We start from the raw sequence: 72089 nt of genomic DNA on the forward strand, positions 1-72089 counted from the left end.
TGTCACCTGGGCTCCCAAAAATGTTATCTGTCTTGGAAGGGAAGGGAGGCTTCCCATGGCAGCACTGGCCCTGCACTGTTTGCCACCCATTGGCACCACACACCCAGCACAATGTGTTTGACAAGGGTGGTCGAGTATAGGGGCTTCACTCCTCATTGTTCAGCATATTGGGGTGCTACTTTTTGTTTCCACCTTGCACTGAGAAACCAAGCCTATACTCTCACTGTCTCCACAGAGCAGACTTCCCCTAAATTAACCTTGATCAGCAGCTGGGTTTGGTACCAATTTTTGCTACTTCTCTATGCAAAATGTACTGCTTTGCTGGGGGTGACCTTTCAAAGGAGAGGTCAGTCAGAACACGAGAAGACGAAGTGGACAGCACCAAAAACAACTAGAATTGCTTGTACCATCCAAGAAGTTAAGAGCCTCATTTGTGCACTGGCGCAACCAGAGGTGCTTTGCCAATTTGTGATCAGCCTGAGAGCAAACTAGCACATATACCATGATGTCTCCAGCAAAATGGTGGATGATGGCCACAAGAAAACCCCTGATCAGTACCATGTGAAGGTGAAGTCACTATGCACCAAGTTCCATAGGGATGTTGCCAGGGCACAGTACTTGGGCACACCTGTCAAGCATGTTGTCAACTATCAATACATGCATCAAGTTATGAACTTGTTGGACATTCAGAACCACTAACATCAGGGCATCCTCTCCACCAGATAGTTCCACTAGTGTCAGTAATTCTCCCACCACACTGGCCACAGGTGTTGCTGACAGTGACTCAAGTTTGGAGCACAGTGGTACATGCAGTGACAGATCATGTGTGGGCTCCGAGCACCTGGAGAAGAGACCTGAGACCTCCACCTCCATGCAAAGTATGTTCCTTAGCTGTCATCTTTACATTCGTGACTTTGGAAGTTGTTGGAGGGTGCATTGGGTGGAGGATAAAGTGCTATAGATAAGGTAATGTGGCAAAATACACAGCATGCTACCAGGAGCTATCACTGTCCTCAATTTGAGGTGGCAGTCTCTGATCCCCTTGAGGAACAGTCACTCACATGCCACTTCAGGAATGGTGTGAAAGCTGGACCTTTCAAAGAATGTGTTTTATTAATTATTGTTCCCTCCCTTTTGTTTGATTTTCAAGTTCTAATTACTATCCCACCCCTGGGGACGATTAGGAGGACCAACTGGGTTGCCCATGTAAGAACTGATCAGATTGTGAAGAGCCTGAACAGATGCACAGAATGGATCAAGGAACTTGTCCAACAAGTTTGCTGGTCTGTGGGTAGTGTCATTGGGGTGCTTCACCAGATTAAGCAAGAAGCACAAAGAAGTCATACACAAAACCAACAGGATCAACAGGTCATGGCTGGTGTGCTCATCACCGTTCTGCTCCTGATGGTCCTAGGAACAGGGTAACCTACCCACCCCACAGCTTCTCCTGCAAGCCCAGCAACAAGGCTCTCACACATCCACCAACTTCCAGGTAAAGCCTCTTTGTTGAGCTCTGATGAATCAGAGGTTTGTATTTGCTCCTCCCATTTATAATGTATGATCGCAACATGCTCTAATGTTGATTAATAGCAATAAGCTTTTTGATAACATTAACAATATGAATATATGTGTATAATGATTAAATCTGACATTAATTACCATACACTTTTTGATAACATTAATAATACGAATATGTCTGATGAGGCTGTTCTTCCTGGCAAACTTCTGATACATGGTCCTCGTGGGTTGGGGGTGGGGGGAGTAGTATCAACAACTCTCCAAATGTGGGTGATTGTAAAGGTTCCCCTCTCATTCATGTTAGTCACACTTTGGTTTTGTTAAAATGTGTGTATTACCTGGGATTGTAATCCTAATTAATAACTCTAAATACACTTTAAATAAATTCTAATAATAACTCTAATTAAAACCTCCAGCCTTAAGAGTATACAGTACTCATTTTAGGCTGGTCTGGGTGAAAAATGTCTATTGCTGGATCCAAAGAGGTTGAGCCATGGGGAGTACCTCTGTTTCACTCATTGCATGTCTTGTGAGGTATTTAGGTAATCCATACATGACAATGCATGTGATATGTTGCCCTAGTGGGGCTGGGGCTGGTGGGGGAAGATAAGCACCCCTCCTGACCTGGCATGTTGAACGGGCGCCCCTCTCAGACACAACTAACTACGTTACTGTTATTGGCTGCGGGGGGAAGGGAGGGGGAAAAATATGTTCTGATTCCTTAAGTGTGACCAATTCAAGCAGTTTTTATAGTATCAATTAATGAGGTGTCTGTCTTTAGCTGAGATTAACTACCATTAGGCTGTTAGTCCACACACAAATATCCAGGTTGCTACTTCTGATATTTGATGAGACTACTGACTGGCAAGGTGTAGTCTTCAATATGCTGAAGTAATGCATACAGCACAAAACTGCTGTTGCACCAAGTACTTGGGTTTCACTAAGTGGTGTGTATAACCTTGGATCATAATTGAAATTGATAACTCTGATTGAACTCTAGTTAAATTATAATGATAACTGTAATTAATACATTTCTGATTTTACACCTGTCCTAGTGAAAATGTTTTATGACTTATGACTGAATCAAAATTACTAAATCAGTTGGGACTGCCTACTGCTTGATTTGGGATATGTCTTATGAGGTATTTAGGAAAATAATTAAACTCCAATTAAACTCAAATAATAACTGTACTTGTACTCTAATGAAACTCAAATAATAACTGTAATTACACTCTAAACTCAAATAATAACTAAAATTGCAGTGTAAATGAACTCTAATAATAACTCTAATTAATGTTTCAGATGTTATACCCATCCAGATGAACATGTTCTTTGAGTGAATCAACATTGCTAAAGCAGCCGGGACTGCCTACTGCTTGACTCAGGATACTGAGTCAAGGTACTTAGGAAAATAATTATAAGGTACTTAGGAAAATAATTAAACTCCAATTACACTCAAATAATAACTCTAATTAAACCTATCCAGTCATAGGAGTAATACATTTCTGATTTTAGATTGGTCTGGGGGGAAACCTGGCATGTTGGCCGAGACTACCTGAGTGATACTTGCTTTTGGTGGGGGGACAAGGACTCCTTAATGAGAGGGATGTTGAACTGTGGCCAATGATTTATAACATTTAAAGCAAGCAATAAGTATGAGTGCACTAAAAATATGATTGCTTCTGAAGCATGACGTCATGCATTGAAAAGTGAAACCTCTCACTCTAGGTTTGCAATTTTCATTGCAATTTTCTATACCTATATACAGAGCCAACCCTACATGTGTGCAGGGCACAAGGCATATCAGCCTGTGTAGAGGTGGGGCAGAGGGGTGGCAAGCAGCTGGAGTGCAAAGCCAGCGGTGCACGGAGTGCTGGTGCCCTCAGCATATGCCAGTGGTGCTGTCCACGGGGCCTGTACAGCATTGTCCACAGGGCATCCCAAAATGGGCCCAGGGCAGTCACTCCAATTTGCCCTCCTCAAGGGACAGTTCTGCTTATATAACACCATTAGCCTAGTTTACTGTTGTAAGGTAGTAAAACTGAATTCTACATCATATAATTACCATTTTTTCCCTGTTATTTTTTGTTAATCTTTATCCTTGTTTACAATAAGGTCATGCTTTGTTTGGATACCAATCCTGTGCAGTTAATTTGTATGTAAGCAGTGAATAAACTTCTTGGTAGTTACGGTGTCAGAGCACTGTTGTGCAGCTTGACTGCATGGGGATGTATTCTGACCTTTCCTTTTCATTGATACAACAAAGGAGAAATTTTTTAACACTTAAATCCATTCCCCTTCAGATCTTCTCAGGCAACAGTCTTTGAACCTGACACCCGAAGCAGAGCATGAGATAGCTTCAGGCATTGATACCTTCCTTGGTGTTTGAAGGACAGCTCCAGTACTGGACCATCCTATTTACCTGGGCTGTGATTAATAAAGAAACTGTTTCATTACCGACTAAAACTGTTCCTTGTGTATGGACATAGGTAACCATGAGGCTTGTGGAATGAGGTGGATTGGATGCCAAGGAGACCACTTGCAGGAACTTCTGTGGGTGGAGGCTGGGGAGTGTGGGGCACCATTTGGGCTGGATTGCTACTTGCATGACACCCTAAATTTAAGGGGCACACTTCTGGACTTATGGTGTGGTCCAGCAAGCCCCAAGACAGAAAATAGGCTGCTAGGTGAAGTGCATTTTGTAGTCTTTGGAGAATGAACAGAGCTAGGTTCAAAAGGGAATGTACACTTTTCCTTGTTTCCAAGCGAACAGTCCTGCACACTTTGAAAACTCCTTGGGTGAACTTTATTTCCATGGAAGTTACACAACCAATAGTAAAAGAATTAAACCAATAGTAAGAGAGTTTATAAAAGATAGGAAGACAAAAGGTGCATGCATTGACTACATAGTAATAAGAGGTAATAAGAAGTAAGAAAACCCTTCAAGCATCAGCACTACTGACTGCCTGTAGACTTGAAATTTTATTCAGACCTCCCTCAGCTTTGGGTCCACTCATGCTTTACACACAAGAACCTGGTCCCACCGAGATGCCCCCCTCTTCACCCTCACCCCCCAGGTCTGCTCTGTATCCTTCACCTCTTCATCCCTAAAGCAGAATGGGGATCCCCTCTTGCGGATAGAGGAGGCACGGATATATTTTTTAACTGACAGCAGAGTGCCTTTGGTTGCCTTGTTCTCAGTGTTGCCTTCTGAAAAGCTCCCATCTAAATGTTGTCTCCAGTCACCCTCTGTGATCAGCATCCTTATGGAAACCCTTAGCAATGTCTAAGAATTCCTTAGAGCTGCTTGTGATATTATCAAAATTGGATTTCTCCTGCCTTAATAGCTTAGCAAAGATCTCCCTTATGTCATCAGCCAATCAGTCAGCACTCGTAGATTGGCTTTGGCACGATTGAATTAGTAGCTCCATCAGGCTTTCCTTTGATCTTTGCTGATGTTGTCTGTAGTTCCTCTGGTGCTTAGCATTGGTAATTGCTGTTGAGCATCTAGGAACCACAACTGCAGTACTAGAGGTAGCTTTAGGGAAGAGGGAAAAAAAGGTCTCATGGGGTGGTAAAAACTGCAAACACAGTGTGGTGTAATCCCCTGTGTACCACTCACCCAAGTCTTTTAAAAAGCCCCCCTTTGCAAGCTTTACTAAATGGAAGCCCCCCACCTGTCTTATCAAGATCCCCCAAAACATATTGTACACTGTTCCAAAACTGCTGTATTTCCCCCATCACCAGCTTCTACCTTCAACACCCCCATCCCATGAATTACACCTACCTATTACCCCCAAGTGTTTTTAACTTTCCACCTCCCTACCACCATAGGAATGTGCAAGGCAGAGCTTACGTAAGTTGATGTGAGCTGTCTCCCCACACCAGCCTAAAACAGTGTGAAGCCCAAATCTTTTAGCCTGATGTCTCCTATCATTGCTCTAACATACAAGTCACAGGTCACATGGCTTGTGGCATCTCCTGCACAGAACCGACCAGTCTGTCTTGGGAACATGAAGCCTCCTGGGACAGAATATTGGTGGAGTCATTGCCTTCTTCTTCCTCCTCAGCAGAGTCATTTTGCAGCCCCTCCTCCTGATCATCCTCTGTGTCTGCTATAAAAATGTATGGGGACACTGCAGTAGAGGACAAGGTCATTTTTAGCTCCATGCCAAACAGATCATTTGAGAAGTCCCAACAGATCCTGTTTGTCTGTGACTGGAATTGATTGCTTGCAGTTTTCAAAGTGGCTTCACCACAGCCCTCAGCATTGCCAGGGTAGCCCACTATACTGTGGTGCTGGGGAGGTAACTCTGTGGCAGTTTCCTATGGCACATTTGTTCCGCTGAACAAGCATCTCCAACATTTCTTCTAAGGATGGTAGCCAGCTTGTCATAGAATGGGATCATTCTGTGTGTGGCCCTAGAATGAGAGTTATTGTCTTTGACACAATGAAACACACACTTTAGGGACTTGATCTTACTCTGACACTGTTCCCAGTTATGAGGATAGCCACATTCCTTCAATAGTTCCTCAGTAGTTGCATACACTGACTTATTACTTCAGTTTTCCAGTTGCATAAACACCTTCCTTTCACCCCAAATATCAATCAGCGTCTCAACATCTGCATGAGCCCAGTTTGGTCCCTAGCTTTGTGAAGTATCTGGCAGATCTTCCAAGAGGAAGGAGGGTTGCTTTTTCTTTGCTCCTTCCATAGCCCAACCTTGCTAGGTGGGATGAGATGAGACAGAGTGTTTGCAGACCAGCCTGCTCTTTTATGCCCTGGTCCTGTGCCCTGCTCCTTTGAGCAGAGACCTGTTAACCTTTTATGAAGAGATGCATACTAATACAGGTGTGATTGGTGCAATCTCCAGACATTTGTGGCCATTTTTCCCTTTGTGAGTCTAGGCATTGGCATTGAAAAACATACTACTCAAAAAACAATTGTACTGGTGAAAATGGTGAGAAAATTAGATGAGAAAATTAGACCCTTTTAGAACTGATCTTGATTAAAAACCATTTCCTTTTGATCAGAAAGCAATCCATCACCCCAACCATCCTGCATGAGCAGTTTCCTGAGGGTGATCATGGTTTTTGCAATGGGGGAAGGGGATCTGGCGCAATGTCCTTCATTGTATATGCAGGCAGTTGGAAATTGAGGAAGTGGACCCCATCATGTGGCCTGGGAGGAGGTGGGGTGGGTTAGATGCCAATGTACAGGCAGGCAGGTAGTTTTAAATTCTGGGAGCAAATCCTAGCTTTTGGCCGGGGGAGGGGAGAGGGGCAGCGGGGTAGTACTGTGCGTTACAGAGACCAAGTAAAAATTCCATGTCCTTCAGTGTACAGGGAGACAGGGAGGCAGCTGGAAATTGAGAGTGTGGACCCCATCATGTGGCCTGGGGTAGGGGGGGAGGAAATTGGATGCCAGCTTACAGGCAGGCAGGAAGTTTTAAGTTCTGAGAGAGAAAACTAACATGTAGCGTTGGTTGAATGTGGTATGGGTTGGGTAGCTCTGGCTAAGTAATCATCATGGAATAGGCCTTTGGCAAGGTAATGAAGGAATGGCCATTTGGTAGTAGGAAAAGGGGGTGCTGGGAAGGATAGATAAAGTAACTTGGATGTGAACACATAAGTAAAGCTATGTGAAGCTGTGTTACCTCAAAGCAGCATGTAGGGCGCTGTAACAGGAGCTGGGGAGGATAGCTGTTGACATGTAAATGGTGTGTATTTTCATGCACATGGACCAGTTTTACAGGCTTTTGGGGACCAGGGACAGACAGAATTCTCTCTGTGGACTGCTTACTAAATCTAAGAGCGTGGTTTCCTCCATTCCTAATGGACTAAGTGACAATAATATTGCTGGCCGTAGAAAAGTCGTATCACAGAAGTCTGCTTCTAGAAGAGGAAACTATATGGTTTATGGAACTGGGCTGGAGGCTGTTGAAACTCCTGGAAAGCCAGGAGACATCTTGGTGTCATCTGCGAATTTGAACAGGGTGCTTTTTACACCCCCATCCAAGTCACTGATGAAGATGTTGAACAGTGTGGGCCTGAGGACCAAGCCCTGCAGAAACCCACTGCCCACATCCCTCCAGGTCGAATAAGACCCATCCACCACCACTCTCTGGGTGCGGCCCTCCAGCCAACTAGTGATCCATTTGACTGTGTAGGTGTTGAGGCCACACTCTCCTAGTTTTTTAATGAGAATGGGATGAGAGACAGTGTTGAAGGCCTTCCTAAAGTCCAGAAAGACTATGTCCACTGCTACACCTGCATCTAAGGATTTTGTGACCTGGCCATAGAAGGCCACTAGGTTGGTCTGACAGGACCTGCCACTGATAAACCCATGTTGGTTGCCCCTAAGCAAAATCTCCCCTACTGGCTCCTTGCGGACATGCACCAGGATAATTCTCTCAAAAAGCTTACCCAGGATTGAGGTAAGATTGACTGGCCTATAGTTCCCTGGGTCCTCCTTCCTCCCTTGTTTGAAAATGGGAACCACATTGGCCCTTTTCCAGTCTTCTGGCACCACACCAGAGCACCATGAGTGTTCATAAAGTTGTGTCAGGGGTCACACAATGATCTCTGTTAATTCCCTCAGCACTCTGGGGTGCAGATCATCAGGACCTGCTGATTTAAATATATCCAGTCCCTCCAGAGGTTCCCTGACTAGGTACTCACTAGATCCTTCCCACTTCCCTTGCCCTCGGTCCCTGATGATGGGAGAGGGGGTTGGGAACCTCTCCGGGGGGGTCTGGCCAGGGGAGACCCCCTGTCCCTGTTGGCTCCCTACCAGAGTCCCAGTTGTCCCTGCAGCAGAGGTTGTAGGCTTCTCCACCCCTGGAGGAGGTTGGCCAGACTCTGCCTCCGGGGTGGGGGATGTGGAGGCATGCATCCCTTTGGGGGCGTGGCTGGGGTCTGCCCCCTTATTGGCGGCTTCAGGAAGCTCTGTGGGGGAATCTGACCCCCCAGAATTTTCTGGCCCTGCCATTGTTTCACATGAGTGCAGGGAAGACAATAAAGAAAAACAAAATATGGAGTGAGGCTGGTGAATCTAGTAGGGGCAGGCTGGGGTTGTGGGGAAAAAGAGGGGTAGGGAGGAAGGGGCCTGAAGCTCCCTGAGCTACAGCCCCACAGGAAAAAAACTGGGAGGGCTATGGTTTGAGAATGTGGGGGAGGGGCGCGCGCGCACGCACACACACACACGCACACTGGGGAAACTTGAGCTGGCTTACTTAGCCACACAACAAACACTGGGGAGGGGGAGTGGACCACAGGACTTACCACACAAGAGCAAGAACACAGAGAAGGCTGCTGAGGCAGATGTAAAAGATGGCTGGAGCGGTGGAGGGGCTTTGTTTGTTGAAGATCTATCCAGAAGCCCCTCAGGCATCCAGCCAGGCACTCAGCAGCAGAGCAGTAGGCAGGAAGACAAAGCAGGATCAGATGCAGTGAGGTAGCTGTCAGGGAGAGCAGGAGCAGTCAGTCAATTAGGAAGTAATCCAGTGCAGGTGTGGTGTCAGGTGGTGGAAGGTAGCGCAGCAGGGAATCTCCCTCTCTCCTCAATTTCATTTCATATTTCATATTAGTTTGGAGTTCAATAAAGTCTTTCTGAGAAATGGTTTGGTTACGTTTTTTGATAATAGGGTCTGGGGGTTGAGGCATTAGTGGTTGTCTCCTCCCAAAAGGCAGAGATAGCTTCATCCAGCCCTACAAATTCATCCACTCCCAGGGACCTCAGTGAGGCAGACAGGATATTCTTTGATGCCCTTGACAGATTGGAAATGACACCGCACTTTCTGAAAGAGAAATGTTTCCTGATGATCAACGCAGTGTTAAACCTCTTGATGGAATTTTGCAAGAGCTTTTTATCCTCAAAGCACACAATGATGAGAGAAATCTTAGCAGTTATGGAGGGACTTGAACAAGAGGAAATGTGACATCTGGAGACTATCAGAGACTTATGTCTAAACTTGGAGGAAAACAATGGACAGCTATGGGGAAAATGAAACCATGTCTGACTTGTCAGAATCATAAAAAAATAACTCTTCTGGTGAGGACACTGTCAAAGGACTGTCAAAGGAAAAACTTAGCCATTTTGCAATTTAGCTCTAAGGAAGTGATGACGACTGTGTGAAAATAAAAGAAAAAAATTGCTCAAACAAAAGAACGTGGTCATTAATTTGTCACACTTTGGGCTGGTGGGTGGTTTCCCCTGGAAATTGTCCTGGATGAGAGGGCAGGACTATGACTGTACACATAGGCAGCAAAAAATGGGTATGCCTGAGGGTCAGAGGTGGGGAGGGTTAGGCTGCAGATCAATGCCCACTAAAGAATTGCTAAGCTGCCTTAAGTGTTTCCATGGTTTCCAATTGTGTTCCCTGAGGCAAAATGGCAAGCATCCTTAAGTTAGGTAAATGAGGAATGATCAGGCATGGACAAACAGATTTAAAAAAAACCAACCTAATTGCTGCTGTGCCCCAAAATTAACTACACCAGTACATTTCTCGGGGACAGCACCCAAAAATGCTTCACTGATTGGCAGAAAAATTGTGCTTGTGCTTATGCTGGCTGCTGGCTGTGCAGGGGGAGTATTTATGGAACTGCAAACAAAAAAAGCAACCCTGTCTCACTTATTGTCTCCCCATCTCCCACCATGTCCTCCGTCTCCCCCATGTCCCCCCATTTCTCCACATGTCACCCCATGCACCCCATGTCTTGTACCATATGTTGGCTGCTCATGAGGGCTTATGCTGCCTGCCATTTAACCCAATGTCCCACCCCATGTCATCCCATGCCTCAACCCATTTCCCCAAAATTGACAAAGCTAGTAAATTTGTCAGAGAAATCACCCAAAAATGAATCACAGGATGAATGGCAGAAAATTGGGAATGGGTGGGAGGAGTCTAACTGAAAGCCACCTGAAAAAAATAATCACAAAATACATTCCTAAACTGCCCCTATTATAATTTGGTAGTAGGAGGTCAGGAGGGTAAAATTGTTATGAGATGCCCTCTAGGGTCTTTTACTAGTAATAGTACATGAACCAATTATGAGTGCTAAATGGATTACATAGACAAAGACATTTGGGCTGGAAGGGACCTCGGAGGATCATCGAGTCCAGCCCCCTGCCCAAAGGGCAGGAAGTCAGCAAGGATCATAGGATCCCAGCAAGATAAGCATACAAATGTGTCTTGAAGGCATTCAAAGTGAGTGCTTGAACCACCTCCAGCAGCAGTCTATTCCAAACCTTGGGGGCTTGGATGGTAAAGAAGTTCTTCCTTATGTCCAGCCTGAAAGGGTCTTGGAGGAGTTTATGACTGTTCGACCTTGTCAGCCCTTGGAGCGTCCTGGTTAACAGACGTTCAGGTCCTGGTGAACACTCCTGATAAACTTATAGGCGGCCACCAGATCACCCTGAGCCTGCGCTTTTCCAGGCTAAAGAGCTGGCCTCTCAGCCTCTCATCGTAAGGTCTGTTTTCCTGACCTCTGATCATGCACTTGGCTTTCCTCTGCACTCTCTCAAGCCCCTCCAGATCCTTTTTGAATTGTGGAGCCCAAAACTGGACACAGTACTCCAGCTGCGACCTCACCAAGGCCAAGTACAAGGGGAGAATGATGTCCTGAGATTTGCTTTGGAAGCATCTATGGATGCAAGCCAGTGTTTTGCTCACTTTACTAGCTGCAGCATCACATTGAAGGCTCATGTTCATTACATGCATGTTATGTGCAAAATAGTAAGAGGAGTCACTGTGGTACACTGCGAAAGCAAAATAAAACCAGAGCATATCTTTAGATAGAAAAACCTGGTAAGTTGTACAAACACCCCTAGTGATAAAATTCTTTCTAATATCCAACCTAAACTTCCCCTGCTGCAACTTGAACCCATTGCTCCTTGCTCTGTCATCTGCCGTCACTGAGAACAGCCCAGCTTCATCCTCTTTTGAACACCTCTTCAGGTAGTTCAAGGCTGACATTTAGGCTTGTGCGAGTCAGCAGTGATCCAATTTGGCTTCAGATCCAGACCTTCAGATGCCAGGGTTCCAATCTGGAGCTCTGGACCAGGTTTCTGCTTTGATCTGGCTGAAGCAACTCCAAAGCTTCAGAGCCTCCTCAGAGATCCAGCCATAGCGTATAATGGGGAATCAATTAAACATCTATAACTTTGTTGTTTTGTGTCTGATTTGGCTAAAACTTGCAGGGGTGGTAGCCCCTGCTGAGAGCATGAAGTCTACAAAGTTTCAAGAAGATCAGTGCAGGGGTTTAGAGGGGAATTGCACCCCAAATTTCTGAAAGCAAAACTCATGTCATGTCTATGTTACAGGGGGGTGAAAATTACATAGCTGGTAGGCCTGGTGAGGCCACAAAGCCTGCCAAGTTTCAAGAAGATCAGTGCAGAGGTTTGGGGGGAAATTCACCTCAAGCTGCTGGCAAGCAAAACTCGTGACATAGATGAACCTGTGTGTGTTAAGGTGCAGTGGGCTGAAAACTGCAGGGATGGTGGCCCCTGCTCAGGCCACAAAGCCTGCCAAGTTTCAAGGAGATAAGTGCAAGGGTTTGGGGGGAACTGCACCTCAAGCTGCGGATAAGCAAAACTCATGACATGACATGGGTGACACTGCGTATGTTAAGGCACAGCAGGGTGAAAGCTGCAGGGACGGTATGCCCTGCTGTGGCCATGGAGCCTGCCAGCTGTCGAGGGGATCAGTGTAGGGGGGTTCTGGGGCCCTGCACCTCTAGCTGCTAACAGACACAGTTGCACAAGCACCCATGTTTTGCCTGTCTTGGGGCACAGGGGTGGAGAGGGGCAGGAACTACTGCAGGCATGGCTGCTAAGCTACTGTGTTACCAGTTACCAATCAATCAATCATGATTCACTCAGGGACCAGTCCAATACACAGTAGCCAGCTAATGTAACCAGTTAATTAGCATCAATTAACACCTACAAAACCAGAGACTAATGAGAGGAAGGAATCAATACCGGATCTGAAGCATAGTCCGAAGCCTCACACAGCCCTACTGACATTACATTTCCTCTCAGTCTTTTCTTCTCTAGACTAAATAAGCCCAGCTCTCTCAGCCTGTCCTCATAAGTCATGTGCCCTGGCCTCCTCAACATTTGTGTTGCCCTCTGCTGGACTTTCTTCAATGTGTCCACGTTCTTTCTGTAGTGGGGGGGCCCACAACTGGACACAGGGGGTTCAAAAAAGGATGAAGCTGGACTGTTCTCAGTGGTCACAGAAAGAACTCCAGGGCACACCCTTTAGGCAGCCAAGTGGTACTTAATTCCTTGATGGAACCAGGGGCAGATTATGGGGTGATGGTGCCTCTGTCAGATAGCATGCCCCTTGGGGAGCCACAGGCATAGGGAGAGGCTGCAATGCCAGGCAGGGCCATGCAGGGCAGGGTGTGGAGGTGGATAGAGGCTGCAGCCCTATGGACTGGAGAATGCGATCTGCTCTGAAGGGCAAATGTAAGTGCTCCAGGGTGCCCTCCCCGCCATTAGGCTCCCAAGTGGCATTCCTTGACAGAACCTGGGGCAGATCATAGGGTGACATGCATGGGTCCAACTGACCAGGGTGATGGTGCCATTGTTGACAGGATGGCTGGGCTGCTACACCCTGGTGTCTGAAGATACACATTACACACAAATATGTAAAACTTGCAGGCATTTCTCTCCTATCACAAAATGAAGCAACATCTGGTGGACAAAGGGACTCACTACCCAAAAAATGCAGTGGCATGTGATGGACAAAGGGGCTCATTACACTTCATTTGGGGAATTTCCATGTACATATGACAGATTAATGGATGTGTTGTTTTAATTGGTGTCAATGCAAGCTAAAATACCTTGGGATATGTTTTACTTTGAATCACAAAAAGGTATTTAAATTGCAAAAAAAATCCTGTACATATAAATTGTAACTCAGTTAAATCGCAAAAAAGGCAATTTTTGTCACATGTGTAAGTGCCCTACATGGCTCCAAGTTCTCTTTTCTAAGTCATAACAGCTGGTTCAGAACCAAGCATTGTGTACATCTAGTTGAGGATATTTTCCCCATGGCCATTACTTTGCAGTTGTCTACACTGAAGTACATCTACTATTTTTTGCCCACTTACTTAACTTGGTGAAATCTTTCTGCAGCTCTTCTCCATTGGCTTGGGACTTGATTATCTGGAAACATTTGGTAGAATCTAAAAACTTCGGAATTTCACTGTGCGCCCCTGATTTCCAGATCATTGATGAAAATGTTAACCAAAATTAGGTCCAGCATGAATCCTTGCACAATCCCACTGCTGACTTCACTCCATCCTGAAAAGTGACCAGTTAGCCCTACCCGTAGCTTCCTGTCATTTAACCAGCTTTTAGTCCACAAAATAAGCTTCCAGTTCTGTGGTAATGCAGTTTTTCTAAAAGATTTGGTGAGGGACCTTGTCAAAAGCTTTTTGAAAGTACCAATTTATTATGTCAACTGGATTCTCCTTGTTGATGTGCTGGTTAACACCCTCAAAAAACTCCAGCAGATTGGTGAGGCAGCATTTCTCTCTACAAAAACCATGCTGACTTTCTGACAGCAGATCATATTTGTCCATGTGACTGCTGATTTTATTCTTTATTATAGATTCTGTCAACTTGCCATTAAGAGAAGTGAGACTCACTGGTCTGTAGTTTCCAGGATCACTTTTGGAGCCCTTTTTGAAGATGACTGTTATGTTGGCAATCTACAAGTCCTCTGGCACAGAGGCCATTTGTAACAATAGGTTACTTACTACTGCTGGCAGTTCTGCAATTCCACCTTGGAGTTTTTTCAGAGCTCTCTGGCAAATGCCTTCTGCTTCTGGTGACTTATAGAGCTGTGTGAAACAGCATCATTACTCTTTGACTTCCTTTTCAATGTTTCGATGGAACAGTGTTTTCATAGTTTCATAGTTTGTAGGGTCAGAAGGGACCTGAGCAGATCATCTAGTCCGACCTCCTGCCATGGCAGGAAAGAATACTGGGGTCAAATGACCCCAGCAAGATGTTCATCTAGCCTCCTCTTAAACACCCCCAGGGTAGGAGCCTGCACCACTTCTCTTGGAAGCTGGTTCCAGACCCTAGCCGCCCTCACTGTGAAGTAGCACCTCCTGATATCTAACCTAAATCTACCCTCTGCCAGCTTGTGACCGTTATTCCTGGTCACTCCTGGCGGTGCTTGGGGAAACAGTGACTTCCCCAATGCCTGCTGATCCCCCCTGAATAGTTTATAACAGGCCACAAGATCCCCCCTCAGCCTTCTCTTTTGGAGGCTGAACAGGTTCAGGTCCCGCAGCCTGTCCTCATAGGGCCTGCCCTGTTGTCCCCTGATCATGCGAGTGGCCCTCCTCTGGACCCTCTCCATGCTGTCCACATCCCTCTTGAAGTGCGGCGCCCAGAACTGGACGCAGTACTCCAGCTGCGGCCTGACCAGTGCCACATAGAGGGGGAGGATCACCTCCCTGGGACCTGCTCGAGATGCATCTGTGGATGCATGCCAAGGTGTGGTTGGCCTTCCTGACTGCCTCTCCACACTGGCAGCCCATGTTCATCTTGGAGTCAATGATGACCCCAAGATCCCTTTCCGCCTCTGTGCTGACAAGAGGGGAGTTCCCCAGCCTGTAGGTATGGTGCCGGTTGTTCCTCCCGAGGTGCATCACCTTGCACTTGTCTGTGTTGAAACCCATCCTATTCTCGTCCGCCCACCCTTGTAACCTGTCAAGGTCTGATTGTAGCCTGTTGCATCCTTCCAATGTACCCACGTCCCCCCACATCTTAGTGTCATCAGCATATTTGAACAGGGCGCTTTTTACCCCCTCATCCAAGTCATGATGAAGATGTTGAGCAGTGCGGGCCCGAGGACCGAGCCCTGTGGAACCCCACTGCCCATGTCCTTCCAGGTCGAGAAGGACCCATCCACTACCACCCTCTGGGTGCGGCCCACCAGCTAGTTGGCGACCCATTTGACTGTGTGGGTGTCTACACCACAGCCCCCCAGTTTCTTAATGAGAACAGGGTGAGAGACAGTGTCAAAAGCCTTCCAGAAGTCCAGGAAGATTATATCCACTGCTACCCCTGCGTCTAACGATCTGGTGATCTGATCGTAAAAGGCCACTAGGTTGGTCTGACAGGACCTTCCACTGATGAACCCATGTTGGTTGCCCCTAAACATGAAATCCCCTGCTGGCCCCTCCTGGATGTGTGCCAGCATAATTTTCTCGAACAGCTTGCCTAGGATCAAGGTGAGACTAACCGGCCTATAGTTTCCCGGGTCCTCCTTCCTGCCTTTTTTGAAGATGGGGACCATGTTGGCCCTCTTCCAGTCCTCCAGTACCTCACCAGAGCACCATGAGTGCTCATAAAGTTGTGCCAGGGGACTTGCAATGACCTCGGACAGTTCCTTTTGAACTCTAGGGTGGAGATCATCTGGGCCGGCTGACTTAAATACTTCCAACCCCACCAGAAGCTCCCTAACCAAATCCTCGCTAACCCGTGGCCCAGGTGTGCCTCCCCCAGGGCCTGAGGGGGGCCCAGCAGGGAGGTGGCTGTTCTGGTCCCTACTTAGGAAGACGGAGGCAAAGAAATCGTTAAACGTGTTAGCTTTGCCGTCTGGTGTGACGACCAAGTTTCCCAAAGCCAAGTATTGAGTTTTGCCTAATTTTGAAAGCACCGTTCCATTTTGTTTCATTGAAAATGTTTTGATGTTTCAATGTTGTTTCAATGTTTTGCCCACCCAGTGCCAGGAAGATCAGTGCTGCTTCTGGCCCCAGGCAGCAGGACCAACCTTCTGTCAACCAGCAGGCAAATCGGGGCCCGCACCCCCAGAAGCAGTCTGGCACAGCCCCCGCAGCCCTCCCAGGGGTGCAGGCAGCCCCAATCTGCCTGCTGGATGACAGGAGGCTGGTGCTGCCTGCTGGAGCCAGCAGCAGGCAGGCTCAGGGCAAATCAGCTCATGCAGAGACCCACTCCCACCCTGGGATCAGGGCAGGGGTGGGTCACCACATGAGCTGATTTGCCCCAGCCCTATAGCCTCCTTGGGCCAGCTCTGGTACAGGGCCTGGGGCTCATGTGGGGACCCACCGCTGCCCCAATCTCCCCAGCACTGGGTGCGGAATAACCTATGGGCGAAAAGTTGAAACAGCATCAAAACAGCGAAGCAGTTTTGTGGACAACACCAAGTTATGAGGAAGTGTGGTCATGCTGCAAGATAGACTGCAGATATAGGCAGACCTAGGCAGGCTGGCAAGTTGAGCAGATCAAAACCACATGAAGTTCAATATCGAGAAGTGTAAAGTGCTCCATCTGGGGACAAACAACCCCAACATACTTCCAGGCTCAGTGGTGCCAAACTGACTAGCACTATGACTGAAAGGGACCTAGGGGTAATAATAGACTGTAGTATAAACACTAGGACTGTGTGAAACAGCACTGTTCCACTTCAACTTCCATTTCAACATTTCGATGGAACAGTATTTCATTTCGAGTTTCGTTTTGTTTCGAAAGCACTGTTCCGTTTCATTTAATTGAACCTGTTTCACTGTTTTGATACTGTTTCGATGTTTTGCTCATTCTGCACCCAGCAGAAAGATCAATGCTGGCCCCGGCTGGAAGCACCAGCCTCCAGTGATCTGGCAGGAAGATTAGGGCCCGCACACCTGGAGGAGTCTGGCACAGCCCTGCATCCCTCCCAGGGATGTGGGCAGGCCCTGATCTGCCTGCCATATGACAGGAGGCTGCTACTGTTGGATGAAGCCAGTAAGCCCAGATCTAAAATTCAAAATATTTTGAGGCTTTCAAAATTTTTCGAGTGCCCTTGTTTCATTTCAAAGCTGTTTTGAAGGCTTTTGTTTAATTTTGATTTTGCTGTTTCGAGCTCAAAACACATCAAAACAGCTTCAAAATGAAACACTGGGCAAAATTTAGCACAGCCCTAGTGACTTATCAGTATTTAATTAATCAGTTTTTTCTAAAACTTCTTTTGTCACTTCAATGTGGTTCAGCTCTTCAGACCTATCTTCTAGGAAGGATTGATCCAGCATGGGAATTTCTCCAGTAGCTCTGCACTGAAAACTTATGCAAAGAATTCATTCAGCTTTTCTTCTATGGCATTATAATCCCTGAGTGTACCTTTTACATCTTGGTCAAGTAATGGTCCCACCAATTCTCTCACTGGCTTCATGCTTCTGATGTATTTTTAAAAGTTTTTATGATTAACTTTAGCATCTTTTCCTAGATGCTTTTCAAATTCTTTTTTGGCCTGCCGTATTTCTCTTTTATACTGCTGGCCTTTTGCATTTTTGATGGTTCCTTTTAACTTCTTTCTCACTTCTTCATTGTTGTGTAATTTCTGTTCCTAAAATTGTACATCAGTGTGAGGGAGTTTTTGGCTCTTTTCAGATTCTTTACTCCCTCTAGGATGTTGAATGGTATTGTGTTATGGTCACTACTACAGAGTGATTTACCTGCAGATAGGTCTTGAGATAGGTCCTGTGTGTTACTCCAGATTAGATCTAAAATTGCTTCTCCTCTTGTGGGTTCCAAGACAAGTTGTTCTAGAAAACAGTTGTTAATTATATCCAGAAATTGTATATCTACATCTCACCCTGTTGAAGTGTTTACCCTGTCTAAATGAGGGTAGCTGAATTCTCCTATTATTATTGTTTGTCCCATTTTATCAGCTTCTTTACTTTTCCTAAGCATTTCATAATCACCTTTACCTTCCTGATTAGCAGCGATCCTGGTTTTCTCTATTTAAAAATAGCGAATTCTCTGATTGAAAACAAATTGCAAATTCTCTGATTAAAAAACCCCAATCCACATTTCTCTTTGATTAAAAAGAAACACCACTATATATAGAGGTATCAGCTTAACACAATGTTTTATTGATCTATTTACAATTTGAAAGCAATTTGAAAACCTACCAGTGCCTCTAGCATTGTAATAAAATAAATTCTAAATACCTATACATTTTAGCTTTTGAATTTGGGTTTTTTAACATGGAAAATCTGAGATCCCCCTGCCCTCTTCACTCATCAGGACATGGCTCCAGCTGCCACTTTCCTCCCCTGACTGCTTGTGGCACCAAGCAGCTCTGATATGCTGGTGCCCTGCCCCTTTCTCTTCCCCTCACTCCTAACCCACAGCCCCCTGGCCCTGCTGGTGTCCCTCATTCCCCACCTACAGCTAGGGTTACCATATTTCCAGATCCAAAAAAGAGAACACCTGCCAAGGGTGGGGAAGGAGGGGGAATATGATGTTGTGGGGGAGGGGGCAGTGACATGCCGGTGCTCTGCCCCTGCCCATTCTGTTGCCCCTCACTGACAAGACACAGTCCCTCCTCCCCAGCCCTGCTGCTGCCTCTCACTCCCAGCCCACTGACCCCAGCCCTGCCAGTGCACCTCACTCCCAAAAAGCAGTACACTGCCCCCCCACCTCTCTGCTCGTTCTCCTCACTCCTGACTGTAGCTCCCTGGTGCTGCCAGTGCCCCACACACCCAACCCACAGTCACCCATCCCCCCTGTGCCCCTCAATGCTGATCCACAGCTCCCTGCCTCTCTCAGCCCTGCCAGTGCCCTTCATTCCTGACCTGCAGCCCCCTTCCCCCAACCCCCGATAGGCCCAGGGTGCCCCTTAGACCTAACCCACAGCCTCCTAGACCCCCAGCCCTGCTATTACCAATTATTCCAGCCTGCAGACCCCTGCTCCCTCAGTTCTGCCTCTCACTCCTGACCCTCTGTGCTCCGCTCCCTGCTGCCTCTGAGCACCCTCCCCCTGCTCCCACCAATGCAAAATTGCAAACTCAGCTCCCAGTCATGAATGTGTCATGCTAGAAATTTTGGGAATTGTAGTTCTACCTAGTGACAGCCATACTGAAAATGAATTGGGGGAGGAAATACCAGACATTTTGCCTGCATTTAAAAAACCTACCCAGACACAACAGAAGGGGCCAAAAAAGAGGACACATCCAGGAAAACCTGGATGTATGGTAACCCTACACAGGCCCCTTGCCCTGACCATGTCCCTCACTCCCCAACCACAGGCCCCTGGCTCTGGTGGTGCGCCTCACTCCCCACCTACAGCTCCCTGCCCCCAGGGCCAGAGGCTCAGGTCCACAGCCCCCTGCTCACTCCCCCCCACCACTAGAACCTGTGCCCTGGATGCTGCCCATGGGAGGCAGCGGCTGCTGTGGCCTGAGCAGAGTGCAAAGCCTGGCTCCCCTTCCCCACCAAGTGGAGTGGAGCCTTGTGGGAGGTGGATGCAGTTTGGGGGCTGTGGACTTGGGTCTCCCTGCCCTGCTGCCTTCCCCCCACGGCCTCTGCAGCCCAGTGGGTGGAATCTGGCACAGCAGAGTGGGGCAGGAAGGCTCAGTGGCACTGCTGGGAGCCCCATGTCATCATGGCAAGGTTCTCCCTGCCCGCCCAGCAGCAGCGGGGTGGTGACATGGAGTTGTGCTCCCTACTGCTGCTGGGAAGGCAGGGAGCACATTGCCATGGCAGTGTGGGGCTCCCAGCAGTGGCACTGAGCCTCCCCACCACACCCCCCTCTGCCCTGCCCTGCCCTGCCCTGCCACTCTGGGTCCTGCCCCGTGTGCTGTGGAGACCCTGGGATGAGGGTGGGGGGATGGGCAGCAGGGCAGGAAGCCTTGAGCCCACAGCCACCAGTCAGCATCCATCCCTACCCCTGCACAAATCTTGGGGGCATGTGCCCCCCATGCCCTCCCCTGGACGAGCTTCCACTCTCTGCCTGGGCCCTGTAGCCACACTTACTGGCCCCAGCCCCCATGCACCACCTCTGCTGGGCAGCATACCTAGCCTCAGCCCCAGCCTCAGCCCCAAGCCCCAGCCCCAGTCCTACCCAACTCCCTCCCTCCCTGACTATGTGGTACCACCCTACTACTACCATTTGTAGTACTAGGATTGTGCTCTGGCGTTCCTTTTGCAGCTGAGCTGCTGTCTCTTGCATTCAATAGTTATTGGACAAAACAAACAGTGTAGTGGGGAAGTATATACTAATTTTAAGCAATAGCCCAGGCCACTCTTTCAGTGAGCATCCATCTCACTGAACCACACATCCTCAAATATCTTCCTCTTGTGGTTACTTGCTTCAAAAAAAGCACAGGAAATGCATGATTTGTGGTTAGAGGATTGTGCTAGAAAAAGAGGTGGAAATATAAACACACTCTGAGGGTTGGCCTAGACCCCAGGTCTCTGGTTTTCCTGGGTAAATGCCTTAACCACTTAGGTAGTAGGCAGAAATGAAGGTGGGTCCCCCTTCTCTGTCTGACACCCAGTAATCATGATTTCCTGGAAAGCCCTATTTTTGGGACCTAGATGTGGGTATCTGTCTAGAATAAGCAAAGATGCATTGCTAAGTAGCTCCCAACCAGTATGTAACCAACTAAGCATGTACAATTGGTACACCAAATTACACATCCACATTGCAGGAAAAGTTGAATCTGTTATAAAAATGTTTATAAAAAGTCTTGCAGTACAGTAGCAAGAAGAACTAAATGCAATGCCAATGGGAAGAAGAATGTGCTCATCCTCTCCCAGTTACCTTCTTTTGAATGTTTCTGAGGTATAAGGTAAAATTTGTGTCATCCAGGATGCAGTAGTTCTGCTGTATTAGGTGAAATGTTCATTGTTAGTGCAGAGAGCAGAAATAGGTGGAATCTGTATACAGAATCATTTGGGGCGCTAAAGACTTGATTCAGTGGAAGTTGCAAATGCTCAACACCTCTCAAAATTAGTCCACATACATATGTCCAAATGGCTTTATGTTCTTGTCTGGCTGCTGCTTTTACAGAAGGAAAAAAAGCTGACTAATAAGGGTAGGGAATATTTATGTACAATTATGGTACTGCTACCTGTCCTTAACCAAGATCTGGAATGTCACATGACTATGTGGCTGGCACTGACACTTTTTTCAAATCTTAGGCAGAAAATGGCCCAGTCCTCACTGGTCAGTGGCAGGAGCTACGACCATCAAACCTAAGCTTTTCTCTCATTAAAAAAGTCTTAAAAATGCCAAAGCAAAGACTTGATTGTGACCTGCAGAGAGATGGGGCTGGGTTCCTCCCTGCATTGCAGGAACTCTCAGCAGAACAAGAAAAGTGAAACAGAATGCTTAAGTGTTGTTAAACAACAAGGAATAGAATAACTCATGACAAAGCGAACAGGAGCACCTCAGCTGTGGTAGGTAAGGTGGGTGACAGCTCTAGTTTAGTTCACTTCTCAGAGGCTTCTGTGAAAACTGCTGCCTTCTTTTATGACACATCACCCATTATCCATGGCTCCTCTGTCTTGGATACCATCACACGTAGCTTCAGCCAAAGCAAAAGCACTGATCTCAGTGCTAAAACTGAATTGGCCCCACTGAATTGGCCCCATCTTAAGTCTTTGTATTCAGTGGTTCAAGGCCTCAGCCCTTCTGGATCCCTCTTATATGTTTCACCTCAACCCGAGAGGAAAATCACACCCAGGAGATATGGAAGAAGTGGCTAAGGAGTTCTCTGAATCTAGAGATGCCCCTTCCAGTGCATTCTCACCTGGTCATGGATCCAGAAGTCTCAACAGTCACCAACTTGCCAGATGTCCCCTTCAGCACATTTTTGCACAAAAAATACTCAGTTTTCATCAGCGCCTGATTCTGTCTGGAAAGGAGCTTCCTTTGCTAGGGCAGACCTAGTTTGAAGGTCAGTCCAGATCTGGCAGGCTTGACAGAGGACAGAGTCACTCTGTCCAGAAAATTCATTTCTTCCAAATACACTTAGTGGGGTGCTGACCAAACCTCTCCTCAGTCATGTCGTAGACTTACTCCCTTGCCAATGCATTGATCACAGCAGCCCTAGGCCCTGGGAAGCACAAACCAGCTGATTAGTTCCAGACAGACGTGCAGCTCCCTGCTCTAACCCATGGAACTTCACACTATAATTTAAAGCAACCCCCCTCCCCCGACCCAACAGACGTGTGCTGTTTGGTTGGGGGTGGGGTGGGGATGGAATCAAGCTCCACTTTGGAGCCAGTCCAGGCAAGACGCTGCCTACCTCCACCTCTCTCTCCTAGCCCCCCAACCCTCCCAGCTCTGGTGCTGAAGGGCAGGCCATCCAGGATACTCCATGGCCAATCCAGACTGGGTCAGACTGCACATTGACAGGGTCAGACTACAGACTGACCCTATCCCCTCACATTTCGAAAAGCACATCTCACCTGACCTCACAGAGTTGTAGCTGGGCTAGATGTTCAGGGGATGCCTTCCTTCTAGAGCTAAGCAGCACTTACATATGGGCACATCCCCACCCATGGATATGCTGGATTCCCAGGGTCCCTCCAGTAATATTGAGTCCACATAGGGTGCTGACAGATGTGGGGGAAAAGAAACAGGCTTTACTGGAAGCAGCAGCATTTGTACAGACTGAGTGCTTCAGCAGGGCTTTTTGGCATTTTTAGCTAAAACTGATTCAATAAGGTATTAGACACAAGCACCAAAAAAACCTCTCTAAAGCACCCAATCTTGGTGTTGGGAAAGCCAGGTGCAACTAACATGATTCCTCTTTTGGGTATGTGTTGGGCTTGGCATGGGAGCATGCTGAGTTTAAGGTAAAGTACTGATGTGCCATTCTCCCTACCTGCCCCCTGCCATGTCTGTAAGCAGCCATTATGTTTCTCTGTCTACAGTTCCTGCCTTCTGACTCTATTATGATATATATATTAGGATGAAGTGAGACGACAGTACATGTTGTAATGGGAAAAGACACAGCTCTGCTATCCATTTCTCTTGGAGAAACTCAATGGAAACTCATGCTTAAAGGAAGGTGGGAAGCTGACTTACCCTCATGCTGCTCTTGCCTTTTCTGGCTTGCCTGTGGAGTATCCTGGACAACTTGCCCTCTAGCACCACAGCTAGGAGTGGGGAGGGGGGCTAGGGGAGAGAGGCTGCAGGGAGAGAGGCCTAAAGACACCTTTATCTTTTGTTCATCTGCAGGGAAGGCTTGAGCCAGAGACCCAAAGGATAAACTTGATTACTTTAAGTGCCAATTGCCAACAACTCAGGAGAGCTGGTTACCAGCACCCAGGAGAAAACTGAACTCCTGAATGACTACTCTGCCTTGATCTTTCACTGGACCAAGGGGAAAACCACACCAGGTAGAGTAGAGGATAAGCACGGTAGAAATAATTGCCTTCTTACTATGTCGTAAAATTGGTGTACGACCAATTAATAAAATTAGACATATACAATTCAGCAGGACTGGATGATCTTCATCTGAGAGTCCTGAAGAAGTTGGCTGAAGTCACTGCGGAACCCCTGGTGAACCGCTTCCAGAACCATGGTGCTTTGGAGAAGTCTCTGAGGACTGAAAGAAAGCCAATGTTGTACCCATCCACAAGAAGGGCAGGAGGGAGGACCCAGGTAAATATAGGCCAATCAGCCTAACTCCCATCCTAGGGGAAATTCTAGAAAAGTTCATCAAGGATTCCATCTTCAGTAAGCTGGCAGAAGGTAAGATTCTGAATGACAGCCACCATGGCTTCAGCATGGGCAGATCTTGCTTTACCAACCTCATCTCCTTCTATGACCAGGTAGCTTGCCACCTGCACATGAGAGAGCAGGTTGACATTGTATACCTAGACTTCCAAAAGGCCTTTGATTTAGTATTCCACAACATCATCTTAGAAAAATATGAGGACTGTGGGCTTAACTCCAAGACAGTCAGGTGGGTGAGAAACTGTCTGTAGGATAGGACCCCCCTGGGTCCTAGGACCCCTCTGGGACCATAGTATGAATATGAGCCGGCAGCGTGATGCTGTAGCCAGTAGGACAAATTATACTCTGGCATGCATCAATCAATGCATCTCCAGCAAAGCCAAGGAGGTGAGTCTTCCACTTTACTCAGCACTGGTGAAACCACAGCTGGAGTACTGTGTCCAGTTCTGGGCACCATACTTTAACAAGGACGTGGACAAGCTTGAGAGAGTCCAAAGAAGAGCCACCCATATGATCAGAGTCTTAAAAGGCAAGCCATATGAGGAAAGGCTGAGGGACTCTTCAGCCTGAGGAAAAGAAGGCTGAGAGGGGACCTGGTAGCAGCTTACCACTACACTAGGGGAGTACATCAAGGGCTCAGTGAGCAATTGTTCACTGGGGCACATGAGGTGAAAACCAGGAGTAATGGCCACAGACTCCCAGAAGATCAATTCAGGCTCAACTTTAGGAAAGAGTTCTTCACAGTCAGGGTGTCCAGACCATGGAATAAGCTCCTTCCAGAGGTGGTGCAATCACCTACCCTAGAAATGTTTAAGAGAAGACTAGACAGTCACCTTACTGGGGTCACCTGACCCCCACTTATCTTTCCTGTTTGGTGCAGGGAGCTGGACCCAATGATCTTCTGAGGTCCCTTCTAGCCTTACAATTTATGAATCTATGAAATAGGACCAGTGCTGTGGTATTCTCAGCACTGAGTTGGGATAGTTTCTCATGGTATCCGCAAGTCCATCCAAGAGGCTGCTGGCTGTCAAGAGAACTGGTATGCATTGGGTTCTGGCACAGAGAAGTGTAGAAGTAATTGGCTTACTTGACTAGAAAAACAGACAAAGACCAGAAGTACTGACACTGCTTAATTCAAATGTTCTGAGATAAGGAATCCGCATTCCTGCATTCCTTGGGTTATCTTAATATCTTGCCCTGTATGCCTTGGGATAGCCCTATGCATAAATAATTGTTTAAGTAAACGACCTAAGTTGCTGTGTAATTTACTATTGTTTTGTTTCTCCAAGATGTATCCTTTTATCTCTTTCTCTTTCTTTAGTATAAATACGCTTGTAACCTTACAGTGTCTGAGAAATCCTTTAAAACAGACAAGGGTGATTCCCCTTGCTATGTGGAATTCTCCCTGTGATCACAGTGTAGCCCTAGATAAAGAAAAGCTGGCTCTGTCAGTTCTGATTCAACCACAACACGAAGTTTGATTTCTTCCACAATTTGGTGCCGTGACTCGGATAGAGACGCCCGGAGTGATCAGTTGGGACACAGACATCTCTTCACTGAAGCCCTGGCGCCAAACCAAGGTAAGAGACCTTTTGAAATCTCTATTGGGGCTTTTCAGTGAGAGGCTGTTTCTGTGTCTTCCTGATTCACTACTTGAGGCTCACTCTATCCGAACTTTTGCTGCCAGAACTGTCAGACCCACTGTGTAAGTATTAACTGTAAGTAGAAAGGTTAAGAGTCAAGGTTAAGACTCAAGGTTAAGAGTCAAGGTTAAGAGTTAAGACTCTGTGTTGCTGTTGTCAGTGAAAGTATTTCCCTGTATGAATTGAGTTAAGTTCTGTAAAGAACTGTGAGGTCTCTCTGAGGCCAGAAGTAGAAACCTTGTGCAGCTGCCCCGAGGACACCAGATTTGTTCTGTGTGCTCTTCAAAAGCAAGGGTGCAAGGTGGAAACTCTTAGAGTGTGAATGTTTTTCCGCGATAAGCACTGACCAAGGCTGAGACTAAAGAAATGCTCTTGAACCTCGTGCCTCAGTGCAGAAATTCCCTTGTATGAATTGAGAGTATGAATTGAGAAATATGAGCCACTGACCAGGGCTGAGACTAAGGTTGGGTTCAGCCGCCCCAAGGCTGTCCGGAAGGGCAGTTTTGAACTCAAGGGGGCCCAACTGGAACCTCGTGACCCAGTGGACAGGTTTACCCTTTCCCCACCCTCATAAATGAGCCGTGTCTAACCATGAGTAACTGTGTTGTGTGCTGTTATTGCAGTGGAGTCTTGTCTTTGGACATTAGCCACAGCATCTCTGTGCTACTAGCAAATCTCACAACCCTGAATAAGCCATTCCTGTATGAAAGACCTGTGAGAATTGAGGTTAAAGATATGGGGAGCGGAGAGTCTAAAGACATACCGGCTCTGCCAAAAGGGACTCCAGCATTGTACATGTACACACACTATGGCCATAAAAGTTGTAAGTTTCTAGACAAATGGAATTGGTATACCAGAGATGATTTTAGCCGGCAGTTTCCCCTGGAGGGAACATTTGATTTAAGTAAAATTGTTCATCCCCACAGAGACCCTGAGTTAAGAATTAGTAATATACCACAGACTCAGTGGGACACATTTTTTTTTATTAATATAAAGAAGCTTCCAAAATAAAATAAATAAATAAAATGGGGGGGGGGGGGGGAAATCTCAAGTTCAGAGTCTTAAAGACTCCCAAGAGAAACTGAAATCTCAGATAAAGGAATTAAACAAAAAGGTGCACCAAAAGGGGGCCCCCCATCAATAGTACCATCAGCACCAAAATAACTTTATCCACAAATAACTGAGAATGAATCTGCAGAAGATATAACTGATTTTCTTAATGTGCCACCCCCATATCAAGTCCAGGCACAATCTGAACCTGAAGAAGTCCAAAGTAACCAGATAGGCTCTTCCGGCAGGATTAGCCCACCTCACCAGGAAACTATCACTCAACAATCATCACCTGCCCCCGGGGCATGCCCACGTCCACCAAAGACATGGCATCTGCCTCCTGAAATCTCAACCCCCTCCTCTTGTTTAAGGTCTGATACCCAGTATGGTCCAGCCCCTTCTTTAAAATCTAAGAAGGCTCAGCTTATGCCTTTACACCAACTTCCAGGGCAAGGTCCAAATGGGGAAACTACAATCACAGTCCCTGTCCCCTGGACCCCAGGAGATCTCCTAAACCTTGTAAAACAATTTCCCAACATCAGAGAGGAGCCCCAGAAATTTAAAGATGAATTGGAAACTGTAATCCATTGTTATGATCTGCTGGCTGACCTGCTCCACCGGGCTTTAAACTAAGCCCGCTGGGGGATGGGGGGACTACTGCCCCTGCTGGCCCGCTGAACGGCCCTTGCAAAGCCAGTGGACCAAGGCACTTAAGGGGGCACTTAAGGGAGCTCACCCCTGCCCTAGCCCTGGCACAATCTGTGGGCAAGGCAAGAGCCCCCAAGGGCACACTTGCCTGCCTGTACACTAATGCCAGGAGCCTGGGCAACAAGCAGGACGAGCTCGTCCTCCTGCTCAGTGCAAAGAAATATGACGTCATTGGGATAACGGAGACCTGGTGGGACTCCACCCATGACTGGACCACGGGGATAGAGGCCTATACCCTGTACAGGAGGGATCCTGTTGACAAAAGGGGTGGGGGTGTAGCTCTCTATGTGAAGGAAAGCTACATGTCCCTGCAAGCTGATGTTGGCGACTGGCATGGACAGCTAGAGACCCTCTGGGTAAAAATTCGTGGGGAATTCGGCACAGGGGACACAACGGTGGGAGTCTAGTACAGACCTCCCGCTCAAAGTCCCGAGCTTGACCAGGAGTTTGCCCGGGAACTGACTAAGGCTACTTGCTCCAGGACCTTGGTTGTCATGGGTGACTTCAATTACCCGGACATCTCGTGGGAAGATCACTCAGCTAAAACTGAGCGGGAGCAAAGCTTTCTCTCGTGCGTGGATGACCTCTACCTGACCCAAGAGGTCTATGGGCCAATGAGAGGCAAAGCGCTGCTTGACCTGGTACTGGCTACGGGGGATGACCTAATCGGCGACCTAGTGATCGATGGGAAGTTGGGTGACAGCGACCACGAGCTGATCACCTTCACCATCCACCGTAAAGCTGGCAAGTCAGTCAGCAACACAGAAGTCCTTGACTTCAGAAAAGCCGACTTTGACAAGCTCAAGAGGCTAGTCGGTCAGGCCCTCAGGGACCATGACCCCAGGGAGATGGGAGTTCAAGAAGAGTGGTTGCTTCTCAAGGAAGCGATCCTCAGTGCACAAGCTAAATCTATTCCAACACGGAGGAAAGGCAGCAAGAAGGCACAGCAGCCCCCCTGGCTCTCCAGAGACCTAGCGGACCTACTGTGGCTAAAAAGGAAAGCCTACAAAGGATGGAGGACGGGATTCACCTCCAAGGAGGATTACTCCGCGCTGGTCCGGTCCTGCAGGGAGCAAATCAGGAAAGCCAAGGCTGCAACTGAACTCCAACTAGCTTCAGGCATCAAGGACAACAAAAAGTCCTTTTTCAGGTATGTGGGGAGCTGGAGGAAAAGCAAGGGCAATGTTGGACCCCTGCTAAACCAGATGCGGCAACTGACAACTGACGCCCAGGAAAAAGCCAACCTATTAAATAGGTACTTTGCGTCAGTCTTTCATCAGTCACACGGGATGCCCATGCCTGCTATGGGACAGGGAAATCTAGGTGAGGGGGATCCCCTACCCTCCATCAATGCTGACCTCGTGAAGGAACACCTTGAGAAGCTGGATACCTTCAAGTCAGCTGGCCCTGACAACCTGCACCCCAGGGTACTCAAGGAGCTGGCGAGCATCATAGCCCAGCCCCTGGCACGGGTCTTTGAAAACTCCTGGCGCTCTGGTGTAGTGCCCGAAGACTGGAAGAAGGCCAGTGTGGTGCCAATCTTCAAGAAAGGGAGGAGAAAGGATCTGGCTAACTACAGGCCCATTAGCCTGACTTCTATCCTGAGGAAGATCTTAGAAAAGTTTATTAAGGAGGCCATCCTTCATGGACTGGCCCAGGCTAACATTCTAAGGGATAGCCAGCACGGGTTTGTTGCGGGTAGGTCTTGTTTGACCAATCTCATTTCCTTCTATGACCAGGTGACCTATCACCTGGACAAGGGAGAAGAGATTGATGTCATATATCTTGACTTCAAAAAAGCCTTTGATCTGGTATCCCATGATCACCTCTTGGCCAAACTGGCCAGTTGTGACCTTGGCTCCACCACGATCTGCTGGCTGGGAAATTGGCTTCGTGGTTGGACCCAGAGGGTTGTGATTGATGGCAGTCACTCATCATGGTGCCCTGTAACCAGTGGGGTCCCTCAAGGCTCTGTCCTGGGACCCATCCTGTTCAACATCTTCATTAATGATGTGGACATTGGAGTCAGGAGTGGACTGGCCAAGTTCGCCGATGACACCAAACTTTGGGGCAAAGCATCCACGCCAGAAGATAGGCGGGTGATCCAGGCTGACCTGGACAAGCTCAGCAAATGGGCAGACGAGAACCTGATGGTGTTTAACACCGAAAAATGCAAGGTTCTCCACCTTGGGAGGAAAAACCTGCAGCACCCTTATAGGCTCGGCAGTGCTACGTTGGTTAGCACTACAGAAGAAAAAGACTTGGGGTCATCATTGACCACAAGATGAACATGAGCCTCCAGTGCGATGCTGCGGCTAGTAAAGCGACCAAAATGCTGGCTTGCATCCATAGATGCTTCTCGAGCAAATCCCGGGACGTCATTCTCCCCTTGTACTCGGCCTTGGTGAGGCCGCAGCTGGAGTACTGCGTCCAGTTTTGGGCTCCACAATTCAAAAAGGATGTGGAGAAGCTTGAGAGAGTCCAGAGGAGAGCCACGCGCATGATCAGAGGTCAGGAAAACAGATCTTACGATGACAGGCTGAGAGCCACGGGACTCTTTAGCCTGGAAAAGCGCAGGCTCAGGGGTGATCTGATGGCCACCTATAAGTTTATCAGGGGTGACCACCAGGATCTGGGGTAACATCTGTTCACCAGAGCGCCCCAAGGGATGACGAGGTCAAGCGGTCACAGACTCCTGCAAGACCGTTTCAGGCTGGACATAAGGAAAAATTTCTTTACTGTCCGAGCCCCCAAGGTCTGGAACAGTCTGCCATTGGAGGTGGTTCAAGCACCTACATTGAACACCTTCAAGAGTAAATTGGATGCTTATCTTGCTGGGATCCTATGACCCCAGCTGACTTCCTGCCCTTTGGGCAGGGGGCTGGACTCGATGATCTCCCGAGGTCCCTTCCAGCCCTAATGTCTATGAAATGTCTAATGTCTATGAAACATGGGCAGATTTGAACCAATGAATGAGAAGTGTTCTGCCCTCTGAGGTCCGCAACCGCCTCATCGGGATGAAACTGCCCCAGAAGCAGTTGCTTCTGCTTTTGTCCACAGACTTCTTTCTAAAGTCCAGGAACAGTTGTGCACAACTGCTGTAGGTTGGCAGACTAAGCCACTTGCAGAACTAGTCACCATTGCAAATCATCATACAACCTGCCAGGAAAAGAAAAAGGTATCTACGGAAACTAAGCTAATGTCATTACAATTACAGACTTTAGGCAGGGGCAGAAGCCGAGGTTTCCATCAAGGACAGTTCAGAGGCAGGGGACGTGGTTGTGGGATGAGACAAGAAGGATTTCAGTCCCAAAATAATGACAGTTGTCATTATTGTGGCCAACCAGGACACTGGAAGGCTCAATGTCCTCACCGGTCTGGCCAGCCGGGGATGATGTTTAAACCTCCACCACCTCCTCTCACTCAATTCTCTGTCCCGAATCAGGGAGCCTCCTGTTAGGCCAGCCTGAAAAATAGTAACATCATCACAGCCCCGGTTCTCCCACTTAATCAAGATGATCCCTTTGTTTCCTGCGTGATAAATAGCATCTCTACAAAATGTTTAGAAGACACTGGTGCAAGCTCCTCTACTCTTCGAGCTGAAGAATTTTCCGCAACTCCCCTCTCCCCTGCTGTTGTAAATGCTGTGGGAATTTCAAATCAAATAGTTCCTCAACCTGTTTCCCAACCATCACATGTTTCTCTTGGTCCTGTTTCTGATCAACAAGCCTTTCTCCTTAGTCCTTGTTCTCCTGTTAATTTGTTAGGCAGAGATTTGCTTTGTAAACTCAGTTGTACTATCTATTGCTCTCCTAATGGTGTTTATTTAGATGTCCCTTGTGATAACGAGATAGTAGTAGTTGCTGCTTTAGCTAGCTCACCTCCTGAACCTGAGTTCCCTGATCTTTCTGTGTCGCAAGAAGAAATCATAAAAGCTGTCCCTGTGTTTCTCTGGTCCCGGCATGCTAATGAAGTAGGACAAATCCATACTGCCCAGCCTGTAAAAATTAGATTAAACCCAGCTAAGCCTTTACCCAAAGTTGCTCAATACCCTTTACGTCCAGAAGCTGAAGAAGGGATTCTCCCTGTTATAACTGCCCTTTTAAAGCAAGGTATCATTGTCCCAAACTAAGAGCCCTTGTAATATGCCTATTCTTCCTGTAAAAACCTGGAAAGAATACCTATCACTTTGTATAAGACCTTCGTGCGGTAAATTCTGCAGTTTTACCTACTTTTCCTGTTGTATCAAATCCAGCTACTATCTTGGCCTGTATTCCCCCTAAAGCTTGTTATTTTACTGTTGTTGACTTGTGTTCTCTATTTTTTTTCTATTCCAATACACCCTGATAGCCAGTTTCTCTTTGCATTTACCTATCAAGGACTTTAGTATACCTAGACGTGATTGCCCCAGGTCTATACTGAATCCCCTTCTCTTTTTTTCTCAAATTCTGAAAAAGATCTAGATGACATAATATTTAAAGAAAATTCTGTGCTTGTGCAATATGTTGATGATTTGCTCTTGGCATCTACCTCCTTAAAGCCTGTAAAAACAAGAAGGCAGCACATCCCCCACCTTGGGGACCGTTTGTAAATTTACAATTGGATTTTATTCAAATGCAGAAATGTTGTTCTTATGAATATGTTCTTGTTATTGTATGTATGTTTAAAAGCCTACCCATGTGCAAAAGCTGACACCATAACTGTAACAAAAAGTTGCTCTGAGATTTTATTCCAAGGTTTGGTATTCCTTTATCCCTAAACTCTGATAGAGAAATTCATTTTACTGGACAAAGAATGAAAGAAGTCTGCAAAGTCCTGCAGATCCAACAGAACTTTCATTGCCCATACCATCCGCAGGCCTCGGGTCAAGTAGAACGCCAAAATGGTATTCTGAAAAATAAACTAGCCAAAATTTGTGCTGAGACTCACCTAAAATGGCCAGATGCACTTCCCATAGCCCTTATGAGTATGAGATCTACTGCCAACCGAAAGACTGGGCTTAGCCCACATGAAATTCTAATGGGAAGACCCATGAGGGCCCCTGCCTCGCCACTTGTTGCTTCCCACTTTTGCGATATACATTCACCTGATGATACCATTCTAAACTATTGTAAAGCACTAATGAAGTGTGTTAAGGCTTTTCATTCACAGGTACAGGCAGCTCTCCCCAAAGAACCAGATGAGCCGTGCCAGTCTATCTTGCCTGGAGATTGGGTTCATGTAAAAGTCCATCAAAGAAAGTCATCGCTGGAACCTTGCTGGAAAGGCCCATTCCAGGTACTCCTGACACTGCAACACTGCAATAAAGTGTCATGGACTCCAGACATGAATCCATGCTTCACACAGTAAGAAAACATCAGCCCCATCAGACCTAGAGTCTCCTCCATTTCCATTTTGTAATCAGCCTCCACAGACTGGTAGTGAGCCTAGTGCCTGCCAGCAGGAGAGCTCAAGACCAGTAGTGAGCCAAGTGCCTACTGGCGAAGAGGATTTGCCACTACAGAGTGAAGAGGATGTGCCCCAACGACACCACTATGCCCTTTGGGACAGGAAAAAGGCCTCTACCTAGTTCCTGGTTCCCGAAGTGGAGTTGGTTAGTCGTGATTTGGATAGTTCTCAGTATTTCTTTTTGGGCCATCTTATATGAACTTAACTCATCAGTTATAAGAAACTCTGTAAACCAAACTACACTTGTGCACCGACAAAGAAGATCGTTTCATGAAAATGTGTTCTTGTCTTTAGTTAATCAAGTTGGAATAGATTTAAATGTCTCTCGTTGTTGGATATGTAGTCATGTCCCTATCTATTCTACTAAAAGAATACCCATGATACTGGTACCCTTGAATGCAACTCAAATGTTAGCCCCTTACTATTCAGATTTTCATGGGAACAAAACCTGGCAGAATGTAAGTTGCAACCGGTCTGAATATGTACGATTAGCTTATGCCACCCCTGGAAATTCTGTTGGACCTGTAATGGATCTCGTGTTGCAGTAGGAGTCAGTAAGTGTGAGGTAGAATTTAAAATAAATGGTGCTTGGTTTTCTAATAATTCCTGAATATCTAACTACTCCCCTGCAGGTCAATTTTCAGGCTATTATTCGCAATGGATGATGTCCCCACACTGTAATACAGGTAGTTATACTGCATTAGCTGGTCACTATTTTGTGTGTGGAGATAAGGCCTAGAAAAATCTTCCCTCTGGTTGGAGAGGAACATGCTATGTCTCCGCAGCGTATCCTGCTTTTACTATGAGATCTCGTTTACCTAAAGGGAGAATTCGCAATGTTCATGGAATTACAGAAAATCAAAGATTTTGGGGTATAATGTTCCCCAGCTATGGCGCAGGCTTAGCTATGTCTGAGATAAAAAAAAAGTTGCAGCATCTCTGGAAAAGATTGCTAATGCTACTCCTGATAATTTTGATAAAATAAATACAGAAATGAAGGAAATAAGGCAAATGGCATTGCAAAACCAACTTGCATTAAATTATGTACTAGCCAGCAAAGAAGGAGTCTGTGCTTTAATAGGTAAAGAATGCTGTACTTATATTCCCGATAATTCAAAAGAAATCCAGGATTTAAGTAAACATATTAAAAAAGAAGCAGCTAAATTGCATGAGTCAAATAACTGGAATTTGAATTCTTGGTTTAGCTCTATTTTTAGTTCCTTAGGCTCTACTGTCATTCATAGTTTGTTGATATTGTTTGTTGTTTTTACTGGAGTATACCTAGTGTTTATGATAATACAAAGTTGCATAAGCCACACTGCTAAACCAATGAAGAATAGACCATCAACCAGAAATGAGGTATATAATTTGTATGTTGAAATAGCAGAAAGTAAAGAGAAAGAAAAACTAAAAGTTGAAAGGCTAATGGCTATAAATATCTAACTTGTAAAAAAAAAAAAAATTAGGGAATGTAGAAGTAATTAGCTTACTTGACTAGAAAAACAGACAAAGACCAGAAGTACTGACACTGCTTAATTCAAATGTTCTGAGATAAGGAATCCGCATTCCTGCATTCCTTGGGTTATCTTAATATCTTGCCCCCCCCCCCCCCGTATGCCTTGGGACAGCCCTATGCATAAATAATTGTTTAAGTAAACGACCTAAGTTGCTGTGTAATTTACTATTGCTTTGTTTCTCTGTCTTTAGTATAAATATGCTTGTAACCTTAGAGAGTCTGAGAAATCCTTTAAAACAGACAAGGGTGATTCCCCTTGCTGTGTGGAATTCTCCCTGTGATCACAGTGTAGCCCTAGATAAAGAAAAGCTGGCTCTGTCAGTTCTGATTCAACCACAAAGCGAAGTTTGATTTCTTCCACAGAAGAGACAGCTGAGGATTCTTATAATGATACATGCTCCTAACAAGATCCACAAGACTACTGTATCTGCTGTCATAGATTATGCCACTTTTAAGAGGAAGCGCTGCCTCAGGGCTACTCAAGAAAAAATCTTGTCTGGTCTTTCATGAAAGACTTCCTGAAAGAAGCCTTGGTATGGTTTTACAAGGAACAAGCCTCTGGATTCAAGTTCCTGGCTCTTCCTTGCCTTTCTTTGGCTTCCCCACCTATCACTAGCATCCCCACCCCAGAAAACTCCTTCTTTTCTCAGTTCCTGGGAAGGGAGGTGTTTTCCCCTTCAAAAGATTGGTCCGAGTGCTGACATTCCAAATAGCACAGCAGACCACTCAATTCCAAATCAGCTGTCTTTATTTTGCCATTTCAGTTCCCTGTGTCCTCCATAGGACTCCTGCTTTCTTCCCTTCTCCCTCTCCTTCCCTGCAGTGTCCTCCATGGGACTACTCTTTTCTCTCCCTAGATCTCTCAGACCCTGTCTCCTCCTCTGGCACAGCCAGACCCACTTGCAACAAAACTGTTACAAAAGGTATAGTATTAACCTGGGGAGTAATGCCCACAGTCATATGCAGCATAATGTTATGGAGAACAAATCAGGGAGCAGTCTCTGTGGCTTGCTGCCAGGTGGAGACTGCCATATTTCCTTGGGGTGAAAAGGGCATCTAGATGCCCTACTTATGAAACTGTTTACAGCATCTTTCTATAGCAAAGCATACACATATTGAGCCCTCAGATTGTTCCCCTCTAGAACTCCACACCAGAACTCAGTCCACTTAACCTCTTTGGTAACATCAGCTACCTCATTTTTGTGGATGGGAACATCTGATTTTGCAATGACAACACAACTGTCCTTTCCAAAAATTACCCTTTCAAATGTGCCAGCCTGTTTCCAGCCCTCCCTACTGCATACCCTTTCTAGTACCAGATTCTCACTGGTACTCCCTGTTCTAGATATTTGGTGTAGAATTTGGAAGATTTGGAGGGTTGTTTGGCAAAAAGGATCTGGCAACCCTAAGGGGCAGATTTTAGGCTATGGTGTGTATTCTGTGAGATATGGTGATTCAGTCAGTAGTAAGGTGCTTGTCTCAGTCTATGCTGTTGGGTAGTATTTCTTTACTTTTGTGACAGGTAGATCATATGTTCAGCAACGTGAATTTTTCCAGAGTTCTTTTGTGTATGAGAATATATATTCTGGGTAAATGGAATCATGTATTTTCAATCCATCTTGGACCAAAGGATGCCCCTGAAGTTGACTGACCCATGTTTCCTCCAGGGGTACTTCCATTCACATAGTTACCAGCAGTAAGAGCAGATTGGAGAAAATGCCAAGGTGTCTGTGCCAGACACTTTGTTTACATATTTTAGTGATTTTGCAATGTAACAAAAATCAAACTAGCCTCTAACTGCTTCGCCCTATGGGAACTAAACTCCTGTAAGTGCCCAAATCCATGTGCTAAACATACCACCATCTCAGAAAGGCAGAAAGACTCTGATTTCATAAACACTTTACTTTTACATTGTGCCTTTCTGAAGCTTTGCTCCCCTAGATTTTGGTGTTCACCCTTGACATACTTGTAGGCAGTTATCAAGTTACCTCTCAGTCTTCTCTTGCTCAGACTGAACAAACCCCAGTTCCTGGAGTCTCTCCCCATAGGGCCTATCCTTCAGGCCTCAAATCATATGGGTGGCTCTTCTCTGTATCCTTTCGAGCTTATCAGCATCCCTCCTGAAGTGCAGCACCCAGAACTGGACACATTACTCCAGCTGTGGCCTCACCAATGCTGAATAGAGAGAGATGAACATCTCTCTGGATCTGTTCACAACACATTGGCTGATACACGCCAGAATTCTATTTGTCCTTCTGGCAACTTCATCGCACTGTTGGCTCATATTCATCTTCTGGTTGATTGTCACCCCCAGGCTCCATTCAGACGCTGTGCCAGCCAGTGGGCCACTAGCCACTGTATAGTTATGGTGAAGGTTCTTCCTACCTAGATGAAGGACCCAGCACTTGTCCCTGTTGAACATCGTCTGGTTGCGTTCAGCCTATAGGACAGACGTCAAGGTTATCCTGGATCCTCACCCTATCCTCAGATGTGTCTGCATTTCCCCACAGCTTGGTGTCATCCGCAAACTTAATCATTGAGCTTTCTACTCCCTCAAACAACTCTGATAAAGATGTTAAAGAGCACAGGCCCGAGCACTGATCCCTGGGGGACACTACTGGAGATGGCCCTCCAGGATAAGGCCATGTCATCCCATTGATTACAACTTTCTGGGATTGGCCTCTGAGCCAATTGCCAACCCACCTCACTGTAGACTGGTCTAGGCCAGTACCCTCCACCTTAACTGGAAGAATCTCATGGGACACAGTATCAAAGGTTTTTCTGAAGTCTAGGTAAATAATATCAACCTCACTTCCCTTGTCCAGCTGGTTAGTTACCTGGTCATAAAGGTATACCAGGTTGGTTAGGCAAGACCTACCCTCACCAAAGCCATTCTGGTTGCTTCTTAATATCCCCCGCACCAGTTATAAGCTTGTAGTTGATGATCTCCATGACAATTTTTTCAAAGATTTTTCCCAGGACTGAGATCTGTAGTTTGCAGGGTTGTCCTGCTTCCCTTTCTTTAAGATGGGTACCATATTAGCCCTCTTCCAGTCATTCAGGACCACTCCTGAGTTTCATGACTCTTTTTATCAACTTTGCCAGAGGCCCTGCTATGAGCTCACCCAGCTCTTTCAGGACTCTCGGATGCAGGTCATTTGGCCCAGCAGACTTGAACACATCCAGATGTTCTAAGAGTACCCTAACCTGTTTAGAATGGATTTTATGTGGACTGTTGTCTTCCCCATATTCCCTGGGCCTCTGTACAGGTGAACAGCTCCCGTCTGATTTCAGGAATACCAATGTGAAGTAAGTATTTAGGAGCTCTGCCTTTTCATGGGGCTCAACTCTGAGCTGCCCCCCACCCTCCCCCCTTTACCTCCCTCCCATATTCAGTAGGGGTCCCACAGTGGAGCCTGATATTTTTCTTGCTCCCTGTGTACCTATAGAAGGACTTTTTGTTGTCCTTTATTTTGGTTGCCAGCTTGATCTTCATGCCTGCCTTTGCTTTCCATGTCTCATACTTGCAGAATTTGGCTATATGCTTGTACTCCTCTTTGGATGCGAAACCATTTTTCCATTGCTTATATGCTTATTTTCTCTTTTTCACAAGTTCCCTAATATCCCTATTGAGCCAAGTGGATCTCTTGGCCCCTTTCCTGCTTTTTGACTGTGTGGGGATGGCCTCTTTTTGAGCAATGAGAATTGCCCCCTTAAGGAAGCTCCACCAATCCTGAACTCCCAAATAGTCCAGTTGCTGTTTGCAGAGGGCCCTTCTAACTAGACTCTTTAAGTTTACCAAAGTTTGCCCTTCTGAAGTCTAGGACTTCTGTTCTATAGACTGAATTCCCAGCCTTTTGGTGGATGGTGAACCTAATCAGGTCATGGTCACTGTCGCTTGGAATACCTCCAATCTTCAGGTCACCAACCATGTCTTCTCCTTTGGTCAACACTAAGTCCAGAATGTTTTTACCTCTAGTTGGTCCTTCCATAACCTGTGTCAAGAACATGTTGTCAATAGCTGCCAGGAAGGAAGTTGGTTGACCTCCTAGAGCTGGCTGAATGGTCTTCCTGTTAGACCACGACTCCATGTGTCTGCCAACGGCTAGGGAGACAACGATCCAATTGCTCATAGATCCTGTTACTTATTAGCCAGAGCAAGTAGGGAGCAAACACCAGGACACATTGCTCACAATAGCTTTGTTCAAAATGGAGACAGCTGCGGGCAAAGGTCCCAAAAAAACAACAAGCCAAGGACCTGCAGTGAACATCAGTTCTTTTTACACCTTGGTTCATACTCGTTACTATTTACTCCACCTTTGCCACTCCTTTGGTTCTGCCTATATTTACTCCCCTTTCAAGCTCCACCTCTGTTTATTGTTTGCTTCATTAGCATGGACTTGCCTATGCATTTTATTTACATATCTTTTTGCTATAAGCACACGTCCAAGCCCATGAACCTACTTCTTTTGGTCACTGGGTGGACTTTGGAGGTTTTTTTACCAATCACCATTCACCTTTTAACGTATGTTTATTTCACATTCCAATCTGTTTTTCTGTTCCACGTTGTACTGTCTCCACATTCCTTAGGCCTCTGCATCTTATCTCGTTCCTTACTGTAGCGGGTTCACATCACACAGACTTACCTGCTGCTTTTTCCAGAAAATGGTTGACACAATTAAGATGGCTACTTAGCATAAGCATTCATAAGCAAAATCTGCTTTTCCTTTTAACAATAGCCAATGGTTTACATCCTGACTCTTTTATATAGTGATTATATATCTTACAACACTACTATATGGTTAGAAAACTACATGCCTAAGCATCTCGCAATGTTGATTTTAATATAGCATTCTGCCTTGTGGTCAGCAGCTTTTGCTGGGCCACAGATTAAAGCCTTCTTTCAGCTGCAAATCCATTGCTCCCCAAGATCCAAAAACAGTTACCCTAACACTCTCTCACATAATTAGTATAGGCAGCAAAAGGGAAACCCAGCTGATTCTCCAGAGGTCATCACTTTCTTCACACAATACACCCCCTGGGCCTGGCAAGGTAGATGGTGCTTTTGTGTTACTCGGACAAAGGACTGATCTTTTGTCCATTGTTGGTGCTGAGTGAGAGAGTGCTTAGGCTGCTCACTTTCCAGGAACTGGGACAATGGTGCCATAGGGATTTTCTCTGCTTTTCCATTGGCATGAATATGCAGCTGAATTGATTTGTTTCTATTGCAAGTACAACATATACATATACAAATACTAACAACACTAAGACTAAACAAAGCAAAAATGCCGATTACCGTCCAAGCATAGCACGGATTCAGGGTGGACTATTTGCAATCATACAGATTACATCTCCCGTTCCACAAAGTTCTGCAATATCCATGGCTAATTTGTACATCCCCATAGCCTCAGCTGCAGCAGCACTGAGCTGAACTCCCTGTCTCCATTCCTTCTCAACCTCTTTTAATTATTTCTCTAATTGCTTCCACCCTGGAAATTGGTGTTCCCAAATGCCAGTGATCCAGCTTTTAGGAGGAATTGGTCTGAGCTTGACGTCAAGATTTATTTTGGGTGGCCAATTTATTGTGATGGGCCCTTTGGAAGTTTGAATAATAATAGAGGGCCCCTCTGACTCTATAGGCCACATACAACCTTCTGTATTGTTTACCCATAGTGTGTGGTCAGGTCAGATCAAGTTTGTGGGTCCAAACAGCAATTACATCCCCATTCGATAACAGCTTGGCACAACTTAATTGTGGTGGTTGTTTTGGCCATTCCCTCTAGACAGTCCCAATACTTATCCATAGTCTATGGTTCCAGTACTGGAGACTGCGGACCAGAAACCTGGATCCCTCCAGTGTTGCCACATCCCATACCTCCCAGTGTATGACCCAATCCCATTGACAACCCCCTCCCACTCCCAGAGTTAAGATTCTTGTCTGCTTTTTATCTAGAATCCACCTCCACATCCAATGGCTGTGAAGTGGCGGAGGTCCTTTTGACTTCCTTCCCAGATTAATGTCCAATAATGTCTAAACTGCCAAACTGACTTTAGAGTGATGGATAGGCTGCTGTTGTCCAAATCCTCTGACCAGAGCCCTTTCTTGATATCTTTGACTGCAACAATCAATTGAGTGCTTGCTGGGCAGTTTCACATGCTTCATCTCAGGTTAGGTCCTGAAACCCCATATATGCAACCTGCAATAAACCTCTCAGAACATAGGTTATACTTACTCCCACGTGGGAGGTCCACTGAATGGCATCCATCAATACCTGGCTTTCCATTCCTCTCCCCCACTGGTCTATGTATGCAATGCCATGCTCTAAGTGGTCCAGCCGATCAGCATTATCAGCCCCCTTATATGAATTCTAGACTCCCATTGTGAAGTTTAACCCATCCCAGATAGTACCAGCAACATCCCTTCTTCTCTTTACAGGGTGTGTTTGAAACAAGCTGGGCATGGCCCAATTGAGGAGCCATTCCTCTGCCTGACTTCCTTTGCTACAATTGCAAAAATAATGTTTCAAAAGTCAATCATCGGGGTGAAAGTGATTTGCACATGAATTGTGGACACATTAGGCAGCACTTCTTGCTGCCTGCTGCCCTCCCACCAGGGTAAATGGTGCTCCCAACTTAGATGTCCACCGAGATGGGGAATAAAGGATAGTGGGGTGGGTACTGAACATGCAACACCACTAGCAAAGGTCACGGTGTTATCGCAAAGCCAATGAGACCCACATTGCATTTCTCGGTGGTTGGTGCTGTCAAATACGATGTGGCAATTATTGATATATGACTTGTTATCTGGCATTACCTGACACAGTCCTGGATTTACCATTACCCATTTTTCTCCTTCTGTCCAGCTGATATGCCACTGTTGAGTTGGGAGCCTCCATTCTGAGGTCATGTCAGTGGTATTGACTTGCCAGGTGATTTGTCATTCCCAGTGCATAGTACCTTTTTGTTGGTACAGGTATATGGTGCACCATCCCCCCCAAGTATTAATTTTGGGGAGGAGGTGTGATGGGCCTTTCTACAGGTGCCTCCTCTGTGCTCCCCCCTACAACTGGGGTAGTGGTGGTGGAGATACCTGGTTTAGGACTTGTAGGGGATTTTCAGGCACCAGAGGGAGAACTCCAGAGCACCCTGTTGCATCCCCATAGGGCACATCCCTAGCACAGGGAATGAATCCCCAATACCATCTAGTTCCACCATCCCCATGACAGGTACCTCCTTGCTACCATGGGATATTTCACCTTATCCACCAGTGCCAATTTGCAACTTGCTTAACAGTTACATAATGTCCTTTTTGAGTCTCTGTACGTGGGTCGCACTAGGGATCCATAATCCAATAGTTTGCATCTGGTTATTCCACAATGGTAATGGGGGAGTGAGGTAGGGGGCCTGGGGTTGGGACCCATGGTGGGTTCTGGGTGTTGTCCATGCTTCGATTCTCCCACTCACCACCCACCCTCCATCTGAACAGATTGGGAAGCACTTCCCAATCTCCATCCCAACAGTCATCCATGGCAGCCACCTGGGTTTGTGTTGCCTCCACCAAAGCCTCCATCATGCTCTCTCTGGAGCCCCACTGCCTGTGGTGGTATTCCTGCATGCACTCCACTCCAGTGTGAGCTGGGGCCCAAGGTTCAGATGCATGTCCCCAGCTGGCATTAGGCATGGTAGCTGATAACAAGAATAGGAAGACAAAGTGTTTGTGGTGTGGTTAAACATTAAAAAGGCCAGTTACTGATCTCTAACACTACATGCACAAACCCCCCCAATGGCACCAAAACAGTAGCTGCCATAGTGGCACAAATGAATATAATGCCCATTCCCCGATACTCACAAGTCCCTGGTTGTGGGTCCTCTTCTGTCTTGGGAACAGAAACTGTCTTTGGGTCTCTGGAGGAATCTCTGACACGTTAGCTACATCTGGAACGATGTCCTCCTTCTCCTCATCTGTGCTCACTGGTGAGGGCAGAGAGAAGACTGGATTCATGATCAGGGTCACCTCCTCTTGGCCATCCCTGTCATTCAGCTGCATTAAGCAGTCACCCCACTGCACTGAAAAGCTCACAATTTCCATCTCAGGACACTTTGAGGCTCCTTCGTTAGGTGTCCTCTCCAGGACAACACCAGTCCCAAATGACTAAAGACAGGAAGCCTCACCCACATCCTTTGACAGAATGATGGACAGCTGGGCATAGAATGGAGCAATTGTGGTGCTGCCCTAGGTGGCAGCACTAGCCTCCTTTCCAGCAGGCATATTGGGGGCTTGCCCACACCCCTGGAAGGGCTTTGTGCTGGACTCCTCCTGGGTGTGTGGGCCCTCAATCTGCCTGCTGGATCACAGGAGACTGTGTTGAGTGTGGAATAGCCTATGGGTGAAATGTTGAAACAGCATCAAAACAGTGAAACAGTTTCGACAAAATGAAATGGAACAGTGCTTTTGAAATTAAAAGAAACTCAAAATGAAATACTGTTCCATCAAAACATCAAAATGGAAGTTGGAGCAGAATGGTGCTTTTTCACAGAGCCCTGATGTTCATACTATGGTCTATTATCACCCGTAGGTCCCTTTCAGTCATGGTGCTAGTCAGTTTGGTGCCATCAAGCCTGTATGTTGGGGATTGTTTGTCCCCAGATGGAACGCTTTGCACTTCGCAATATTGAACTTCATCTGGTTCTGATCCGCCCAACTTGTCTGCCTGTATCTGCAGCCTATCTTCAAGAATGACCATGCTTTCCCATAACTTGGTGTTGTCTGCGAACATGGCCAGTGAACTCTTCACCCCCACATCTAAATCATTGATAAACATGTTGAAAAGCACTGGACCAAGCACAGACTCCTGAGGGACACCACTGGGCATTTCTCACCTGGATGAGACAGATCCATTCATTAGAACTCTCTGGGTCCTACTCCACAGCCAAGTTCCTACCCAGCTGACTGTTGAGAAGTTAAGTCTGCAATCCTCCAATTTTCCCATGAGAACATCATGGGATACCAGATCAAAGGCCTTTTGGAAGTCTAGATATACAGTGTTGATCTCCTCTCTCTTATCCAGGTGAAGAGTTTCCCGGTCATAGAAGGTGGGTTTATGTGGGGTGGGTGAGTTCACAAGGATGGGAGTTGATGTGGTTTGGGGGTGTGGGAGGGGATGGGGAACCTATGGCCATGGGTGACTGGGGGCCTATGACCATGCAGGAGTTCATGGCTTGGCTGGGGGGTGGGGGGAGGGCTGACTCCCATGGTTGCTGAGTACTGGGCTGTGGGCCACAACTGCACCAGATCCCTGAGAATGGAGCTGGGTGCAGAAGGTGTGGCATCCTGTGTCAGTGACAGCGTGGCCTGTGCATGACAGGCTCTGCCCCAGATACAGACCACACTGTCACCACCCACCGCAAGATGCTAGGTCGGCTGCTGTGCAGCTCCATGCCATGCCTTGCACCCTGAAACCAGTGACAGTGCTAAAGGGGGAGTCTTCAGTGTTGCCTAAGTCACTACAAATTTTCATGTGGCTGTGCGCACAGCTGCGTGCGCTGCCAGTGCATCTGGCTCGGTCTCCACGGAAACCTCTGGGATCCGCTATCAAAGCACAGCCGCTGCTGGGGTCTCCATGGAAACCCAGCCATGTTGCAGGGGACAGGGGAGGCTGGGAAATGTAGTCCATCTGCCAAGAAAAAAAGATGGAGGGACAGAGTCCTATCTCCCCCCACCTCCGGTAAGAACTGTGTACTTGCCGTATATGGTCGTGGTGACAGCACTGCTGCTGCCAGTGGTGGTGATGTTCTCCCCATCACTGCAGCACACTGTAACTGGGAGAAGAGATTCAGGTGGAGCAAATGGTAAGTTTGAAATTGAGGAGGTGTGCCTTGGCACATGCTAGCATATTAATATTTCTAGGTAACTCGAGTATTTCTTATTATTGCCGTCCAGAAAACCTATGAATGGTGGATGCTGCCTGCCAGACTCACCACCCATGATACAGAGCATCCCGGAAAAAAACAGCTCTCCTGGACTCCTTTTCCCCTCAGACTGGCCTCCCAGGGGATCCTACCCATCAATTCCTTGAGGGAGTCAAAGCCTGCTTTTCTGAAGGCCAGGGTTCTTACTCTGCTGCTCTTTTCTTTTGCTTGTCAGGATCCTGAACTTGATCATCTCGTGGTCTGTTACCTTGTCTGTTACTTTCTCATAGAAGGATATTAAATTAGTTAAAAATTATGTTCCTTAGGCCCCCCCCAAATTCCTCTATTTGCAAATGCCTGCCAGTGGTCATATATCCCACAACCTTTCCAATAGCATCAGCTCTTGAGCCATCTGTTAATCTTTGTTGTCTTGTCTCACTTTTTCTTTCACTAATGCCTAAGCATGAAGAATCCCACTGAGGATCACCTGCACTTCTACAGTACATATTCAGTTATTCAAACCCCTTTTGAAAGCACATGCTGAAAAGCCATTGGGATACTTAAGCCATTGGGATAGCCATTGTAGCTGTTTCATTTATCTTTTGCATAAATTAAACAGCTACAAGTTACTGTATGAAATTTAAGATTAGAGATACAGTGATATCTATATAATAAAGGGCTTAGTCTGTCTGTAACACTTTTTGATCAAGTGCGCATATGCCACTGAGATAGGGTTACCATACATCCATGTCATCTTTTTTAAGCCCTCTGCTCTCCATCCGGGTGGGGGGGTTTTAAACACACACATACCTGCCTGCAGCTGTGGAGGTGCACAGACCCATGCAGTGCTCCCTGCTGCCTCCGATAGCCTCCCCCTGCACCCCACCTCAGAGCACAAGAAAATCCTGGACATTTGGGCAGGGCAGAGGGAGTGTGGGCTGGGACTACAACAGGGCAGGGGGGAGGGAAGGGCTGCCTGTTCTCCAACGGGGAAAGGGATGGGGGGCAGGCTTGGAGGGCAGTCGGGAACTCTGTGGCCCAGCCAGCAGCACAGGGGCTGGGGCCTGTGTTCTGCTCACAGGGGCTGAGCAGCCACGAGACTGGGAGGGAGGGGGGTGCCACAGCCTCCCATTCTCTTCTCTCCACCCCATGCTGGGGCCAGACATGCTCTGCCACTGCCTACTGATCATTTTTCCTTTATTCAGGCATTGATGTGCCAGGCCCTTGAAAGGGAGCATGCGCACAGATATTTGGGGCTAAGTAGGTGTCACAGAGTGTTTGGATTTACCGCTGGGTATGAATCAGCCCATTGTCACTTTTTAATCTAAAGTTTTGTATTGGTGCCACCACGCTCAGGTGGGCTGATCAGGATGGGGACACCTTGGGCCCCTCTGGCAGGGCTGGAGGGGCAGAGGGCTGCAGGTGGGGAGTGAGGGGCATTGGGGTGGGGGACTGTGGGTTGGGTGTGCAGGGGGCACTGGCAGCACCATGAGGCTGTGGGTCAGGAGTGAGGGGCTCCATCAGGACCCAGGGAAGTGGGGTACTGCAGTTTGGTGAGTGAGGGGAACTGGCAAGGCTGAGGTCAGTGGGTTGGGAGTGAGGGGCAGCAGCAGGGCTGGCTGGGCTGTGGCTTTGGAGTATGGGACACTGGGGTGGGAGACTGCGGCTTGGGAGTGTGGGGGGCACTGGTAGTGTCACGGGGCTGTGGGTTAGGAGTGAGGGGCACAAGCAGGGATGGGAGCTGGGGAGCTGGGGATTGGGAGTGAGGAACACCATCAAGGCTCAGGGGAACAGGGTACTGCAGTTTGGTGAGTGAGGGGCACTGGCAGGGCTGAGGTCAGTGCATTGGGAGTGAGGGGCAGCTGAAGGACTGGGTGGGGAGGCTGTGGCTTGGCAGTGAGGGGCAACAGAATGGGCAGAGCCACCCTTCAGGAATGGTCATGTAAACACTTCTTTGAAATCCACCATTCATGATGGGCAGTTGGCTAGTCTTAAATAAAAGGTTAAAAAAGAACAGTAGCAATACCAATAGTTATCAGTTATAACACTATATCAAAGAGTAATGAGAGGTAGTTAGCCAATTTAGTCTGAAGTTAGGCAGAAGTCAGAGCAGAGGTGCACTTTAAACACTAACTCAGAGGTTCTCAATCCCCAGCTTGCAATCCAAACCCATGTCATCCAGCCCATGGGGCTCCCTATAGTTTAGGAACTTTGGTGAAGGGGGTGCAGTAGCAATTAATACTGCCACTCTGCTCCACTGCCAAATATCTAAGTCCCACATGATGGGTCAGAGCTGAGCCACACCCCTTCCCCTCACACAGCTAGATTGGGCCTGGACCATGCACCTTTCTCTGGGAGTGACTGGGTTGGGGGCCAAGTTGGGCCACTCCCCCTTCTCTCTGTGCATCTGGATTGGAGTCAGACCAATGCTCCCGGGTTGGGGCCAGGGCAAGCCCCCTTCTACCATGTGGCTGGAATGGGGTTGGGCTGCCTCTTACCATCTCTGTGGGGCTGGATGGGGCCCTACTACACTTGCCCTGGATATCATATTGGGTCCACCATCTGGATCTGTCCTACAGATAGACTGGGCATCCAGCTTGCCAGGCAAAAAGTTTGAACACCACTGAAATAAATGAATCAGAGATGGATACATTTTTTTCTGTGAGCAAGAGCTCACTTCAAGAGTAGAAATGGAGTAACAAATTGTTTTGTTTTTAAACTTTATTTACTACTGCTGTATTAGCTCTATCAAAACTTACAAAATATCCAAAATTAGAAGTTAGAAAAACCACAGTTGCTGTCCAGATAATCAAGTATGTGTATAACTCATATGTCTTGTAGTACAGGTTGAGAACACACATAACAGCTGAACCATTCACAAATGTCAGTGATTGGGAACTGGTTCATAGTTATGTTTGAAGTGCTGTGGATCTGATACCCGTGAGTTGGGGTAAACACCCAGCTCAATGTGCCTTGCAGTTGAGACAGAAGTTGGAAGGGAGGCTGTGCCAGCCCTCAGCCCCCGCCCCTCCCTCGCCTTGCCTCTGGGAGCAAGGAGGTGCATGGCCTCAGGGAGGAGCCGCTGCCTGAACTTACCTCTGGTAAATGTCCCATGCCGGCCCCAGTGCCTCCGCTGTACTCCGCGCCCAGCTCATTACCCAGCTCCTCTCCAGAAAGTTGCAGCCCAGCTCCTCTCCAGGCAGGTGTGCAGCATTAATAATTTAGTGTGCAGCGTGGTCTGGCCATGCATGCATGCTGGTTGGAGGGAACCTTGGTCCTGGGTCTGATATTGCTTAACATCTTCATTAATGATTTGGACAATGGAACCAAGTACACACTTAGCAAATTTGCAGACAATACCAAGTTGGATGGAGTTGCAGACACTCTGGAGGGCAGGGCTGGGATCTAGAATGAGCTTGATAGACTGGAAAAATGGTCTTCATCAATCAGATGAAATTCAACAAGGACAAGTGCAAAGCGCTATATGTGGGATGAAAGAATTGCATGCAAAGAAGCAGCCTGGGGAATCACTGGGTAGGCTGCAGTACTGCAGAGAAGGACCTGAGGAGTTACATTAGACTATAAGGACAGTTAAAGTAAAAAGAATCTGAGTGGTTGTATGATATCAGTACCATTCAGAAGCTATAAAATTGGCTGTAATATCTGGAAAACATTCTGAAGGAAGATACAGCTCTGTGAAAAGGATTAGTTAGCTGTTGGCCTGGATTTGGTGGGCCCATAGATCTCAAGGAGCCCAAGGACTGAATTCCAGGGTCCTTCCCAGTACCTCTCAAACAGCTGATCAGGTACACCTGACTTTGCTGAACTTTGTGGAAAAAGAAACTTGTTGTACATCAGGCATCAAAGGGGACTGCTGGTAAGTTGCTGACATGAATTGTTCTTGTCTATCATTGTTTGTCTTGTTACTATGCGTAGTTGTTTTTTTTGTTAAGTCAATAAACCTTTCTTACCTTTCTACCCCCGACCATACTCTCAATCCAGAATCCTCTGCAGGCAGCTGAAACACCTACAACCATAGCATTCCAATGTACCTGGAAGATCATTATGTGACTTGGCCTGGGATATTCATCTTTTAGCCATGTCAACACAGACATCTTGATGGTACTCCATCTAAGCATGCCCCTCTGCTGTCACTGCTTTCCTCTGATGCTGCTACCAGGTTTGCCATCATCTCTCCCTTGCTCTTCCTCCTCCTGGATATTTGCTGAATTCTAGTCTCAGGCTATGACTTTGGGACTTCAGCAATAGTGGTGGGAGCATCAGCAAGTGTAGGAATCTGTTATGTTTGTCCGACTTGATCATGAACTCAACAACAAGTTTGTTCTGTCTTGGGAACATCTTCACATTTGATCCCACCTCTGGCTCAAGGGTCTGGGTTTGGGATCTCTCTGTTTGTCATCCCTTCTCCAAACACCTGGTGTGCTAATAGTGACACCCAAGTATGGGGCCAACTAAGAGAGAATGACCCTCAGCTGGATTGCCAGAAGTCTTGCACTATGTTCTCTGGTGGGAAAACCTGCAGAGTCAAAATATGCCCCTGTGGCAGGGCACGACCTAGGGGTGCTGTGAACTCCCATAGTGCCCCCCTACTGTGCCAAATTGGTTTCAAATTCACCCTCTCTATCTCGCCCACCACACCTCTGACGTTGATATAGTAAAAGGGAGGCTGCCTTTTTACCCTCTTTGGCACGGTGCCCTGAGATGTCTCCATCGGTGCCCTGCCTTCGCTGACACTGTACACTATAGCCTCTGGGGCCACTCGTGAATCCTACAATTGCCCGTGCCCCCATGGGTCCTCGTCTCGTCTCTCTCCATTGCCCGTGCCCTCACGGACACTCTCTGCCTTGTCTGGTGGCCACCACCCACTCTGGGGCCTCCCTCTGTGCTCTCACCTGCACTGGGGCCTCGCCTCATGATTCCTGCCCGCACTGGGGCCTTGCTCTGTGCTCACATCCACACTGGGGCCTTGCTCATGCCTGCACTGGGGCTTCTCACCATCCCACAATTGAGGATTAGGTGTCCGTAGCCATGCCTCCAGATCCCCTTCTTACGTCTTACACCCCACTGCGGCTTCTCACCGAGGCTCAGGTGGCCATAGCCGTGCCTGGCCCCCAGACCCCTTTCTCGGGTCTTACACCCCACTGGGGCTTCTCGCCTGCGCCCTCATGACACTGCCCACACTGGGGCTGGGGTCGATACTCCCCAAAACGTGGAGCCCCTATGAAGCCTCCTCCAGCCCCTACAACCTCACCCAGTCCTCTGGTCTTACACAACTACAAAACAGAAAACTCATACTCCTGTGTTGCAACATAAAATTCCAAGCCAACTGGCTATCCATCATTCATATCCCTACCAGGGTTTCCTCCACCCTGTATTGTCCCGCAGAATGATCTCAGGTCATCAGGCTTCTCTACTCAGCTTGCTCCCACAGAGCTCCACCTTCCTTGACTGCCAGAGGGGAACTGACCTCTGGCCTCAGCCTGGCTTGTTTATTTAGGCCAAGCCCTGCTCCCTTCCGGTCAGCTGACCAAACTGGTTGTCTCGGCAACCCACACCTGTGCTGCCCTGGTGACTGGCAGCTGGGCCTCCCCCTTCTCACCACTAGGGGTTTCTCACGGGTCGCTTCCATTTTAGGCACAGGGCACTTAAGTGCCCTGCAACATCCCCCAAATACCAATGATTTCAATAATATCCTGAATTGTGCAAGCTCCCGACATTCTTGAGGACATAACTCTCTGTAAGTAGGTTATCTAGCCTGCTGGTTTCTGCAAGTATTTCTCCCTCAGGCAGTCCTCTCAAATAAATCAGTCTTTTAAACAAACAAAACAAGCAAAACAAAATCCTGCTGTTCTGTCCTAGGCACTGGGAGGGGAACCCCTTTGACTCTGACCCTAGCACAAAAGTCTGGCTCATCTGTGTAGCAATCGGATCAACCCATAGCTTGCTTCCCCTTCTGCTCTCTCCCCTGGGGTTTTGTGTTCCCAGTAGGACACTCTCTCATCAAAATGCCTTGCTGTTGGGCTCTCACAACAGGGCTGACTCTTCCCTCTTAAAGGGACAGACCATTCTGTGACATTCTGTTACACTTTTCTACTAGCTGTGTGCAAAACAGGCCCTATTCGATTCAGATTTGTATTCGGCCCAAATCAGGGACAGTGATTCAATTAATTGATTTGGATCATGATCCACACTTCCACAAGAGAGGCATCCTGGGATGAAATAGGCTTCTTTTCTAAAGGTAAGAGTCTGCTCTCTTACAGGTTGGTGATCTCCTCTGAAGGGATTTAAACTAGGTTTGTCAGGGGACGGGGAATCAGAGGATAAGGAGAACCTAGGATCAACAAGCCATGAGTGATGCACTGGATCGGTCCAGGTAAGCACTAAGAGGCACTAAGAGGCTGATAGACATCAGGACAGGGGAGTACCAAGGGCACCCATCAGGGGGCTTAAATGTCTCTACACTAATGCTAGGAGCATGGAGAACAAGCAGGAGGAACTTGCACTCCTGCTTGCAAGCACCAACTTTGACCTGGTTGGATTAACTGAAACCTAGTGGGACCCTACTCATGATTGGGCAGTAGGCATTGAGGGTTACAGGTTGTACAGCTGGGATAGAGTGGGGAAAGGAGGGGGGGGAGGTGTTGATGTCTACGTTAAGGAACAATATACATCCTCCACCATTAAGATGGAGTCAGAGGAGGGCCAAACGGAGGTATTGTGGGTCAGAATACAAGGGGATTGGTAGGAAAGGGACCTGGTAGCAGTTTACTATTGACCACCACACCAGGAGGATGAGCTAGACCTGGACTTTTCCAGACAGCTCTCAGAGGCCATACAATCAGGAGATATGGTTGTCATGGGTGACCTAAACTACCCTGACATCTGATGGGAGAAGCAGTCAGTCAAATCTAACCACTCACATAGGTTCTTAACCTGCATACAGGGCCTTCACCTAACACGGGAGGTATACAATCCCACTAGGAGAAATGCGTTGCTGGACTTCATGTTTGCTACAAGGGATGACCTGGTGGGGAATCTGCAGGTACAGGGTAACCTAGGGGATAGTGACCATTGATTGATTGAATTCATTATCCTGCAAAGTGTCAGTAAACTAACCAGCAGGGCTGAAGTGCTAGACTTCAGAAAGGCTAACTTCAATGTGCTCAGGAGATTAGTTAGTGAGGCATTAAAGCTCAAGATCATTGGTGAAACGGGGGTCCAGGAAGGGTGGTCGTTCCTCAAGGGAACAATCCTACAGGCACAGAAGGAGACAATCCCATTGCATATAAAAGGAGGCAAAGGAGCCAAGAAGCCCTCTTGGCTGAACAGGGAAGTCCAGGAAAACCTAACAGCAAAGAAAGAGGTATACGTGCTGTGGAAACAGGGGGTGGCTCACACTTGCAGGGAATCAGTTAGAAAGGCCAAAGCAGGATTAGAATTTAGGGAAAAAATAAGGACAATAAAAAGTCCTTCTTCAGGTTTATAGGGAGCAAAAGGAAGGCACAGTATCCCTACAGGACAAACTAGGGCAATTGGTGACGAGGGTGGGGGGCAAAGCTGAGCTCTGAGTTCTTTGCATCTGTGTTCCTAGACACAGACCAAGACAAATCTCCCAATTGGATTGTAGATGGACACAGGAGAGACACAAGCCCACCAACAGTTGGTGAAGACTTAGTGAAGTGGCACTTGGAGGGGCTGGATGTGTTCAAATCAGCAGGCCTGGATGAACTTCATCCAAGGGTGCTGACGGAATTGGCCAGTGTCATAGCAGAGCTGCTGGAATGGCTGTTCAAGCACTCATGGTGCTCCGGTCAGGTCCCAGAGGACTGAAAAAGGGCCAATGCAGTCCCTATTTTTAAGAAGGGGAGGAGGGATGAACCAGAAAACTATAGGCCAGTAAGTCTCACCTCTATCCTTGGGAAAACTCTGGAAAAAATCATTAGGGATTACATTTGTAGGAGCCCAGAAAGGAAAATAATGCTGAAAGGAAATCAGCATGGGTTCATTGCAGGTAGATCCTGCCTGACTAACCTTGTTTCTTTTTATGACTAAGTCGTAAAATGCTTAGGCGCAGGAGTCAAGGTAGATGTCATCTACCTAGACTTTAAGAAGACCTTCAATATCGTATCTCATTCTGTTCTCATAAATAAACTGACAGGCCATGATGTAGATGATTACAAGTTGGTGGCAAATTGGCTTAGGGGTCACACCCAGAGAGTGGTGGTGGATGGGTCAATATTGACCTGGAAAGATGTGGGCAGTGGAGTCCCACAAGGCTCAGTCCTTGGACCGGTGCTTTTCAATGTCTTCATCAGTGACTTGGACGAGGGTGTGGAGAGCACCCTATCCAAGTTCGCAGATGATACCAAATTATAGGGCAAAGTTAATACACCAGAGGGTAGGGAATGGATCCAGGTGGATCTGGACAGGTTGGGAAAAGGGGCAGAATGAAATAGGATGCAGTTCAATAAAGACAAATGCAAAGTGCTGCACGTGGGGAAAAAACCCCACCAAAGCACTTACAGGCTGGGGGATGACCTTTTCAGCAGCACAGCAGCAGAAAAGGATTTTGGAGACAGTTGACTCCAAGATGAACAAGAGTCATCAATGTGATGAAGTGATCAACAAGGCTAACTGCACTTTATCATGCATTACCAGATGCATGACAAACAGGTCCAGGGAAGTGATGCTTCCTCTCTATGCAGCACTGGTCAGACCGCAGTTGGAGTACTGCACCCAGTTTTGGGTGCCACACTTCAAGAGGGATGCAGAGAATCTTGAAAGGGTTCAGAGCCACTCGTATGGTCAGAGGCCTGCAGGCAAGGCCCCATGAGGAGAGACTGAGGGACCTAGATCTCTTCAGCCTTCACAAGAGAAGGCTGAGAGATGATCTAGTGGCTGCCTATAAATTCATTAGGGGAGGGCAGCAGGGAATAGGAGATGCTCTATTTACTATGGCATCCCCTGGAGTAACTAGGAACAATGGCCATAAATTGATGGAGAGCAGATTTAGGTTGGACATTGTTACCTCTCAGCTTCATGTTTTTGAGGAACCCTGGTACAGGACGTAGCCTGTCTGAGTCACAAAGAACTCTCCCCCTCCCCACCTCTACCTGAACAAGAACTGATTAGAGGAAGGACTTACAAAAGTCAATGAAGATGTAGTGGGAGACACACCTAAAGCCCTCCAGACAAGGGTGACAAGAGTGAAGCAACTCCCCTTGTCTCATTTACATTGGAGATAGAACTCTATGATGACTCATTTTCATGAGAGATGGGACAGGAAAGCACCTTCATTAGCATTCAGGATGGACAACAAGAGATTCCAAGTCAAGGACTACACTGAATTCTGGGATCAGAAAAGCAGGAGAGCACTGCATGATGGGGAATCCTTGCTGGGAAATCCTTGCTTCAAATGCTAATCAACCCACTTCTACACACACCCAGCTTAGCATTTATCAGACCAATTCTAGTAATGACTCCCCTATTGGTATCCAAAAGGCTGAATCTTCCTGTCTGTATTGTGATCAGTTCCTATTATCCAGCATATGAAACACTGCTTACCCCTAAACAAACCTAGTGTTCTACCTTGAGCCATTGTTAGTTCTCTACAAAAACCCCAACACAAGCTCAAGTTTCTGTCCTGGTGCTCGTATCCAAAGCTGCACCAGTTCCACTCCTTTTCTGCCTGGAATCTCTCCTTTGATCATGCTGAGGACTCTGCCTGTCTGCCTGTCTGCCAACTCCAACGACACCTGGGAACCTCAACTGGTTCAAGCTTTGCTGAGTGGTGAGATCCTAACTCTCTCTCTCTCTGTCTCTCTCTGACTCCAGGAACCTGACTTTTATTCTCTTACTCCAGGCACAGCTTTCTAAACCTGACTTTTGCTAATCAGACTCAAGCTAGACTTCCCCAAAACCCTAACTGAAACTATGTAATATTGTAACTCTCTCTTGTATGGCTATTATTACTGGTATCATCATAAGTTCATATACCTGGCAATAAATAACTTTTATGGTCAAGCTGGTTGCTATACTTTCTCTATGAACCTTACCTACTCTTTCTTTCCCTGGACCTCCCCAGTTGCTCTGCAGCAATGCTTCTTTTACCTAAGCCAAAGATCCCTGTAATGCCCAAAACCACAGTGGGATCTGCTCATCAAGGGGGTTACTACTAGGACTATTGTGACAAGAGATTGTGATGTGCTGAATTTTGAGGCACATGAAGGTATCAGCTGGATGTGCTGATCGGACCCAGCCTGCTCAGACATACTTTGTGAGCATCCCTGCATGTGTGTCAAACTGCACTTATTATTGTCCTGATGAACTGAGTTCAAAGCACATGAGGGTGTCAGCCTATCAATGCTGAATAACCCAGCCTGGCTCAGGCGTATCCTGTTAATCTGTGTGTATATGTGCGTACATCTGTTTGACTGATTTTGTGGTTGGAGGAACAATGGGGTTGTCTCCAAGAGATCTCCTAAACCTTTTTTAAGCAGTTCCCTAGCATCCTGGAATGGGCTTCCAAGGGAGGCGGTGCTCTCCCCTACCTTGGGGTTCTTCAAGAGGAGAATAGACAAGCATGTAGCTGGGATCATCTAACCCCAGGGCTCCTTCCTGCCCAGGGCAGGGGGTCAGACTCTACCTACTGAGGTCCTTTCTGACCCTAATATTTATTAATCTATGAATCTATGAATCGCTGTCCCTGATTTGATTCAGCCAAATCCAAATCTGAAGATTCAATGCTGATTCAGAAAATCAGTGATTCAGACATAGACACAGCTTTAAATGTTTTTTCTACGTATGTCGAGGTACCAGGTGTGGCTCATGAATGCTGCAATGCTGGGACATATGCAGCATCCCACCAAAGTGGAGGGGAGCCTGCCGCAAGCTCGGCGATGAACCCAGAAGTGGACTGGAGGTGGACTGGAAGTGGAGGCACCAGTCCCCAAGGTGGGGGCATGTGCCCCAGATCTACATGGGGTGGGGTGGGGTGGGCGGGCTACAGCTGCGGGCTGGAGCTGGGGCTGCGCTGGGCTTTTCTCGGTGTGGGCTGGGCTTAGGGTAGGCAGTGCTGGGAGGAGGCTGTGGGGGGTGGGGTTGCACCGCAGCTTCCCCATATTTACTGTTCTCCTAATGGGGTTTATCTAGAAGTTCCCTGTATTAATGAGCTGGCAGTGCTCACTGTTTTAGATAACTCTCCCCCTGCACTGGAGTTTTCTGATCTTCCTGTGTTGCAAGAAGAAATCATACAGGCTGTCCCTCTGTCTCTCTGGTCTCAGCACGCTAATGAAGTAGGGCAAATCCATACTGCCCAGCCTATAAGAATCAAATTAAACCCAGCTGAACCTTTACCTAAGGTTGCTCAATATCCTTTATGCCCAAAAGCTGAAGATGGGATATCCCCTTCTCTATTTTTTCAAATACTAAAGAAAGACTTAGATGACATAGTATTTAAGGGGATTCTGTGCTTGTGCAGTACATAGATGATTTGCTTTTAGCAACTACCTCCCTTGAAGCCTGTAAAACTGATTCCTTAACTCTCCTCAACTCTCTTGCCCTAAAAGACCATAAGGCATCTAAAGAAAAGCTAAAACTTTGTCTTCCGCATGTCCACTATTTGGGTCATGATATTTCTGCTGGAGCGCGACTGCTTTCTTCCTCCAAAATAGAAGCCATTCTTAAAGTCCCTAAGCCAACCACTGTGTCCCAAATGTGTACCTTTCTAGGTATGGCTGGCTACTGTCGTCAGTAGATATTGGACTATACTTCTATAGTCAAGCCACTACAAAACCTGACTCTTATTAAGATCCCTGAACCTTTGCCCTGGATCTCAGAGGCTGAAGCCGCTTTTGTTTCTATTAAACAAGCTTTATCACAAGCTCCTGCCTTAGGCCTTCCTGATTACACTAAGCCCTTTTTCCTTTTTTGTCATGAAAGAGATGGATTTGCACTTGCTGTGCTCACACAAAAGCATGGAGACAAGCATCGTCCCATTGCTTATTATAGTTCTGCTCTTGACCCAGTTGCCACTGGTTTTTCTCCCTGCCTTCGTGCTGTAGCAGCAATGGCTATCACTGTTGAACTTTCCTGTACCTTTGTATTAGGCTCTCCACTCACTGTTGCTGTCCCAAATGCTGTGGCAGCCCTTTTGCTAAAGACTAAAGCCCTTATGAGGGCTTGTACCTTAGCCTCTGGTGCCTCTGTTAATATTTTTACTGATTCTCACTATGCTTTTGTACACGATTATGGTCAACTTTGAAAGCAAAGAGGCTTCCTCACATCGGGAAGTACCAAAATCAGTAATGGTCCACATGTAGAAGCCTTGCTAAATGCATTACAATTGCCTTCTGCTATTGCTATTATTAAATGCCAAGCTCACCAGAAACCTTATGATGATGTTACACACGGGAATGCTCTGGCAGATTCCGCTGCCAAAGCTGTGGCTATTTCCACTCCTCAGGCTACGCCTGTGTTTTTGTCTATTCCAACTGACCAGTCTCCATTGGCAAGTCTTCACGACATTGCCCTCCTCCAAGATCAGGCTGCAGAACCAGAAAAATGTTTGTGGAGACTGGCTGGGTGTTTATTACATCCTGACCATTTGCTGCACTCCCCGAATGGCCGCCTGGTTACCCCAATGGTCCTCCTTCCCTACTTTGCTCGTCTGCACCATGGCATGGCACATGTGAGCAAAGGGGGGATGAAAGAAGCTGTTAAGCTTGACTGGTTTGCTCCAGCCTTTCCATCTGTAGCTCAGCAGTACTGTTATGCCTGCCTGATTTGTGAAGTTCATAATGTAGGAAAATCTGTAAAGACAAAACAGGCAGCACATCCCCCACCTTGAGGACCGTTTGTGAATTTACAAATAGATTTTATTCAAATGCAGAAATGTTGTTCTTATTAATAGGTTCTTGTTACTGTGTGTATGTTCTCTGGATGGGTAGAAGCCTACCCATGTGCAAAGGCCGACACCAACACTGTAAGCAAAAGATTGCTCGGAGATTTTATTCCAAGGTTTGGTATTCCTTAATCCTTAAACTCCAATAGAGGAACTCATTTTACTGGGCAAATAATGAAAGAAGTCTGCAAAGTCCTCCAGATTCAACAAAATTTTCATTGCCCATACCATCCACAGGCCTCAAGCCAAGTGGAACGCCAAAATAGCATGCCAAAAAATAAACTAGCCAAAATTTGTGCTGAGTCTCACCTAAAATGGCCAGATGCACTTCTCATGGCCCTTATGAGTATGAGATCTACTGCCAACCGAAAGACTGGGCCTAGCCCACATGAAATCCTGATGGAAAGGCCCATTAGGCTCCTCGTCTCACCACCTGTTGCCTCCTACCTTTGTGATATACATTTACTTGATGATACTATTCTGGATTATTGTAAGGCACTAATGAAGTGTGTTAAGAATTTCATTCACAGGTACAGGCAGCTCTCCCCAAAGAACCAGGTGAGCCATGCCATTCTATCCTGCCTGGAGATTGGGTCCATATAAAAGTCTATCAATGAAAGTCATCACTGGAATCTCGCCGGAAAGGCCCATTCCAGGTACTCCTGCAACACTACAATAAAGTGTCAAGGACTCCCCACATGGATTCACACTTCACACAGTAAGAAAACATCAGCCCCATTAGACCCAGAGTCTCCTCCATTTCCATTTTGTAATCAGCCTCCACAAGCTGGTAATGAGCCTAGTGCCTGTCAGCAGGAGAGCTCAAGACCAGTAGTGAGCCAAGCGCCCACTGGCGAAAAGGATTCGCCACTACAAAGTGAAGAGGATGTGCCCCAACGACACCACTATGCCCTTCGGGACAGGAAAAAGGCCTCTACCTAGTTCCTGGTTCCCGAAGTGGGTTTGGTTAGTCGTGACCTGGGTGATTCTCATTTTTTCCAGTTGGATCATCTTATATGAACTTAAAGACTCACCAGCTAAAAAGAACTTTATAAATCAGACTATGCTTCAAAACAGATTAAGAAAATCACTCCCGCCCTGGCAGGTTCATCGAAATGTTTTTCTTCAACTATCGTTCATGGATTGTTAATATTGTGTGTTATTTTTATTGGAATATGCCTAGTGTTTATGCTCATATGTTGCTGCTTAAATTGTGCCGCTAAGCAAATGCAAGATAGCTTGTGAACCTCTATGCAAAGAAATGAAGTGTATAACATGTATGTTGCAACAGCTAACACAATAGTAAAGATCTAGTATGTTGGGCCTTCCATACCAAAAAAATAAAAAGTAGGAAATGTTGAAGTAGATTTATCCAGGCCCCTTTAACTTGACTATAAATTTATCCAGGCCTCTATCCAACTATAGATCAATCCAGGCCTCTAACTTAACTAAGGAAAAAGAGTGAAGGAAAAAAAATGGTCCTGCTTCGTATTTTAAAATGTTTTAAGATAAGAACAACTCTTCTTATTATTATGACTCCATGCACAGTTCTTTTGGAACAAATGTTTTTCCTTTCCTAAAAACAAAAAAGGCGATAACAGTTTTCAAAACAAAACGTGTCGCTGAGCAGGCAACTGTTATGATTTACCCCAACTTTCTTTTCAAGGATGCTTGGTTTAAACAATTTTAGGTATAAAAAGGTATGTTAACTTGTGTGTGTGGGGGGGAGTTCTTTTAGATCGCATATGGTATAGTCGCCAATAAACTCAGACTGAGTCTGTGAATTCTAATACCAAACACAACACAAAGTTTGATTTCTTCCTTACCAGCTATATGCTGTGTCCCCTTTCCATGTTTCATGGGCCCTCCCTTTCATGCCACATAGTGGTTGACTCCTGCTGCATTGCACCGGAGCACCCATGCCATGTGGGCTCCCTGGGTCCTCCTGAACCCCCTGGCAGTGGACTGCCTGGACTCCATTTGCATGCCATGGCACCCCACCCAAAAGTGTGGGGGTAGGCAGCAGAAGCTGTGGGAGGGTGAGAGGTCCTGGAGACTATAGTGGCAGCAGCAGGAGAGCAGTGGAGGGAATGGCTCTTGGACAGGAAGCCTGGGGCTGTGGTTTAACCTCTCATGGGTTGGATGTGTCCCATTAGTCATCATTCAGACAGCCCTGCTCTGAACCATTAGTGATGGTCTTTCAGGTCTCATGGAAAATGAGGGATGTCCCAGAGGCCTGGAGATGGGCCAAATTAGAGTCTATCTTGAGAAAGGTGAACCTAGGGAAGTGCAGACTGATCAGCTTAACTTCCAAACTTAGAAAAAATACTGGAACAAATTATTAATTTAAAAGCACTTAGAGGTTAATAATGTGATAAGACAATTTGGACTTGTCAAAAACAAAGTGTGCCAAACTAATCTGTTTCTTTGACAGTGTAACTGGGGTGTTGGATGAGGGGAAGCAGAACATGTCATGTACCTTGACTTTAATAAGACTGTTTATTCACCCTCTTGTGATCTTGTCATTAACAAGCTAGGGAAATACGAAAGATGAAATCACTAAAAGGTGGGTGCACATCTGATTGAAAAAAACCTCACACTTAAACAGTAATTATCAGTAGTTTTCTCTTAGTCTGTCCTGGGACCTGGATGACTAGAACATATACTTACAAAATATGCCAAGAATAGCTGAGAGGATTTGCAATCACTTTGGAGGACAGGATTAGAATTCAATTTTTTTTAATAAACTGGAAAAATAATGTGAAAACAAATAAGATGTCTTGCAGACTTTGACATGAGGGTCTTATGTGCTGTGATAATGTAAATAATAATTATTAACCTAGAGCTGGATTCTGTTCTGTTTAGTCAATTGAAAACTCCTACTCATTTCACTGGAAGCAGGATTGAGCCCATAACCTTCTTGCATATAATTCAGTTTGCATTTGCAGCATCTCAGTAAACAGCCCAAGGGTATAACACATTCACATGCATCTGCTCTTTCGCAGTACTGCTTTAAGTCACTCATGGTATTACCTTAATTCAGCAGCAGCCAAATGTATAGCCCCCCACAGACCATTTCTTTGCTGACTTCAGTTTTCTCCTGAAACTATTGGAAACTCCTTGGGCTACACCAAGGACTACCTTTCAAAATGGAAATTTGGGACACATGCCCGCCTTCCCTTCCCCCCTCCCCTCACCCCCAGCGGCATGACTGGAGCAGAGCTGAGCACAGCCCGTGAGGGAGCAGCAGTGGATGTGGGCTGCCCACTGCAGGTGTGGGATTTTCTGCCCTGCTGTCTTCCACCACGCTGAGGCTCCCCCTGCATGCCTGGCAGCAGTAGGGGACACAGTTCCAGGCTACAACCACTCCAGGTGCTGGCAGGTGGGCAGGGGACACTCTGCTATGATGGTGCAGCTGGTGTGGGGCTTCTGGGGGGAAGGGTAGTAGGGTGAGGAGCCCCAAGGCCATGGCAGGTGGCTCACATCTGCCCCTGCCCTGCACACCAGTCTTGGGGTGCAAAGAAGCTACATGCACACCAGTCTGCCCCCTCACCCCCTGGGGATGCATACAGTGGCAGGTAGAAACCCCCCACCGCCCCCGGGATGAGGTTTCCCTGGCTCTGTCCCACTCTCCACCCTAGCCCTGGATACCATGCACCACCCCAGCTGCACAGTGTCCCCAGGTCCAGCCCCTTCCCCACTCCCTCCCTCACCATGGGGGCCTCAATCTGCCCCAACCCCATAGATTTACCTGCAGGCAGCTGGGGGGGGGGTTGCTCTCCACCACTGTCTGGGGCAGTATTCCTGGCCAAATGCACATGCACTGCATCCCACTCCCCACAGTCTCTTGCAGGCTGGAACTCTGCCAGCCTCCAAGGGGAAACCTGCCATTTCCTAAATTTTCCCACAGTGAAGGGAAAACCCAGATCCTTGCACAATACTAGGAACCTGGGATAAATGTTGTTCCAGAATTGTGCAGCCCAGGCCCAGGACTTGATGTTCCTATTTTGGGACTGTCCCACAAAATTAAGGAGGAGTGATTACAATGCTCTAACAGCCACTCTAATTAAAACACTGCCATGTCTTCTGTATCAGCATCCCCATGCTTGAAAATGGCAGTCGGTGCACTTGAACTAAAGCTTGTTTGACAAGCTTTAGTTCAAGAGCTCCCATCACCATTTTTAAGTGTGGAGACACTAATATATGAGGCACAGGAAGTTGCTGCAGTGCAGCAATTGCCATGCTCCACCAAACTCGATTAATTGATTGAGTTTGCTCCGATGCACTGGGATTCCAACACATTAGAGCAATCTCCTCATTCATGTATAGATGCCCTAACATTCTAAGCAACTTTATTCAATTGTCCCTTAAGGTATTTCCTCTATGACATCAGTGTCACTAGGTCTGTAATGCCCAATATTCAGTCTTGATTCATGACAGGTATTTGGTCTAATATTTCACAAGCCATTATGAATTAAAATAGAGGTCTAGTCCATTGAAATACCTTTCCATGAATAAATTCAGTTTTGAGCTTGACTTTTAGGAATTTCAAGCCAAAATAGTGAGGCAAATAGAACTGGAAAAAAGAACCCAAACAGTAAGGCAACTAAAATCAGAAGCCATTTTTCATTTTGCTTTTCCTGAGCTTTTTTGGTTTTTGCCCTTGTTCCTTGAGAGATTTTGGAATTTAAAACTGGGCTATTTGCGGGGGGGGGGGGGGGGGGGGAAGGGAGGCGGGGGGGGGATCAAGGTCAGGCCTTTGCTAGAAATTTTTCCAATATATTTTCTGTTTTTTGTATACTCCTGCCAAGTCCCATAAAGTTCCATCAATTCTCTCTGTCTTATTACATCTATTATATATAATTTCACATCAGTATCTCAGTATTGGCTTCAATTTCTGAAAGCAACTAACATTTACATTTGGACTCAGGCTATCTCATCTTGCTTTACCGGTGGATGGATATGAAATATAGACCCAATTAAACCAGAGGGGAAGGAAGTATGGCACCACAGACTAATAAGTTAGTCTCAAAGATGCCACCCTGACCTATCCACTGCCTGACTTTAGACTGATGTGGCTAATCACCTCTCAGACCCAATTAAATGTTTATAAACTCTGAAAATGTTTATAAAAATCTGTCATGAACTTTCTGGAAAACACTGTACTTGTTGGTATGGAATGGAATACATTTTATTAAAGTTTGGCAGTTTAACAAATTGCAGACATCCTGAGACTATGCCAATAAAACTACTATATCACACCACATCATTTGTATGCTATATGCAGTAACTCAATACTGTCTTATGTTTACTTTGTTTTTCCTACCTCCCCAACAAAACACAAACAACTTACTGAAAAGCTAATCAGAAATAATTCCTTTAAACCTCAATAAAATTTTTCTATAAATTAAACAGAAAAGTTTAATTGCTCTATTTTCTAAGCACTTGGAGGAGAGAAAAAGTCATTAGGAAGAGTCAGCATGGATTCACTATGGGGATGAGATAACTGGCTCTCTGGATGTAGGGAAAGCAATGGATGTGATATACCTTGACTTTATCAAGGCTTTTGATATAGTCACCAACAACATTCTTGCAACCAAGCTGAGGAAGTATGGGTTGGAAGAATGGACTGTAAGGTAGATAGAAAGCTGGCTGGATTGTCAGGCTCAATGGGCAGCGATCAATGGTTCAGTGTCTACTTGGCAGGCAGTTTCAAGTGGAGTGCCCCAGGGGTCAAGTCCTGGGGCTGGTTTTGTTCAATATCTTCATTAAAAATCTGGAAAAGGGGATGGATTGCACCCTAAGCAAGATCGCCAATGACACCGAGCTGGGGGGTGTAGTAGATACACTGGAGAGTAGTGTTGGCACTGGATTTATGACCCTGATAACTTGTTCCAGGCAGATCCAAACCCTCAGACCAGCCATAATCTTTCCATTTGATAATAGGCAAATTTACTGATACACAGTGATAACTGAAAAGAATAATACAAACTATTCTACATATCTACCAATCCTAGGGGTGTTATCAAAGTCAAGGAACATCTGGCCAGGACGCAAACTTAGCTCTGAGGTTCTCTTTGAATGTCAGATGGCTACTGCCAGACCCTTCCCCAGAAGAAAGAAGAGAACAAGACAGAGATGGTGGCCAATGTGATAGCTAACCAAGAAGACCTACCTGGAGCAACCTGGAAGACATCACCTTACACTCCAGGAAATGCAGGGCCAGGGCTTCTCCTCCCCTGGCCCTGCAAAACTGGGACACTCCCTTCCCTACACAAGGAGGCTTCAATGGTGACCCTGGAAGAGGAGCACAGTAAACTGCTTGCTGCCACCCCTCAGTGGAGATGCAAGGTGGTGGTGGGGAGTGGGGACTCCCTCCTGCAAGGCTCTGAGGGACCCATTTGCCATGCAAACCCCCTAGCTCATGAGGTCTGTTGTCTCCCAGGGGTCACATCCAAGAAGTAGTAGAGAGGATCCCCAGGCTCATCCAGCCCAACTACTACCCCATGCTCCTCATCCATGTGGGAACTAATGACATGGCCAGGAGTAATCCAAACTGGGTTGTGACTACAGGGCTCTTGGGGCTGGGCTCAAGGGTTTGGGGGCCCAAATAGTCTTTTCTTCTGTGCTCCCTGTTGCAGGCAACAGTCCCAGAAAGGAAGGATACATCAAGGAAGTGAACTGGTGACTCCAATGCTGGTGCCACCAAGAAGACTTTGGATTCCTTGACCATAGCACACACTTCAGGGAGAGAGGACTCCTGGGAATGGGCAGCCTCCACCTCATGAGGAAAGGTAAGTCCCTGTTCACGGCAGCATAGCTGATCTTTTGGACAGGGCTTTAAACTAAGATTGCTGGGGGATGGGGATACACAAATTCAAACATGTCCAGGGAACTAAGGGGAACACATACCATCAGGTCAAAGGGACATCAAGAGCACCCACTGGGGGGCTAAAATGTCTTTACACAAATGTCAGGAGTATGGGGAACAAGCAGGAGGAACTCACACTCCTACTTGCTAGCACATAGTATGACCTAGTTGGCTTAACTGAAACATGGTGGGATTCTATGCATAACTGTGCAGTAGGCATTGAGGGGTACAGGTTGTATAGACAAGACAGAGTGGGGAGAAAAGGTGGGGGTGTAGCTCTCTATGTTAAGGAGCAGTACACATCTTCTGTCATCAAGGCAGGAGTGGAGGAGGGGAATACTGAGGCATTGTGGGTCAGGATCCAGGGGGGAGGGGCAGGGGAAAAGGACTTGCTAGTGGGGGTCTACTACAGACCTCCTCACCAGGATGATGAGCTATTTTCCAAGCAGCTCTCGGATGCCATACAGCTGAGGGAGGCAGTGGTCAGGGGGGACCTAAATGACCTGGACTTCAACTGGGAGGAATAGGCAGCCAATACAAGCCACTCAAGGAGGTTCTTACACTGTGTGCAGGACCTCCACCTAACCCAGATGGTGTCCAATCCCACTAGGGGTAGCACCTTGCTAGACCTGGTCTTAGCAACAGGGGATGATCTGGTGGGGGACCTGTGGGTACACAGTAACCTGGGTGACAGTGACCACCACTTGGTAGAGTTCACTATCCAGTGAAGGGTGAGAAAAATATCCAGTAATGCTAAAGTTTTAAACTTCAGAAGGGCCAACTTTAATAAACTTAGGAACCTAGTTAGTGAGGTGGCCAAACTCAAGAGCATAGAGCTAATGGGGGTCCGAGAGGGTTGGAAGTTTCTCAAGGGAGTGATCCTTGGGGCACAAAAGGAGTCTTTCCCCTTATGCAGGAAAGGTGCTAAGGGGATTTAAAAAAGCCCCCTTGGCTGAACAGGGAGCTTCAGGAAAGACTGGGGGCAAAGAAAGAGATGTATAGGTAGTGGAAGCAAGGAGCTGCCACCAAGGACGCATACACCACCCTGGCACATTATTGCAGGGAGTCAGTTAGGCAGGCGAAGGCAGGACTGGAGCTTAGGCTGGCTACAACAATTAAGGACAATAAAAAGTCCTTCTACAGATACATAGCGAGCAAAAAGAAAGTGCAGAGTAGCATAGGGCCCCTGCAGGCCAAATCAGGTCACTTGGTGGTTGACACAGAGGAAAAGGCAGAGCTCTTCAATGAGTTCTTTGCTTCAGTATTCCTTAATACTGACCAAGACAATCCCCCCACCTTGAGCAAAGACAGATGTCCAAAAGGCACCAGACCACCAAAGGTTAGTGCTGATTTAGTTAAAGAGCACTTGGAAGGGCTGGATGGGTACAAGTCAGCTGGCCCAGATGGCCTCCATCCACAGGTGCTGAAGGAATTGGCCAGTGTCATTGCTGAGCCATTGGCATGGCTGTTTGAGCTCTCATGGTGCTCTGGCCAGGTCCCTGAGGACTGGAAAAAGGCCAACGTGGTGCCCATTTTTAAGAAGGGGAGAAGGGATGAGCCGGCTAAACTTTAGGCCTGTCAGTCTTACCTCTATCCCTGGGAAAATACTAGAAAAAATAATCAAAGTGTGTATTTGTGAGGGTCCAGCAGGGGAAACAATGCTAAAAGGAAACGAGCATGGGTTCATCACAGGTAAATCCTGCCTTACAAACCTTATAGCCTTTTATGACCAGGTTACACACTGCCTTGACACAGAAGCTAAAGCCGATGTCATCTACCTGGATTTTAGGAAGGCCTTTGACACAGTTTTACATCCTATTCTCATAGGGAAGCTAATGGGCTGTGGAATGGATACCTACACAGTCAGATGGGTGGCTAACTGGCTTAGGGATCACACCCAGAGACTGGTTGGCCTGGAAGGAGGTGGGCAGTGGGGTCCCGCAGGGTTTGGTCCTTGGCCTGGTGTTATTTAATATCTTCATCAGCAATTTGGATGAGGGTGCGGTGAGCACCCTCTCCAAGTTCACGGATGATACCAAATTATGGGGCAAAGTTAATACACCAGAGGGAAGGGAGCAGATACAGGCTGACCTGGACAAGTTAGATCAATAGGTGGAATGTAATAGGATGCAGTTCAACAAAGATAAATGTAAGGTACTCCACCTAGGAGGGAGGAATCCCCAGCACACCTACAGATTCGGGGATGTCTTCCTCAGCATCTCAGAGGCGGAGAGAGATCTTGGAGTCATAATTGACTCCAAGATGAACATGAGCCAGCAGTGTAATGAGGCCATCAACAAAGCCAATTGCATTTTGTCGTGTATTAGCAGATGCATGACCAACAGATCAAGGGAGGTGATGCTCCACCTCTATGCAGCATTAGTCAGGATGCAGTTGGCGTACTATGTCCAGTTGTGGATGCCGCACTTGAAAAGGGACACAGAGGATCTGGAGATGGTTCAGAGGAGGGCCACTCGCATGATTAGTGTTCTCCGTGAAAGACCATACGAGGAGACATTGAGATATCTGGATCTCTTCAGCCTATACAAAAGACGGCTGAGGGATGAAAGCAGGGAATTGGGGATGTGCTGTTTACCAGAACACCCCAGGGAGTAACTAGGAATAATGGGTGCAAGCTAGTGGAGAGTAGATTTAAGTTAGACATTAGGAAGAGGTTTTTTTACAATAAGGGTGGCCAGAGTCTGGAATGGGCTTCCAAGAGAGGTGGTGCTATCACCTCTTGGAGGTCTTCAAGAGGAGGCTTGACAATCACCTGGCTGGGGTTGTCTGACCTCAGTCTTCTTTTCTGCCAGGGGCAGGAGGTCGGACATAATGATCCATTGGGTCCCTTCTGACTCTATAATCTATGAAGCTATGAATCTAGGGACCAACACACAAGCAAGCCCTGTAGATAGGGACACTGAGAGAGCCACTCTTATGGGAGCTATGGAATAGTTCTCCATCAATGGGACAGGAAGATGAGGACCTCTGTAGGAGGACTCAGGTATCTATATACTAAAGCCAGGAGCATGAGGAATAAGCAGGAGCAGCTAGCCCTCCTACTCTCTATAATCCCTGGTTTAGTGGTCTGTAGTATACACCTTGACCTAACTCTAGGTGTATACTACAGACCACCAAACCAGGGATTATGGAGACCTGGTGGGACTCCTCACATGACTGGACATAGCTATAGAGGGCTATAGCTTGCATAGAAGGGACTGGGTGGGGAAGAAAAGTTGTGGGGTTGCTCTCTATATGAAAGAGCAGTACACCTCCTTGGAGGCCAACACTAGCTCCAAAAATGAACAGCTTGAAACCCTCTGGGTTAAGTTGGGGGGAGGGGAAAGGGAGGCATGGTGAGACAGACCTAACTCTAGGTGTATACTACAGACCACCAAACCAGGGGGAGGAACTTGATCTGGAGTTCACCTGAGAATTGGCTGAGGCCACATGTGCACGTGACATGGTCATCATGGGCAATTTTAATTATCCAGACATCTCCTGGGAGGAACACTCAGTCAAGCTGGATCAGTTGTGATCCATCCTGACCTGTGTCAAGGAGCTCTTCCTGACTCAGGAGGTGCATGGGCCAACCAGAAATGATGCTTTGTTAGACTTGGTCCTGACCAAAGGAGATGACCTGGTGACTTACTTAAATATAGAGGGAAGTCTGGGCAACAGTGGCCATGAAACCATCATGTTCACTGTCCAATGTAAGGCAGACAAATCTGAGAGCAGGACTGAAGTCTTGGACTTCAAAAAGGCAAATTTCAACAAGCTTAGGTCACTAGTAGGGGAAATGCTGTGGGACCAGGGACCGAAGGCAAAAGGTGTGCACAAAGAGTAGTTGTTCCTTAAGGACACAATCCTTAAAGCACAAAGGAAGTCCATTTCCATGTGCAGAAAAGGTAACAGAAGGGTTGAGAAGCCCTTTTGACTAAACGGGGAAATCACGGTTGCTGGTCACTGGGGGACCCCCCTCCATGATCACGCTCCACTGGTGCACTCCCAGACTCGGAAGGCATCAGTCACCCATGGTTATAAAGAATGGAAGCTTGGGACAGGCCCCAAGGAAGACTATTCCATGATGACCCACATTTGCAGGGAACAGATAAGCAAGGCTAAAGTGGTGACTGAACTTAGATTAGCAATGAAAATCCCGGACAACAAGAAGTAGTTCTTCAGGTACATAAGGAACAGGAGAAAAACAAATGGGAGTGCGAAGCCATTGCTCAACAACTCAGGAGAGCTGGTTACCAGCACCCAGGAGAAAGCTGAACTCCTGAATGACTACTTTGCCTCAGTCTTTCACCAGACCAAGGGGAAAATCACACCAGATAGAGTAGAAGATGAGCACAGTAAGAATAATCACCTTCCTACTATTGCCATAGAATTGGTGTATGATCAATTTAAAAAATTAGACATATACAGGTCAGTGGGACCAGATTACCTTCACCTGAGAGTGCTGAAAAAGCTGGCCAAAGACATTGCAAAACCCCTGGTGGATTCGCATATAATGCCTCTCTTCAGCATCATTGTTATTTCTGTTTTTATTTGGCTTTGCAGTCTTTGGGGAATCCACTGCCAGTGCTCACAGGCCACCTGGCCTGGAGGAGTTCTTATTCGTTGCACCACACCCCTAGCTTCCCCAGGTGTTTCCCAGAATATATCTCCGTATTCTTTGATTAGCTCAGTGGCCTGTCTTCTCTGTGTTTCTGATAATCGTGGGACCAGTTCCATGTCCTCCAGTCCACTCTCCTCAGTCAAGGAGGGTCCCAATTCCAATTCCTTTGGCTGGAGAGATAGGTACATGCCTTCCTGGACCTCCCAATTCTTTAACATGTTAATGTGGTATACTTGCTTCTTCTTCTGTTTATTATCTGGTACACCTCGTAGTCTACGGGCCCTACCTGGTGTATCACTTCGTAAGGCCCTTGCCACCGTGCAAGCAGCTTACTTTCTCAGTCTGGCAATAGAACCAAGATACAGTCTCCCACCTCCAATTTTCTTGCCCGTGCGCCTTGGTTATAATATCTCATTTGATGCTGTTGCGCCTCCCTGAGATTTTCTAGGGCCACACTTCGGGCTGTTTCCAGACGTTCCTGCAGATGTATGACATATTGGATTAAGTTCTGGTCTCTACTCTGCTGTTCCTCCCAACTTTCCTTAATCAGATCCAGGATCCCTCTTGGTTGGCGGCTGTATAATAATTCAAAGGGTGAAGACCCAGTTGTGGCAGTACCTAAGCCCGATGGGAAAATTTGCCTTTGCATTGATTTCCAGAAGGTGAATGCAGTAGCGAGGTTTGATGCATACCCAATGCCAAGGATAGACGAGCTGATAGAGAACATCGGACAAGCTCACTATATCACCACCCTAGACCTGACAAAAGGGTACTGGCAGATCCCAGTGGCTCTCGAGGATCAAGAAAAAACAGTGTTCTCCACCCCTTGGGGTCTTTGCCAATTTTGACGGATGCCTTTTGGATTACATGGAGCTGCTGCTACATTTCAATGTCTAATGGAGAGAATTTTGGCTCCCCTTAGAGGCTACGCCGCAGCTTATATCGATGATATTGTAATCTACACCGCAAGCTGGGCAGAACACCTCACCACACTGAAAGCAGTAGTGCAGGACTTGACAAGGGCTGGGTTGACAGCCAACCCAAAGAAATACACAATAGGAAAGGAAGAAACCCAATATCTGGGATTCGTAGTAGGGAACAGATGGGTAAGACCATTATTAAGCAAGGTGGAGGCCTTACAGAGATATCAAGCTCCTCATACTAAAAGGCAAGTGAGAGCTTTTTGGGGGTTGGCCAATTATTATAGGAGGTTTGTACCTCATTTTTCGGAGGTGGTGGAGCCTTTGACTGAGATGACGAAGGCGGAAGCTCCGACCAAGGTGAGATGGACACTGGCTGCGGAAGACGCTTTCTGAGCAGTGAAAGACACACTGTGCTTGCAGCCCCTTTTATATACACCGGAATTTAATAAATCCTTCCAAGTACAGACAGATGCCTCAAAGGTAGCTATTGGAGCAGTGTTGATGCAGAGAGAGGGTGAAGAAGAATGACCCATAGCCTACATAAGTAGGAAATTGCATCCCCCAGAACAAAATTATGCTGCAATAGAAAAAGAATGTTCAGCAATTAAATGGGCTATCGAAACATATCTATTAGGATGTCAGTTCACACTGATCACTGATCACGTGCCCTTACGCTGGTTACAAAATATGAAGACAGACAATGCTAGGCTGATGAGGTGGGCCCTGAGTTTACAAGCGTATTGTTTTGAGATAAAACTTCACTCAGGGACCTTGAATACAAATGCTGACTTCTTCTCAAGGCAATACGAGGAAGAAGAGGGGCCTGGAGAATCAGGAGGATCCCAGACAAGAAAGAAGAAGAGGGGAAAACAAACCCTGTTATGGGAAGGCAGGGTGATCACTCTAAGTATCAGCCGTTCCAGTCAGAGCCAGCCTGTCAGGAGAGAGAAGAAGGAAGAGGGCCTCAGAGGGACAGCCCCCCTGAGCGACGATGCAGCATCTAACGTCCCAGCCAAAGAGTATATCGAGCCTGGGGCCCTACAGGCTGAGGGACACCCTATCAAGGCTGGCTAATGTGGGGGGACTACCTGTGGCGGGTAACTCCCAACAGATCCCACATGTTTGGGGAAAAGGCGAGTAGGAGGCGCCTGAAAACCTCCGCTTCCTGTGTCCGGGTTGTCGGGTGCCAGAAAACAGGTCCAGAGAGGAGCTCCAGCAGAGGCAACATCCGCAAGGAGGAAGATTGACTCGGTGAGTCTGGAATTGAAGGGGGGGAGGTGTGTCGCAGAGCTTGTAAGTGTCCTGCAACTGAGAGCAGAAATGGCTCAGGGGAGACCCCTGGTGGCAGAAAGAGGGAAGCTCAGATGCCAGTCACTAGGACTGCGCAGGTGCTGGTTGCTAGGGCAACCAGGGTAAACATAGAGACAGGAAGGACCGGATCTTGGCCCTTCTTAAGCCCAGGCAGGAGGCCAGGAGGGCAGTTTCCCTCTGGCGGCCAAGGGAGGAGGAATTCGGCCAGCACAGAGAGGTGAACCTGGATGGCGGGAACATTCCCTAGGTCCTGCTAAGGGGATTGGTGTGCTTTCTGTCTCTGGTAGGGAGGTACTACTGTTTTCTTCTGACCAGGATGGTCTAGCTTTTATGTTGTAGCCCAGGGGCTTTGTGTTTTATGTTCACTATTTTACCGGAGGACCGGGTGAAGCTATTAGGGGTTGGAGGAGGCCTCATAGGGATTCCCCAGTAGTGTAGGGGTTCCTGGTGCTGGAGATGGCACAGTATTTTGCGGGGTGCATTGGCCCAGCCCCAAGAGTGAGGAGGGGCAGCGAGGAGCCCCGAGGGAGAGTGAGGAGGGGCGGCGAGGAGCCCCGAGAGCAAATGGAGGGCCGAGACATAACAGGGCCCAAGTCAGATCACACCAGCACCATCTGCGAGGCTTGGGCTGCGGTGTAGGGGAGGACAAGAAGCCGCAGGCAGCGCCCCCTGTCATCGGGGTGTGTAGAAATGGGCAGCCTCCCTCTGATTACAATCATCTATTAATCAAAATAAGATCAAGGCGTGGCAGACGAGTAAGCAGGCGGTTGGCCCATTGCAGGAGGGTGGAGCAACACTTCCAGAGGGGCTCTGAGAGGAGGACTTCTGTCACAGAGTCTATCTGAGATAATCTTGCAGAACATAAGATTCTGAATGACAGCCAGCGTGGCTTCATCATGGGCAGGTCTTGCCTTCCCAATGTCATCTCTTTCTATAAGCAGGTAATTTACCACCTGGACATGAGAGAGCAGGTTGACACTGTATACCTTGATTTCCAAAAGGCCTTTGATCTAGTATCCCACAATGTTCCCATGAGAAAATTGGAGGATTGTGGGCTTAACTCCAAGACAGTCAGGTGGGTGAGAAACTGGCTGTAGGACAAGGACCCAGAGAGTCATAGTGAAAGGATCTGTGCCATCCTGGT

Source organism: Crocodylus siamensis, chromosome 10 (genome assembly GCF_052110815.1).
Source record: "Crocodylus siamensis isolate JL-2025a chromosome 10, ASM5211081v1, whole genome shotgun sequence".
Taxonomy (NCBI): Eukaryota; Metazoa; Chordata; order Crocodylia; family Crocodylidae; genus Crocodylus; species Crocodylus siamensis.